Source organism: Lathyrus oleraceus, chromosome 4, assembly GCF_024323335.1.
Source record: "Lathyrus oleraceus cultivar Zhongwan6 chromosome 4, CAAS_Psat_ZW6_1.0, whole genome shotgun sequence".
Classification (NCBI taxonomy): Eukaryota; Viridiplantae; Streptophyta; class Magnoliopsida; order Fabales; family Fabaceae; genus Lathyrus; species Lathyrus oleraceus.
The window spans coordinates 13,870,807-13,931,754 of NC_066582.1; the positions used below are offsets into that span (position 1 = coordinate 13,870,807).

The 60,948-nt window shown below is 35.9% G+C and overlaps 3 protein-coding genes and 1 long non-coding RNA gene across 4 annotated transcripts; 2 read left to right on the forward strand and 2 right to left on the reverse strand.

Moving 5' to 3' along the window:
* The first annotated feature begins 22,921 nt into the window (after positions 1-22,921).
* Positions 22,922-23,951, forward strand: LOC127138402 (temperature-induced lipocalin-1). Its single transcript, XM_051064842.1, has 2 exons — positions 22,922-23,525; positions 23,636-23,951. Exons 1-2 carry the CDS (start codon positions 23,145-23,147, stop codon positions 23,765-23,767), a joined length of 513 nt encoding a protein of 170 aa, XP_050920799.1. The 5' UTR covers positions 22,922-23,144; the 3' UTR covers positions 23,768-23,951.
* A 21,923-nt stretch (positions 23,952-45,874) lies between these two features.
* Positions 45,875-47,851, reverse strand: LOC127135757 (uncharacterized). Its single transcript, XM_051062397.1, has 2 exons — positions 46,673-47,851; positions 45,875-46,570 (listed from the first exon to the last, which is right to left on the reverse strand). The coding sequence occupies exons 1-2, from the start codon at positions 47,849-47,851 to the stop codon at positions 45,875-45,877; spliced, it is 1,875 nt and encodes a 624-aa protein (XP_050918354.1).
* A 9,934-nt stretch (positions 47,852-57,785) lies between these two features.
* Positions 57,786-58,914, reverse strand: LOC127138403 (uncharacterized). Its single transcript, XR_007808761.1, has 2 exons — positions 58,629-58,914; positions 57,786-58,448 (listed from the first exon to the last, which is right to left on the reverse strand). It is a non-coding gene; the product is annotated as an uncharacterized LOC127138403 (long non-coding RNA).
* A 309-nt stretch (positions 58,915-59,223) lies between these two features.
* On the forward strand, positions 59,224-60,343 carry LOC127138404 (temperature-induced lipocalin-1). Its single transcript, XM_051064843.1, has 2 exons — positions 59,224-59,763; positions 59,982-60,343. Exons 1-2 carry the CDS (start codon positions 59,392-59,394, stop codon positions 60,162-60,164), a joined length of 555 nt encoding a protein of 184 aa, XP_050920800.1. The 5' UTR covers positions 59,224-59,391; the 3' UTR covers positions 60,165-60,343.
* The last annotated feature ends 605 nt before the right edge of the window (positions 60,344-60,948 follow it).

Consider the following 60,948-nt stretch of genomic DNA (forward strand, 5'->3'; position numbering starts at 1 on the left):
ATAGTTTAAGTCTAAAACAAATGATCTTTTACGCTCTTTGACGTAAGTTTGCACAAATTGTGTCAACCCTACTTAGAGTGGTGCTATCTGGTCTGAATTCAGAAGATGGATCAACTCTGTTCCAGGTAGCTGAGAGAACTTTGTTATAAATCTGCTCAGAAGAAATTCCATGAAAATATTTATGTTATCATGGAGCCACTTTTGGAGATGTTCATTCAAAAAAAAAGTTCCACCTGCACTAGAAGTTGAACAAGAAATTGAAGTTAATCCTCCTCCTCAATATGAGATTGGAACTATTTATGGGATGAAGCATTCTGAATCTGAATTCATTCCTCTAGTGCTGAAAACTTTGGAAGAACTGAAACAAGAGAATGAAGTTGTTTGGTCTTGTTTGGACAAGCAAGAAGACATGTTTAAGGAACAAGCTCAGATCAACACCAAGATTGAAGGATTGCTTCAGCGATTTTGTCAAGGTTGCCACCCCAACCTAAAACCAAAACCTTTTTTATGTTGTTTTCTGTTTCTGATTAATGTTTTTTTTTGTTCTTCTATGTATCTTTATCCTTTATTTCATTAAAATTTCATTTTCTCTTATATGTTTTTTTTCCTTTATCTTTTTTATTGATGACAAAGAGCGAGAAGAGTAGATGCGATTTTGATATAGTTATTTCCCTTCTAATCCCAAACATCTAACTCTGACTCTGAAATTTATTTTTGACATCTGACTCTGATAACTAAATGATCTGGGAACTTTGAAAAAGTTCACCAATGTTACTAAAAAACCTTGTAGTTAACCAAACTATCTGTATTTTAGCTTCATAATTAACCAGACTATCCAGAAAGAAGACTCATATATATGGCTTTAAACCAAACTCTGATACATGGATTCAAGAAATTTTAAATCAAAAGAAATTTCAACTAGGCTCTCTCGTATAGGGAAGTTCTTACTTTCATGCTGATTGAAATGTTTTATGTACAAAAGTTATTTTGAATCTTAAACTCAGGGAGAGCTTACAAACCTAACTCTGAAGTTTTCAGTTGAGAAATATTTTTTAATGGTATAAAACTCAGGGGATCTTAAAAACCTCACTCTAATATGTTTTTATATTATTAAACCAATTAAAAATTGTACATCAAAATATATGATTTTGTCATCATCAAAAAAAGGGAGATTGTAAGAACACGATTTAGTTCAGCATCTGGCCTTATGTTTTGATGATAACAATAATTAGATTCATAAAGAATAACTTTGTACCCTAATGGTCTTGTTAAGTGTGCAAATACTAGATACAAGTTTTGACCCTGAAGAAATGATGTGTGACGTTATGAGACTCTGAACCTAGTGCACTCTGACTCCGAGATGTGTGTTCTACAATGATAATCAAGCTCTGGACTACTCTACTCAATGCTTATGAACATTCCAAATCTTAAGCTTTATGACTCTAACAAGAGAAGCCTCTGATGTTGTCAAGCTCTGAAGTCTTGCACTCAACAATTCTGATGAATTGTGTCACCACACTCTGAAGACCAGGTTCTGATGAACTGGATCAAGACTCTGAAGACCAGGTTCCGATTAACTGGATCAAGACTCTGAAGACCAAGGTTATGAAGCCTCTCTCATACAAACTCTGATTCTTCTTCTATGCATGCTTCATCAACTCTATATCTGAAGTCCCTAAATAATTGAAGATAAAATCAAAAAAATTATGTAAGATAATAGTACACATTACAAGATCAATATTCTTTACACTACACTGAGTCTATGAAAAATGGCATGTACTATTGTACCATTGTGTCTCCCATTTTCACAAACTGTTATGCAAGGATACAACTACGTTTGTGTATTCTGTTTCTGCCCTCCAACGGATCTTTTCATTGCCTATGTAAAGGAGTCTTGGAAGAATGAAATAATGCCAACCCTAAGAGAATATCTACTACGTGAACATTGCATATTGTGAAATATTTGAGAGAAAGAAAGACACACACCCAAGGAACTTTTGTTCATACATTTTCATAGAAAACTTTTTTGTGTGAAATTCTTTGTAATTCATTTGTGTAATTTGCTTTGTTAGAAGCATCTTGTAACACACTTTGTATCTTAATTTTTGAGTTGTATTTACTTGAGTGACTAGGGTATAGTCATAATTACTCAAAAAGACATTGGCGGTTAGTCATTGTGGTTGTAATCAATTTTGATTATAGTGGATTAAGTCCTTGTGATAATGCAAAATCACCTTGGCGGGTGGACTGGAGGTAGCTTAGTTAACAACAAACCAGGATAAAAATATTTGTGTTCATCATTTTTATTCTAAGTTCTCTCCTTGTTGTTTTGGGTAGCAAAAGATTTTCATTTTAGAAACTCAATTCAAACCCCAATTTCTTGTGTTTATGTTACCTTCATTATTTATAACATTAGATACAATTACAAACTTCTTTTTCATATAGCTGGTATCTAGAAGACAGGGACATCATAGGGGATCCAAAGGAGATGGCTAAAGCACTTGACATTATTCGAGAGGCATGTCTAGGATTAGGCCTTGAATTGAATATTCATAAGACATAGATCTTTTAAGCTTCATATGATTGAGGTAAACATTGTTGAAAGTTATTCTCTTAGGACATTGGTAGGCTGGTGTTGGAGATAAAATTACTTAGAATAGTTGTCAGTCGATATGGTAATAAGGTGGTGTCTATAAAGAGAGTTGTCAGCAGTGTTGAGTTAATGAATACTCTCCCATAGTAAAAGGATCTACATAGTGAGCTCTTCTATTTTGATCTTGCATAAACATCGCCCAAAAAATGGCCTAAAGACTTGCCAATAGATTCACATGGAGGAATAATCTATTTGGTTTGGTAAAGGGTTTTGAATGACTATTGAAGACATCATGGTTGGTGAAGGCTTTTCTTTGGTGACCTTCAACTAAGGGTAGTCTACTTACCTATTAAAGTTTGGGGAATGGGTTTGCACTCGATAATATATGCTTCATTATATGCTTTTGTAGCTTCCAAAGCCCAATTTCGGGTGTTACAAGATCATATTATGTGATAAATGGTATATACATTGATTTTGAAAGATCTTTGAATGGTCCTAATAGTATGATTCCATAATTTGATCTTAATTTTTTTACTAGATATGACACAATCCCCCCTAAAGTCCAACATGTTTTGACAAATGCTCTTTTTAGTAAAAGTGTTCAGAATATGGAAGTAAAGTTTGACATGACCACACAATAGAAAACAACTTTTGGTTATTTGCCTATTGATGAGTTAGGCCAACATATGTTACCTATAGAGTATCATATTATCTTTAAATATCACCTCATGATTCTCTTATTTTATGTTCATGATGTTTGTCATGTTATCGTAAGGAATACTTGGATACATTTGGGAACACACATAATTCATATTATAGTAAGCGTCTACGATTCAAATATCCACATGATTTTGTTAGGGATGTTTTGTTTGATATAATTCGATAGGAGAGAGTATAAATATTCATGGAAATTTCTTGATTGTCCCTCTAGACGACAATTTGACACTTAGGCCAACAAATATTTTGATGTACGGTTGAGTAAGAAGAAAACATGCATGTGTTGATTTGATTGAGTTTCTCCACTTATGAAACTGATGACCTAAAATTTAACTACGATAGACAAATCTCAAAATTATTTCAAATAAAATAATAAAAATAAAAAAACATTTTCGGATAATCAGTATATTTTTGCACCAATTATATTTGGCAGTTTAACTTTCATTGAATATTTTAGGAAAAAAAAAATCAAAAATTCATATATAATAATATTGTATCTACTCGGACTATAAATATAATTTTTAAAAGAATTGAATTTGTTAACTCAAAATATAGAAGTGCAACTTATTATATATTTGTTTATAGTTTATATGTAATCCATATTTGTCTTAATTTATTTGTTCTTATCATGAAATATGGTAAGCCGTTTCTTTGAACTCATCGAATATGGCTTTAGCTCAGCATCAAGGGAATTTGATTGAGATGGACATAGGTCCACTATCTATTTCTTGATCAAGAAGTATCGTCTCTTGGGTTTCAAGGCTTCACACTTGAAAGGACGTAATTTTGGGATTTTGCAATCATGCACAATAACCTTTATTGTAATGGAAATAGAATCTCACAATCAATCATCATAGACAACACACGGTAGGGTTACAAGTTTCCAACTAAGTAAGGTGCGGTTTTCAGAAAAATATTACCCCATTTAAATATTAAAATTACTCGAAGTTCGGTTTAATTTAATTACTTCTTTATAATAAATTGGATTGTATTTTATTAAAAATATTTTTTTAAAAATTTTGGTATCCAGAATACAAAATTTGTCAGTATTTAACTGAATTCAAATCCAAAATTTTAAAGAAAACTCAAATCTCCATCATAGGCCAATTCTTAAGATTTATTAAATACAATTTAAGTTAGATTATTTTTCCGTCGACTAAACTTAGAATTTAATTTTTTAATTAACAATGTTAATATTATAAACTCATAGTATAATAATTAATTTAATATAAAATATATAATATATTTAAATTAATAAGGAATAAATATAATTAATTATGTTTTTACATATAAAAAATAAAACATTAAACATTATGTTAAACTAGTTGGACTATTATGAAAAATTAATATTAATAAATAATATTAGGGAAATGTCCTCTCAATGCTCTAATGTCCAAATCAGATCAGGACCAAACTGTCTTACGGCATTCTAAACCTAGCTCAGGTACCACTTTAACGGACAAACATCCTAACCCTTGGAACCTACTACAACTACAGATGACGAAGAGCTGACATTAAAGTTTCAAACCTTCCCGTCGATGTGAATGTTGGGGAAGATCGACCTGTTAATTAACTTTTATGCGTTGAGCGACAACCCTTCCACTCAGCATTGTCAGATCACTAAGGTCGACTTTGGTCCCTGCTCGACGGGTGAGTCTTGCAATCAAGCTCCATTCCACCTTTGCACTCGAGGCCAATCTCCGTCTGGCCCGAGGAAACCTTTGCACACACCTATTACCTTTTGGGAGGCATATGCCCCATAGAAACTATCTACATAAGACTGTCAATTGGTCTGTCTTGGCATAAGGTTTTCTACCTCTTCCAGAACGGTATCTCACTAATGGCTCGAACCCCCCCCCCCCTAAGAAAAGGGCCTTATTTGCTTTGCACCTAAGTTGCGCAGAAAAAGCCCAAAGCCAATCCCAGGGAACATTGAAGCTTCATAGGTTCTTTCTCTCCAAGTGCAGGTAGTCCGCATCTTAATAAATATGTATATTTCAATGCGTCTCTTTCTCTGAAACAATGCCCAAATCGTTAAGCCTTTCGTGTGGGTCAGAACTTACCTTACACATAATTTATCTACCTTAGGGCTGTTATAGTTACGCTCTCCATTCACTGGGGATTCGATCGACGACTTCCCTGTCATCAGGTCATCAACTTCCTTAACCTTCCATCACTAGGTAGGCGTCATCCCCATACTTAGTCTTACGACTTTGCAGAGACTTGTGTTTTTAGTTAACAGTTGCCCGAACCTAGTCACTACAACCCCCTTTGTGAGGAAGCACCCCTTCTTCCGAAGTTACGGGGATATTTTATTGAGTTCCTTATAGAGAGTTGTCTTGCACCCCTAGGTTTCTCTACCTACCCACCTGTGTCGGTTTCCAGTGCAGGTGCCCTCTTGTTGGAGGTCATTCAAGCTTTTCTTGGGAGTATGGCATTAATTACTTAAGCGTCAGAGCGCCTCATACTCAAATTTTGGCTCGAGAAATTTTCTATACCCCTTCTTACCCTGAAAATATAGGGAGTCATTTTATGTTGAACCGATAACCATCTTTCGGCTAAGCTAGCCTCTTATGTCCCTCGGGTCCAACAAGGGGAAATACAGGAATATTAACATGTTGTTTATCGACTACGCCTTTCGGCCTGACCTTAGGCCTTGACTTACCCTCCGTGGGCAAAGCTTGACGAGGAATCCTTAGGTTTTCAAGGCATTGGATTCTCACCAATTGCCTAAATTTAGTCACTGCGACCCCCTTTGTGAGGAAGCACCCCTCTTCCGAAGTTACGGGGATATTTTATTGAGTTCCTTATAGAGAATTGTCTTGCACCCCTAGGTATTCTCTACCTACCCACCAGTTTCGGTTTCCAGTACAGGTACCCTCTTGTTGGAGGTCATTCAAGCTTTTCTTGGGAGCATGGCATTAATTACTTAAGCGCCAGAGCGCCTCATACTCAAATTTTGGCTAGAGGAATTTTCTATACCCCTTCTTACCCTGAAAAAATTGGGAGTCACTTTATGTTGAACCGATAACCATCTTTCGGCTAAGCTAGCCTTTTCTGTCCCTCGGGTCCAACAAAGGGAAATACAGGAATATTAACATGTTGTTTATCGACTACGCCTTTCGGCCTGACCTTAGGCCTTGACTTACCCTCCGTAGGCGAAGCTTGACGAGGAAGCCTTAGGTTTTCAAGGCATTGGATTCTCACCAATTGCCCGAACCTAGTCATTGCGACCCCCTTTGTGAGGAAGCACCCCTTCTTCCGAAGTTACGGGGATATTTTATTGAGTTCCTTATAGAGAGTTGTCTTGCAACCCTAGGTATTCTCTACCTACCCACCTGTGTCGGTTTCCAGTACAGGTACCCTCTTGTTGGAGGTCATTCAAGCTTTTCTTGGGAGTATGGCATTAATTACTTAAGCGCCTCATACTCAAATTTTGGCTCGAGGAATTTTCTATACCCCTTCTTACCCTGAAAAAATAGGTAGTCACTTTATGTTGAACCGATAACCAGCTTTCGGCTAAGCTAGCCTCTTCTGTCCCTCGGGTCCAACAAGGGGAAATACAGGAATATTAACATGTTGTTTATCGACTACGCCTTTCGGTCTGACCTTAGGCCTTGACTTACCCTCCGTGGGCGAAGCTTGACGAGGAATCCTTAGGTTTTCAAGGCATTGGATTCTCACCAATTTCCCACACCTAGTCACTGCGACCCCCTTTGTGAGGAAGCACCCCTTCTTCCGAAGTTACGGGAATATTTTATTGAGTTCCTTATAGAGAGTTGTCTTGCACCCCTATGTATTCTCTACCTACCCACCCATGTCAGTTTCCAGTACAGGTACCCTCTTGTTGGAGGTCATTCAAGCTTTTCTTGGGAGTATGGCATTAATTACTTAAGCGCCAGAGCGCGTCATACTCAAATTTTGGCTCGAGGCCCCTTCTTACCCTGAAAAAATAGGGAGTCACTTTATGTTGAATCGATAACCATCTTTCGGCTAAGCTAGCCTCTTCTATCCCTTGGGTCCAACAAGGGGAAATACAAGAATATTAACACGTTATTTATCGACTATGCCTTTCGGCCTGACCTTAGGCCTTGACTTACCCTCCGGGGGCGAAGCTTAATGAGGAATCCTTAGGTTTTCAAGGCAATGGATTCTCACCAATGTTTTCGTTACTCAAGCTGACATTCTCGCTTCCTCTTTGTCCAACCCTGCTCGCGCGAGTAATTTTTTCTAAGGAGGAACACTCCCCCACCGATTCATTTTTACATCCCATAACTTTGGCAGATCGCTTAGCCCCGTTAATCTTCGGGGAAAGAGCACTCGATCAGTGAGAAATTACGCAGTCATTGAAGAGTGGTTTCTTCTAGGCAAACCTTTTGGATGTCTTTACACTCCTACCTCCTTTATCACTTAGTGGTCATTTAGGGGCCTTAGTTGATGATCTGGGTTGTTTCCCTCTCCGCAATGAAGCTTATCATTTATTATCTCACTGGCCAACCTTGACCCTTTTAGGGTCATATCTAGTATTCAAAGTTTACCTCGATTTGATACCTTTCTTGTGGCCCATGCCAACATAATGCTTTACCCCTAGATGTCCAGTAAACTATCGTACCTTATCACATTTTGGGGAGAACCAGGTAGATATGGGTTTGATTGGCATTTTATCGCAAACCACAACTCATCCACTGATTTTTCAACATCAATCGGTTCATACCTCCACTTAGTTTCACTTAACCTTCGTCCTGGTCATGGATAGATCACCCAAGTTAGGATCAATGTGCATGGACAATATCCCTATGAAGACTCTCTTTCATTACAACTCTGATGGTTTCTCTTAACCAAGACATTTCCTATGAGTTGTTGACTCATTCTTCAACATGCACGCGGTCAAAACCCTATCTCTTCCCACTGCTTGGGAGCTTATAGTTTCATGTTCTATTTCACTCCCTGGCGAGGGTTATTTTTACCTTTCCCCCACGAAACAACTTCGTTATCAATCACCCAAAAGTATTTATCCTTACAAGGTGGTCCTTGATGATTCACATGAGATTTCATATGCCTCATCTATGGTGCAACATTCATCTGCCCCGACACGATACTTATATTGCTCTCCCATGACCTCGCTTTCACGGTTTATGATGTTCCCCTTTCGCTCACCGCTACTATGAAAATCACTATTGCTTTCTTTTCCCTTGGCTACTAAGATGTTTCAGTTCTCTAGGTTGTCTCTTGCCTGCTCGTGAATTTAGCAACAATTCTAAAGGTTGACCTATTCGAGAATCCTCGGATCTCTGCTTATTTTTAATTCACCAAAGCATTTTGTCACTTACTATGTTTTCCTCATCTTTGGGTGCCTAGGTATCCACCATAAGCCATTCCTCATTTGATCCTTGCCCTTAACTTCAACTTTATGCCTAGTAAAGGGAAGGATCTTATCAACGTCCATAAATCATAAATCATAATATAGATTAAACCAATCTACCGAATTGGAAAAATGGAGTGTTGTGAATGATATCATACAACTTTATATCATAAAAATTAATGAGTTAGAGATAAGATGACTCGAACCACTAACATCCTCCACAGGATAAATCGCAGCCTCTCAAGCCCCCAAATGGTTATACCATAGAGGCCAACGATAGACAATAACCCTCCAAACACATGTTACAAATTTCATCGTATTGTGCTCTCCAAAGAGAACCTCTTCTCAAAATATCAATAGGGTGTTGAGATAGAATCCTATTCAAACAAGGATTCTTGTGGTTCTGAAGGATCCAACTAAAGGAGAATTAAGAAGGAAAAGTTATCACCCCCCTTTTCCGCCCAACTCTTTGCTTTTAAGAATGTAGGTTTTAAGTTAAGAATGTGTAATTGCACTTCTCTGACCCTTAACTGTTCAACCCGAGAATGAAGGACTAATGTTTTCTCAGGTTGAACAGGGTTCTATGGTCGATTCACAACCATTGGATTCCAAATGCGTTCTCAGGGTGATCTCGTAGTTCCTACGGGGTGGAGACGGTGAGGTCGGTCCATGGATTTTCTTTCCTTTTGTTTTGTTTTCTCGCATTTCTCTCTAAGGGTTGAAGGGGGGTAGTGAATCAAGTTGTTCGCAAGGGCTAACTTGATTCTCTTCCCCGGTATTTGAGATGAGGAAACCATAGGAGAGCCATCGACTCCAACTACCATCCATGTAAAATCCATAATAGATATGACCAACTTCCCATCCTACCTCCTCTACATTTTTTACTATCCATCTTTGTCTCAATGGATTCTTTCAGTGGCATGTTTCAGTCCTTTTTCCCATTACTTAGAAAAAGTGAGTCACTAGTTCAGGTACAAGATACTATCATTACCGTATGGACAATTAGACATCCAGCCCATAATTACAATGACCTAATTATAAGAGCGAAGCTCTACCAACTAAGATGTATCCCCCGAGACAACTTGGAGCATGCATGAAAGAGTCAAATACACATTTTATTCTTTTCCTTGGCACCGCTGGGCCATCATGGACTTGAACCAGAGAGCTTACTCTTGAAGTAAATCATCACACCTACGGTTCATCCAATTGGGGTAGAATCAATAGATTTCTTTTCGGGAGCGATTCTTCCTTCCTAAAGGCAACATACAACTATCCATTGTATTGTGCTCTCCAAGTGTGCTTGTTTCCCCTTCTTCCTTATCATGACAAGTTTTTATGGAATAACTTTGATGAGGTGAAAAAAGAAGACATTAAGGGAAACTCTAAGATCCTTTTTTAAACATGCTCCTATTTTGAGTCAAGAGAATGGTACGATCCTACCGCCGCCCTAGAATAAAAGGGGTAATCTCGTAGTTCTTGGTCTGTGAAGATACATTGTTAGGTGATCCATTTTAATTTTCCATTGAAGCCATACCTTAACCCGTGCTCGAGAAATAGATGTCCATATATTGATAAGGGATGTATAAAATCTCAAGAGAAGAAGAGCCATGATGTCCCTCCGGGACTTCCCAGATTCCACGAGTGAATATAAAGTTACATCTAAATTGGATCTCACATGAATCGCCCCATCTATCCTCCTGAGGAGAAGTTTGGTTTCAAATCCTTGTTCAAACAAGAGAAGTATGCAATGCTAATGTGCCTTAGATGGTTCACATATCAGGATCAGGCGCTGATGAACATATTGAACTATTTATGTGGCTGATAGCCCTCATAGTCAAGGCAAAATGATGCAATTATTAGTGGCACGCTCTACCACTGAGCTAATAGCTCGTTTTGTGGGCCTCCCGAAGGGGCCCATTGTGTCAAAAGCAAGAGAAACTCCATCTCTCTTTCCCCCCTTTTATGCCTTATGTTTCTCTATGGGGAGACATGGAGCAAAACATAGGAGCTCCTATGAAGTTGTTCCGACCTAGGTTAATAAGCTCATGAAATTAGTATCATTGTCCCTCACTTCGCCCTCGAGAAACGAAAGAAGACTTCCATATACTAACTTTTCCTCTATAAAATTCGCTTCACTTGTGTGAAACGGTGTAAAACCCAATCACCCAAAAAAACATTAGCTCTCCCTGATTAAGATAAAATGTTCTGACAGAATTACGAAAGCAGTCAGGTTGTCTATAAAATCCTTTATTTCTCTATTCTTGGTGTTCGATGCATTACATGAATGATATTGATACTAAAATCCCAAGGAGAATTAACAAAACCATTATAATATATCCCTTACGATATAGCTCACTAGTCACTACTCATAGTTTTCTATCCCTAGTCCACCAGCGTAAGCAGAATTAGGTAATGCAATAGAGCGTTAATTCACTAGCCATTACTCAAGGTCTCATATCCCTATTCAACCAGCATAAGCATAATAATTGCCCTAGATCCAACACATAGATTAATGGTCAATATTCCCTATGTGCCCAAAATTATATTAAAAGAGTATCTCACATAAAAACTTTTACGAACAAGAAGCAATTAAATAGAATTATAAGTCAACATACTCATGCAATATGAAATTAAACATATGTTCCAACAATATCGAAACAGGTCCATCAAACACAACCTAACCTAGAGAGAATTAGATACTCATAATTCAAAATACAATACTAAAAACAATTAAAAATAATTGCATATGAGATCCCTTGAAGGATAGGCCTTCAATGGCTTCAAATGCCCTAAAAATCACTTTTGGTGCTGTAAAACTGATACTTGTTATACCAAATTTCGTAACCCTTAAAAAAGTGTCAAAAACCCCTTTAAAAAGCCTTCAGAATGAATCAGAACAAATCATAAAAGCCCATAAAAATGGGCCATCGCGCGTGTGATGACCTGCATCGTGCACGATGCATCTGACACATATATATCATATGTGTGATGATGTGCAACGATGCGTGTGATTATTCAAGTAGTGGCGTTTTTTTGCTCCGTTTTCATCTGATTTTCACTAAGTCCCCATTTCTTCACACTTAGCTATTTTTTCTTCATTCTTTGGTATTTCTTCTTCATTTTTCTTCTCTTTAACTTATTTTGATCCGTTTCTTCAACTGAATTCATGCAATGACCGATTGTCATCACAACCCCAAACTTGAATCATTACTTATCCTCAAGTAACTTATCTGCAACTGCATATTTCAAATATAAAAATGAATTGCAATAATAATGAATGAACATCACCAATTGTGTTACCTGGTTATCATTCCAAGACTTCAATCGAATAAATTTGGAAAAGTTCTTCCAACACAACAAGTACTCAACCTGTTTCTCATGTCACTAATTTTTTCAATCGAATTAAAAGGGTAACACTAACAAATAACACTTTTCACGATGAAGTTTTTACCTCGAACAATAGAAAACCGAGGTATAAAGCCAATGTGCACTATTTTTTATTATTTTAAAAAATAAAAAACCATACATTCCCTCGGTTTTTCATAACACTGAGGTGAAAAACCAACTCAGTACAAGCTTCGATTCCCAGCTATCGCAGTTTATGATTTTATTTATTTATAAGTGTAAACAAAATGTTCTAACCCTTCGGTTTTCTATTTAACCGAGACATAAAATAATAAGATTTTACTATAAAATCACTTGTTAAACGGATTTTACCGTAACCCTTACAAATATGAAGTCGTCACCAAATTCGCAAGCATCATTCTTTGAGATGGATTGCAAAACAAAAAAAAACTCCAATGTTCTTCTATCTTGAACAAAACATTTTTTCTACCCTGCAATTTATCTCATATAATGGTGTTAATGTTTTTATTTTTGTATTTTCGGAATAACTCTCAGTTAAAGAAGGGATCTCAACCTTTGAAGAGTCCTCAGTTGATAGATTGCAAGTGCAAAAAATCATTCTTGCTTCAAGTTATACGAAGAAGGGAGCTTAACCAACAAAGAAGAGAGCTTAACCAACAAGGAAGAAAACTTAACCTTTGAACAAAGAAGGGAATGCAACTAAATCTGGATATTAGCAAAGATATTCAGTAATAAGAGCAAAGATTTGTTGTAAACAATTTATTTTAATATTCTATGTAAATAATGTAATTTCAAAAAAAAAATATTCACCTCAGTTTTCGTCATCACCGAGGTGATAGTTAAAAGGAGAAGATAAAAAACATTGGTTTTATAATAAAACCGAGGCGTTTAATAATCACATTTTACTATAAAAAAACTCGTTAAATAGATTTTATCCTAAGACTATCTTATATGTAGCAGCCCCAAAGAAAAGAAATATTCACCACCGTCCATTTGATCATGAGTTACTACTACAGATCTCTACGATGGATTGCAAGTGCAAAAAATAAAAATTCTCATGGAAAAACATATCTTTAGCATCTTGCATGGGATCTGGACAGGGAAAATAAAAATTCTCATTGAGAAACAAATTTTACAATGTATATTTAATATTTTGTGTAAACAATACAATTTAAAAGAAACTGCTTATTCACCTTGGTTTTCTTCGTGATCGAGGGGATAGTTAAGCATTTTATTTTACTATATTCAACACCCTTAAACAAATATTTGCAATCCATTTAATATTTATCAACGCTCAAGAATCTTCCATTAGTAATCTGCGAGAAACCTAAGGGATATCTATTATAAAAGCATGTTGAATATTGAAAATCTAACCTATATGGAACATGAAGCGTTTGAAACATAAAGACATTTGGAAAAGTTCTCTAAGATGGATTACAAGTGCAGAAAATTACTTGGGTTTAAGGTTTGTATTTTTAAATATTTATTTGAGCATAAAATCATATATTTGAATATTGATTTTATTTATCTAACATTTATTTTGTTTTGCTTCAGAATCAAATGCATGCAAAGCCTTGGAGAATATATTTGCATTAATATTTGATCTTCACCCACCTAGGGAATTTGATTTTTATCTAGATCTATAGAGAATTTAATTTTTATTTTAATATTTTATGTAAACAATGTAATATTCTAGGTAAACAATGTAATATTCTGGATAAACTATGTAATATTCTGGGTAAACCATATAACAGTTTTCTTTTATAAAGAAAAATAAATAATCTTACCCCTTGATTTTATTTGTAAACCGAAAGGTAAGATAAGTTAATTTTGAAAATAATAAAAGTGCAGTTGTTGGGGCTCGAATCCATGTCCATATAACTTTACCTCTCAGTTTTATTTCCATTGAGGTGATAAGTGGTGAGTTTTTAGGTCATCCTTGGTTACCTCGCTTCTTTAGCTGAAGTATTATGCATTTCGCTTTCGAGGTAAAAAAATGCTTTTTGTAGTAGTGTAATCACACAATCAACGTACTAAAGTATTTTGCCATATGTTTGTAAAATTTCTAATAAAATCAATCAAAGTCACTTAAACACACACTTTTGGAGGTCTTTCAAGATTGTAAGAGGGATTATGTCAGGGTAGGATAATTTAGGATATTAGGCTTAAACCTTTGTAGCTAAGTACCTAATTTTTCTTATTTTATCATATTCCTTTTCATATCAATTATTTCTTAATTACTTTGGTACTAGAGATTAACATTTTATGGTCTTAAACATTGCTTCTTTTTTTGAAGAATTTGCTTTGACTTCTTGATTTTTCTCATTTTTATTTTTTGAAACTTTAACCAAAATCTCTAGTACACCAACCCCAAACTTAAACTTTGCTCACTTCCAAGAGCAACCACAAACTTATTCTTTTGAATATGACCAAGGAACTAAATTTTCTACCTAACTCCAAAGAGAGAGTGAAAATATTTAACCTTTCAAGTCAATTAGCTAATTATTGGGGCTATGTCAACTAAAGAAAGGGTTTAGACTTAAAGTGGTTAGCAAATTATATAAACATGATATACGAGTTAGTTTGAAAAGGCTCAGATTTATCAAAAAGAAGTGTCTTAGTGTGTATTTATCAAACGAATAGATTAAATCGGAAATAATGCAAATTCTAGAAAATAGAAATTATAAAAATACTTTCATAAGAAGAAAAAGTAAACAATGGAATATTTTGCTCAAACCTTAGTAGTTGAGGTATCTGGAGATTGAGTACAAGGTAGTTGATTGTTCCTTTCTTCCTCAATCTCAATTTGTAAGAAACTTTCCTGGTGATCACCTTTGTTTTTTATGATACTTATGGCTCATTTATTCACTGCTAAAATTACAACTTTGTAAATCTAAAAGAAACAGCAACAACAAACTTTTTTATTAAAGATAAACATAAATTTATTGGTACAAAGGAGAATCAAGTATTGTAGCTAATACTCTAAATTGACTTGGAAGGTTGACTTGTTGAACATAAAAGGGAATCTAAAAAATTAATATGAATTCATAAAACTCCAAATTAACATGTCATTGGAGCGGAAAAAGTCTTCCACGTCTTGCATGATATTGTTGAAGTCTTGGTTCTGTTTGGTCCACTATGCTCTCGTCTAATTGATGATGATGCTCGAGAGGAGCGACTTCGCATTGGACTCATTGCCTGAAATAACAACAACATTAGAAAGTGCAAAGAGATCAGAAAAAAAATAGGATTAGAGAGATTTTTAGTCTCTCTTTCTTCTTTCAATCCCTTTCTTAAGTCTTTGTCCTACTGCTCATAAATGTGACATGCTACAAAATTAAAAAAAATTAATTGAAATAAATTGAAATTTAAAATTTTCAAATGAAATAAAAACTTATCTGATGGGTTACCTCCCATTAAGCGTTTCTTTAAGGTCCTAAGCTTGACCTTTTGATTTTTGTGTTAGGGCGGCATATATGACACGAAAAATACATCATCCATCTTCTTTCTTTTGTTTGGTAGGAATTCCATTACTTTCAGGAATTAAAGGTTTTTCTTCCATGTTCTCTTTAGCTTGATAGTATCGAATAAGGCATAAATCTCATCCAATACTTCATCTATTTCTCCTCTTTTATCATCCTTGTTGCTAGGTGTAGGACTATTCTTTTGTTGAAGATCTTGTAGTTGGACATCTATATCTAAATAAAACATTGCATTTGAAGTTTAATCCAAAACTATACAATCTTCATATTGTATTCTTGTTCTTTTTCCACGTATAATTTTCACCTCCGCCTCTTTTATTCTTGCTTCTATTTCTTTATTAGATGATGTGCATTTTTCTTCTTCTTTCTCTTTTTCAATTCCTCCTTCATCGACGACCTCACATTCCTGTTTGAATTTTCTTTCAATTTTATTATCTCTGGGACTATCTAAAATTTTCCCATCAAACTCCCCTGCTAGAGCTCAGTTTTAATGTTAATTGGCTAGATGCTAGACGAAGTTACATAGCTAAGTTCTCGATGGATGCTTCCATGTCCCTTTATAAGGTTTCTTTCTGCCTGTTGATTTTCCAGAAATTGATTTTCCAGAAATTGATTTGAGTAATCTTTATACACTGAGCCAAGGTTTCTTTAACTCCTCCTTCATCGAATACCTCACATTCTTGTTTGACTTCTCTTTTAAATTCTGCATCTCTAGGACTATCTAATATATTTTCATAGAAATACCCACTAGATCTCAGTTTTAATACTAATTGGTTGGATATTTGACCAAGTTTCATATCTAACTTCTCGAAGGATGTTTCCATGTTACTTAGCACGATATCTTGAGGCATGTTTAGTTTCTCGAAATTAAGTTGAGTCATATTTATAAACCCAATCAGGGTTTTTTCAAGTTGAGATGATGAATCCTCTGACTATGAATAATTTCGAGCATTTTCTAGAATAAGCGTTTTTGCAGCAAGCTCCTTTGAATAAACTTCAAACTTTGTCAAGGTAGCATAGAGGTCCTATAACATGACTGTCTTGACCTCGCATTCAAAATAAAAAGAAGAATACTTTAGTAGCACTGCATTAAATAAAAAAAGTTAAACAAAAATAAAACTAAAAAGAGAAAGAATAGGAAAGAAAATTTAAGAAGAAACAAAAATAACTAATTACAAAAAAATATAATAAACGTTGCACAAGCGTCGTCTTCTTGAAATTATCAACAGTCCCCGGCAACGGCGTCAAAAACTTGATGACTTCTCGACAAGTGTATCGATAATGTCGCAGTAATAAATAAGATTAAATCCACAACGTCTGCTATTTAACAAGAAAAATTATGCAATGCATAGGAAATGATAAATTTGGGAGGGAGTGGTGGTTCGAGTTTGAAATGCAAAAATAAAATAAACAGTTCAAACATAATTACGAAAGCGGTCAGGTTGTGTATACAATCCCCTATTTCTCTATTGTTGATGTTCGATGCATTACATGAATGATATTGACACTAAAATCCCGCAACAAATTAACATAACCGCTATAATCAATCCCTTGTGATATAGCTCACTAATCACTACTTAGAGTTTTATATCTCTAGCCCACCAGCGTAAGTAGGATTAGGCAATACAACAGAGCGTTGGTTTACTAGCCACTACTCGAGGTCTTCTATCCCTATTCAACCAGCGTAAGCACAACAATTTCCATAGCAACAACACATAACCTAATGATCAGCATTCCCTATGGGTACAAAATCATATTAAAAGAGTATTTCACATAAAAAATATTACGAACAAGAAGCAATTGAATATAATTATAAGTCAAAAATACTCATGTCATATGAAATCAAACATATGCCCCAACAATATCGAAACAGGTTCATCAAACACAACCTAACCTAGAGAGATTTAGCTACTCATAATTCAAAATACAATACCAAAAACAATTAAGAATAATTACATATGAGATTCCTTGAAGGATTGGCCTCCAATGGCTTCAAATGCCCTAAAAAATCACTTATGGTGCTGTAAAACTCGTACTTGTTGTGCCAAATTTTGTAACCCTTGAAAAGTGTCAAAATCCCCTTTGAAAAGCCTTCAGAATTGATCAGAACGCGTCAGAAAAGTCCAGAAAAGGGTTCATCATGTGTGTGATGACATCGCGCACGCGATTTAGTTAACACATTCATATCGCGCACACGATGCGACACATGATTATTCGAGTAGTTGCACATTTTTGCTCCCTTTTTTACCTGATTTTCACTAAGTTCATATTTCTTCACACTTAGCTATTTTTCCTCATTCTTTGGTATTTCTTCTTCATTTTTGCTCCTCTTTAACTTGTTTTGATTTGTTTCTTTGATCGAATTTATGCAATGACATACTGTCATCAAAGCTCAATTTCATACAAATTTTTGAATTTATTTTTTCTAATCAATCTAAAAAATTTATTTATATCTAAATACTAACGCCCTTAACATTATTGTAAGTTGAAGTAAACATAATTATTTAAAAATATACATCTTTATGTTTACTTGTTGATGAAATATTCATTTTTAAATTATTACTTAATTATTTTATTTGTTGATGCCATACCCAATCTCTAAACTATTTAATATTGTTAATATGTAATTATTTAAAAATAAGTTTAATACTTAAACAATAATATTTAAATACTCTATATTTTCACTATTCATCAATTTAGTAAAATTGTATGTCTATCCCTTTCCCATTATTCTCTATTCCCAATATTATGGACTACCATAATCATATTTTGAGGAAAATATGGATTTTGGAAACTATGCATTGTCTTCAAGAAAGGAGGATAAGTCTTGTAGGGTATCAGATTTTTACGCAGCTATTACTGTTGTTAAGGCTAATTTAGAGGGAAGGACGGTTGTTGGAGAGGCCCACATGGAGAAGCAGGTGTTTTCAGCAGGTATGGAGAACACCTATTCTTTGGACTCTCTTTTTAGAGAGGAGAATTTAAATAACAAAGAAGGTGACAATAAATACTACAAAAAAGAAGATTAAGACTAAAACTGTGAAAGAGGTTGGTGGGCATTCAGGTTTGAACGTTAAAAGGCATAACAAGTAAGTTTTGAGTTGTTATGCTTTAGAGAGTGAGCACTAAATTGAAGATCTGATTGAATCCTTCTCTCATCCCTCTTTCTTCAATCCTCTCAGTAAGAAGAATCCAGGTTGGCGTTCTTCCTTTTCTCCAAAGTCTTCTAAAGATCGTGGTGTTACTAAAGGAGCAAATAACTTTTCAACAGGGGCAATATTATGTCGTGATCCAACATCAAATTCTGATGTAAGGCAATGCAATTACAAATTTTGGGATAACTTAGAGTCGAATATAGGTGATAAGGTTTGGAAGGCGATTTAAAACTTAGGAGTGGTTGCAACGGAAAAGAAGTAGGATTACTAAAAAAACTGAAATGGAGGCTAAGGATAAGGTTAGAATCCAGAAAAAGAAGGCGCTTTCAAACTTGGTTCCATGATTATTGGATCGTTGAATATTAGAGGGGGCGGGGGGGGGGGGGGGGGGGGGGGGGGGGGGGGGGGGATTTTCAAAGAGGAAGAGGATCAACCATATTATTTCTTTAGGTAAAGATGAGATCTTTTTATACAGGAATCCAAATTTAAAGTCGTGGACCCAGTAGCAGTTAACAGCATGTGGACGAATGTGGATGTTGGGTGGTCTAGTAGTAATGTTATTGGTATGTCAGAAGGGACTATCACCATGTGGAATTTGAACTCAGTAGAGGATATTTTTTCTTTTAAAGGGGAGGGTTTTCTGGGAGTGGAGATTATGTGGAAAAACAACTTGTATTACATTGTCAATGTATACTTAGTTTGTAACTTATCTCTGAAAAGGATTATGTGGGGAGAGATTTTAGAATTGAGGAAGAATTTGGTTGACAGTTCTCGGGTGATTGGGGGAGAATTTAATTCAATATCTAAATCTTGTGAAAGGAAGGATAGTTTGTTGATTAATAGAAGAACTGAACAAAGGGAGTTTAAGGAATTCCTCGAAAAAGCTAATATGGTGGACGTGCCTTGTATTGGAAATTTGTTTACTTGATATAGTGGAGATGGGAAATCAGTGAGTAGGATTGATAGATTTTTAATTTCAGATTCTCTCATGGAAAGATAGGGGTGTCGTGGGCCAATGTATTGGGATTAGGGATATCTCCGACCATTGTTCGATTTGGTTGAAGATTAACAAGGAGGATTGGGGTTCGAAGTCTTTCAAATTTAATAACTCTTGGTTCGATAACAAGGCCTTTTTGAAGTTTGTGGAGTTTGAGTGGAAGAACATTAATTTCGAAGGAATGAGTGATTTCATAATTAAAGAAAAGTTTAAGTTATTGAAAGCTAGTCTGAAAAAATGGAACAAGGAGGTGTTTGGGTGGCACGATTTGAAAGTTAAGGAAGGAGTTGAAGATATTAATGTTGTGGATAAACTTTTGTCGAGGTGTGAATGAGGAGGTTAAGGAGTTGGTGTCTAGAAGGAACAAGGCCATTAGTTTAGTACCAAGGCACGTATCTATCAGGGACAATATGATGATTCAAAAGTATAGGGTGAAATGGACTCGAGAAGGGGACTTTAATTCTAGATATTTCCATGGCGTGATCAAGGGTATGGTAAGAAGGAATTTTATAGGATCCATTATTCGGAGAATGGAGTGGTTAACTCTACGACTGATGTTAAGGAAGTTGTCTGGAAATTTTTTCACCAGAAATATAGAGAACCTGATGCAACCAGACCTGTTTTGGATGGTATTTTGACCAAAACCCGTAACCTTTCTGATGTTTGCTTCTTGGAAGCTCCTTTCACGGACGAATAGGTTAAAACAGCAGTTTGGGGTTGTGAAGGTTCAAAAAGTTTGGGCCCAGATGATTTTAACTTTGTCTTCATCAAAAATTGTTGGGAGATTTTAAAGGATGATGTTTTCTCTTTTGTCAATGGATTTCACAACAAGGCAGTCCTCTCTAGGGCCATTACCTCATATTTTATCACTTTGATTCCTAATATCTCTCATCCTATCAATCTTGAAGACTTTAGGCCGATCTATTTAGTTGGTAGTTTATACAAAATTGTGGCAAAGTTATTGGCATCGAGGATAAAGTACATTTTTGACGGATTGATATCGTGTTGTCAATCGGCTTTTATGTTGGGAAGGAAAATCTTAGATAGTGTTCTAGTGGCTAATGAAGTGGTGGATCAAGAAAATAGGGAGAATAAAGATTGTATCTTGTTCATAGTCGACTTTGAAAAGACGTATGACAACGTGAGTATGGACTTTATGAGATTCATGATGAAGAGAATGGGTTTTGGCAGTGTTTGAATGGGATGGATGGAAGCGTGCATATTCAACGACCATACGTCTGTCTTGGTTAACGGAAGCCCGGCAAAAGATTTTAAGGTGGAGAGAGGTCTTAGTTAGGGAGATCTCCTTTCTCTTTTCCTTTTTATGATTGCAGCTGAAGGTCTTTCTCATTTGTTCTGCAATGTTGGTGTAAGAGGAGACTTCGAAGGCTATAGTATGAAGGAAGGTGTATATATCGATTTAGTCCAGTTTGCGGATGACACATTGATTTTGGATACAAGTTGTTGGAAGAATCTATGGTGTATCAAATCCATTTTAAGGGGTTTCGAATTGGTTTCGGGGTTGAGTGTCAACTATCATAAGAGTAGGCTGACTGGGATTAACGTTAGTGGTCATTTTTTGCTTGCCGCTTCGAATTTCTTGGCCTGTCAGGTGGAGGAGTCTACTTTTAATTTTCTCGAATTACCTATTACATTAAATCCTATGAGGCTAAAAATGTGGTCTTCCGTCGTAGAGAAATTTAAATCAAAACTAGTTATGTGAAGGGGGAGATTCCTCTCTTTTGGAAGGAGGATTACTCTAATTAACTCAGTTCTTAGTAGTCTTCCTATCTTCTTGTTTTCCTTCCATAAAGTTCCGGTGCAAATTAGGAAAAATATTGATAAGTTTCATCAGAGGTTTCTGTGGGGAGGGTTGGAGGAGAAATTTAAGATCCATTGAATAAGATTGGAGTTGGTTTGCAAAGCTAAAAAACATGGTGGTCTTGGTATTAAAATTTTAGAGGATTTTAATTTGCCTCTTTCATCAAAATGGAAGTGGAGGATCCTTGTTGAAAAAGAGGCGCTTTGGAAGAAAATCATTGAGTCGAGATATGTCAATTATGAGGAGCTTATTCTTTCGAATGATAGCTGCAAAGCCTCGGTGCCTTTGTCAACTTGGTGGAAGGACTTGACAAAGATAGGAGTTGTTTCTTCTAATATGGGTTTTAATTTTGCAGGTTATGCGAGTTTACAAAATCAGTGATGGTAATCAAACTTGGTTCGGACAAACAAGTGATGTGGAGACTCTACCTTGGCGATTTTATTCCTGGATTTGTTTTCGTTCAGTTTAATGAAAGGAGAACTTGTTAAGGAAATGGGAAGTTGGTCTCACTCAGGGTGAAGTTGGGGGGATTGTGGGATTCAAGGACTTGCAGTAGAATCAACCATAAGCGAACTGAGAGAGATGGTGACTTTGATTGCCCAAGTTTTTCCAATTCCAGGTTTTATGGATTCGGTGGTTTGGGGAAGGAGTGTTTCATGGCCCTCTAATGTAGAAGTTGCGGCTGAAGTGGGGAAAGTTAAATTTGTCTCCAACATGTTCACATCAAGTGTTGGGTACAAATATATCATGAATGCTAAGGAAACTATTTCAATGGAGGAGTGGAAGAGTAACGCTTTTCAAACTCTTTGGAAAATGAAGGTTCTGGCAAACATAAGAGCATTCGGGTGGAGGTTTTTCTTGTATTGTGTGGCAACAAAAGACTAGTTGACCAAGTGTGATTTTCTTTTGTCTCCTAACGAAGAGGTTTGCGCTTTGTGTCTTAGTGAGGAGGAAGACACTGATCACTTGTTCTTCGATTGCCTGGTTTCGAAATCTGTTTGGAGTCAGATTTCAAGGTTAATGCCTATGACCCCTCTTGGAAGTTTTTTTTTAGGATGGAGCTCCTTCTTTAATAACTTTTCTAGTAAGGAAACCATTAACATTATTTGGTTGACGGTAGTTTGGGATATTTGAAAATCGAGAAACAACGTTATTTTTAATAATGTCAAGTATGAATTTGAATAACATTGATTGATTTATCAAATTTTTGATTTAAAAATTATCGATTATAAGAGATATTTCATATTCGAACGTTAATCATTTAGATTTGTTCGAATATATATATCTATGTAGTTGTTGTTGGAGAATTTCTCACAGTTTCCTTTGTCTTGTAATGGGTTAGAACACCCTAGTACTCTTTCTAATAAAATTGTTGTTTAAAAAAAAATTATTTCACCCACTTTCTTAATCACTCTCTTAATATTTTTATCTATAATGAGAATATGAGATATTCCGAAACATTTTATTTACTATTTATATAAAAGAAACACATAGATTCTATTTGTATACGTGTAAGACCCAAATTTCACCACCTCAATGCTCCTCCAACAAAAGAACATAACCTTATCAAAATCAGCATATAAACTCTTGTACTTCCCATCTTTTCTCCACCTTCAATAACATAACATCTTCATCAGCAACAAACAAACCATGGGAAACAAGATAGGAAAGGAACCTGAGGTTGTCAAAGGTGTAGATTTGGAGAGATACACGGGTCGTTGGTACGAGATTGCTTCTTTTCCTTCGTTTTTCCAACCCAAAAACAGTGAGAACACTAGAGCCACCTATACTCTAAACAGTGATGGAACTGTTCATGTCCTCAACGAGACATGGAATAATGGAAAAAGAAACTCCATAGAGGGAAGTGCTTATAAAGCTAACCCTAATAGCGATGAAGCCAAACTCAAGGTCAAGTTCTTTGTTCCTCCATTCTTGCCAATCATTCCTGTTCTTGGAAACTACTGGATTTTGTACCTTGATGAAGATTATCAACATGCTCTTATTGGAGAGCCTACAAGAAAATATCTTTGGGTAAAAAAGCTATAGTTTATAAGAAAATTATTTTATTTTATTTTTAGTTATAAAAGTTGTTTATGCATAATTATTATTACTATATGAGTTGATGATTTTGGTGTCTACAGATATTATGCAGACAAACGCATTTGGATGATGAAATTTACAACCAACTTGTTGAGAAAGCTAAGGAAGAAGGGTATGATGATGTGACAACCAAATTGCACAAGACTCCACAAAGTGATCCTCCACCAGAGTGAGAAAATTAAATCCCTTTTTGGGAAATAAATAAATAAATAAATTTGTATGGAGATTTCAACAAGTGTTAATTTTATCATGTACTATATTAAATAAAGAGTTCAGGAATTTAAATATTGAGTAATTTAAATTTTAATGCTTGTATTGGTTTGTTTTGTGAATAGACTAAAGATAAGTTGGTGTTAATTTGATGCTTGAATTGTGTAATTAGTTGTTAAGTTTATAGGATGATTATTAGGTGTTTACTTTTCCTTTTTATTTGTTGACTTTTTTTTGTAAATGGAGATTCCATAATTTATCCTTCATCTAGATCACTTAGACATGTGGATACGGTTAACTGATGCGAAAAAGATATATAAGGAAAGTAAACAAGATAATTTATTAGGTATATTCTGTATTTAGTATAATCATAGTATTAGAATATTTCTATATTTTGTATAATTGTATTGGTATCAGCTCTACTGATTCAAACAGCTGTCCTGCTCTACCATGGCAGCGAACATTTCTCTTAATTATATTTTAGATGATATTTCATTACTCTCTTAAAACAATGTTTGTTTTCGATTATTTTCAGGATAAAATATTGTACGACTACTACTTGTAAGATAGATAATCGGTCTAAAAATATACTCTTTAATGATACAAAGATTATTCGAATATGGTAGTAAGATAGATAATCGGTCTAAAAATATACTCTTTAATGATACAAAGATTATTCGAATATGGTATAAATATCACTCGTAGTATCTAGTATAACAACTAGTCATAATAATTTCTCAAATCAAGAAAAATTCAAATAATTTTTCATAATTTTTCAAACTAAGAGAAATTCAAATAATTTCCAAAGAGAATTTAAAAATTAATATTTGCAATTTCTCAACTCAAACGATGAGAAACTAACATAATTCTCTAAAGAGAATAAAAGAAAATACTCGGAAAATTAAACGAGTAGAAAGAAAGGGGGAAAAGTTAGCGCTTCGGCAATTTGAAAGACACACAATTATGAGAGTGAGGAAGGAAAAATTCAAAATAAGTTTTTGGTGTGTTTTGAAATGAAACAAGGAATTTCCTTATATAATGAAGTGAGGAATGAAATATATCTCACTTAAGCAATATGGGACTAAGGAAAATTTTCAACTAACACATAATGTGGGACTTGACATAAGGAACTTTTTCAAATTCATCTTCTTATATTTGAATATTGACATAATCTTTCAACGAAGTCTTTTAGAAGTGTCGTCAAACATTTTCAAGATTGTGCATAAACAAAGGTATCTACGACTTGAACCTTTACGTAGCAAGTAGGATTCCGATTCAACAAGAGTGACACAATTGTCTTGAACCCTATCTCAGACATCAAACCGGTACACAACCTTTTCTTAAGGTGTATTCTAATAGCCCATGCTTTAATGACTTTGCATGTGTATCCCAATTTAGTGAAGGCTTTAGGAATTCTGCCTCGAAATTTCATAAGAACCGACATAAGTTCCACAATCACATAGGTGAGTCTATCAAGAGTACTCATGTAGCCTAGATACTCCCCCATACAAAGTATAGATCTCATTAAGAGTTTATATTATCTTATCTCTTATCTCTTTAAGATTTATGCTTCTCATATTTACTCTAGCACGATCACCTCATATTACTCACAACTTACTATTACCCATTGAACCTATTTCTTGGAATCTCCAGTTATTTAGGCTGAGTTACCATCATGAACAACTCATTTCTCTATAGGCATATTAGTCTCATCTTCTTTGATGTATTTTGGACTTTCTCTCTAGCTAATCCTTTCGTCAAAGGATCTTCTATATTTACATCAATGCGTGCATGATCCACTCTTACAGCTCCTTTAGAGATACAATATTTGACGGTGTTGTGATTCCTTTTTATTTGACGTCTTTTACCATTATAATAACGATTCTCAATTTTTGCAATAGTTGTGATACTATCGCAATGGATCAACACAGCTAGCATAAGTTTTTCCAACAAGGGGATTTTAGCTAGCAAGCATCTTAACCAACTTGTTTCTCCATTAGTAGTTGCTAATGCTATCATCTCAGACTTCATCATGGTCTGAGCCAAGATAGTTTGTTTCTTTGATTTCCGAGATACAACTCCTCCAACTATATTGAATATATAACCACTAGTTATTTTAGAATCATCCGATAAGATATTCCAATATGTGTCACTGTATCCTTCAAGTACAACAAGAAATCTATGATAATGCAAACCAAGATTCACGACCTTTTTAAGATACAATGTGACTCTCTAAATAGACTCGGTCTACTAGTAAACTTGCACAACAATCTTATGACATACGCAATGTCGGGTCTAGTACAATCATAGGCATACCTAAGACTGCCAATGATGCTTGCATATTCTGTTTGTCTGACACTTTCACTAGTGTTCTTAAACAGTTTCACCTTGGATTGTATGGCGTACATGAAGATTTACAGTCAAAGTAATTATATTTCTTTAAGATCTTCTCCATATAGAGTGATTGATCTAAAGAAATTCTTTATTTGGATCTCATGATCTTGATACCAAGATTCACGCTGGCTTCTCCGAGGTCTTTCATATCAAAGTTGTTGCACAACAATGATTTCACATCAGTAACATCCAGAATGTTTGATCCAAATATGAGTATATCGTCTTCATAGAGACATATGATAATGCAAATGTGATTCTCATATTTGTAATAAACGCATTTGTCACTTTCACTCACTTTGTATCCATTCGATATCATTAAGTTATCAAACTTCTCATGTCATTGTGTTAGACCTTGTTTTAGACCATACAAAGACTTATCTAACTTACGGACCTTGTTTTCTTGCCCACGAATTACAAACCCTTCCAGTTGGTCCATATAGATTTCTTCTAAGTCACTGTTTAAAAAAGGTTGTTCTAACATCCATTTGGTATACTATTAAGTTATAAATAGCATTCATTGAAATAAGTACCCTAATGGATGTAATTCAAGTGTTTGGAGAAAAAGTATCGAAGAAATCTATATTTTCTCTTTGCCGAAAATCTTTGGCTACAAGGAGAACCTTGTACTTATCAATTGTTCCATCAGGTTTTAGTTTCTTTTTCAAAACACGTTTACAAGAAATTGGTTTATAAACATGAGGCAAGTCTACTAAGTGCAAGGTCATGTTAGGTTCAGAAGAATCTATCTTATCATAAATAACTTCTTGCCACAAATCTTCATCCAAAGATGACAAGGCTTCATGAAGATTTATTGGATCTTCTTCTACATTATAAGCCGCATAATTGGGCCCATATTCTTTAGCAACTCTTAATTTTTTACTTCATCGAAGTTCTATTTCTACTTCGTTGTTGCTTTCAGTGCTTCTTATCACATGAATGTGATTCGATTTGGTGCCCCCGTTATTTCTCAATTTAAAAGGAAATTTATCTTCATAGAATTCAACATCATTCGAATCTATGATCACTTTAGCATTTAGGTCATAACACCTATATGCTTTATTGTTTGCTACATACCCAATGAATAAATTCATAGGCTCTATTAACGAGTTTGACTCGCTTCAGATCCAAAATTCTGACATAAGTCAGGCAGTCCCAAGTTCGTAAATAAGACAAGGTTGGTTGTCTTTTCTTTAATATCTCATAAAGAAATATCTTACTTTTTGACTTGGGAACTCTATTCAGGACATATCAAACAATAAATAAAATTTCCCCCACTAGTGAGATGCAACACCAGAATTCAACGTAATAGCAACAACTAGTTCAGTAAGAGTTATATTCTTTCTATCTGCTTTACCATTGTCATACCCCAAAATTTGCCCGTTAATCTTGCAAGACATTTTTCAAGGCACTCCAACTCATTTTTCAAGACATTAATCTTAAAGGAACAAAGACCCAGCACACAGGTGGCAAAATCCAGAAAATGACTTAAACTGGCTTGCTCGCTAGGCGAGCAAAATCCTTCGCCTAGCGAACCCTTCGCTGCACCACTCGCCTAGCGAAGCTTGCGAATACCAGAAATTTTGGGCTTCATTCTGAGCCCATCAGGTCACAAAAATTATTATAAATAGCAGAGCTTCATTCACAAACGGCACAGAAACGGACGGACAGAAACCCTAGCTAGGAAACCCTAAGAGAAGCAACCGAGCAAACCCTGGAGGCTAACCAAGAGAATTCAGAGCAACCCTGAAGGAAACCCTGAAGGAAACTCATCTGCACAAAGGTTACCTCCGCCCAACTCAATCCGACACCAACTCTAAGAGTGATCTGCCAATTCAACGTTGCCATTCAATTGCAAACAGGTTTGTATTACCACTACCGTTTTATATTCCCAATTTACATGTGACATTATGATTAAATTTCTAAACGTATCTTAGGCTTTGCATGTGGGTTTAAGTATATGAATGTGCAAAATAATATCTTGAATGTTTAACCATGTAATTGTTGTAATGGATGCCATAGGGTTTGGAGCTTGCTGAAACCGTACTGCTGTTAAACTCAAAACCCGCAGCCGTTCGCTAGCACATCGCTAAGCGAACATGTAGCGAGTGTTCGCCCAGCCTTCGCTAGGCGAGGCAGCAGCGAACATGACAGTCGCTGATTTTTTGTTGTTTTGATCTTTGCTCATCTGACATGTTTTATTATAACCATGCATTGCTTACCTGACACTATTACTGTTGTGATTCCTTTGTTTGGTGCAACTCTTGATTGCACCCCATTTGGTATTCTGACCTGTTTGCTGAATTTTGTAAGGGCTCACATACTCCCGGAAAAGGTAGCTTGCTAGGTATTCCACTTTATTTGTGGGATACCCTTGTGGAGATTCATCCTAATTACCTAACTGATTATAAATTGTTGCCTTTGAATATATGATCTTGGCCCTCTCTTTGTTGCCTTACGGTATTACGGTATTACGGTCATGTCCCGCGAATGTGGGGGTACACTTAGCAAAGACCCTTCGATTAAATCATCATGTCCTTATAAGATAAATCATAGTCCCTCGGATGTTGCCTGCGAATATATGATTTTGTCCCTCGATGACCCGTCGTTGTTGCCTACGGTTAAACGATGATCGTCCCTTCGAATGCTAAGGTATCCTTACAAATGTTGCCTTCAATGACCAATCGATGACCCTACGATGTCCCTTTTACATCCAAAGGATAAAACTACTTGCTTCTCAATAGTAAGGACAATTTTACCCTCATAAGGATAGGAAATGCCCATAAAGACCTTGGGTAGGTATAACTCTTAAATGCTGACTCACAATTTTAAAATACTTTTCACACCTCACACTTTTCAAAACATCTATTAGAAAATCACCACTTGGTATACATTCGTACTAGAATCATTGCCAAGTTATATTTTTCTAAACCGCTTTCAAAATTAAACGAGATAAACACTTTGTATACATTCGTACAAGAATCATTACAAAGTTAAACTCTTTGTTTTAAAATATTTTCTAAGCAGTTCACAAACACTTTTTCGGACAAGAAAAATAACATAAGTGATCAAGCAATTAAGAGCCCATGGATAACCATGGATACAAAGGGTGCTAACACCTTCCCTTTGTATAATGTACCTCCCGAACCCAAAATCTAATCAAGGTTTTTCCTGTTCTTTTCCGCCTTTCCTTATTGGATAAAAGAAAAGTCGGTGGCGACTCTTGCTATCCGCGACATTTGCTTTCCAAAGCAAAAACACACAAAGTCAGTTCACCGTATAATAACCATTCACTTCAGGAGAATATGGTGCAGTCATTTCATGTACAATTCAACGTTGTTTATAAAATTCATTAAATAAACTAAAATAACATTCAATTCCCTTATCACTACGAATTCTCTTAATCTTGTTACTAAATAGAATTTCAATTTCATTCGCAAAAGTTTTAAACATAACAGTTTCACAAAAATATTATTTTTAGTGATTGTGTACAAATCTATCCCAATAGACTAACTAAACCATGCCTTATTCAGAAGAAAACCAGAAATAAGATTCTTTATAATCTCTAAAGTATACATGACATCCTTCAAGATTACAGTTTTTCAGAGGTGGACTATGTTCCACTTCTCCAATACCGACAACATTAGTGGTGAGGGCAACTCCCAACAACACTTTCTTATTCGTGTATGTTTTAAGCATTGCACAATCATAACAGACATGACGAGAGGAGCAAATGTCTAACCACCAACCATCAAAATCACCAATCACGTTGATTTCAGTGATCAAAGCAATAAATTGTTCATCAGTCAGGTTAACATGTGCATTAGGGGCAACACGAGGTTCAAGCATGATCTTACATTTTTTAATCATATGACCTAGTTTTCCACAATTAAATTAAGAGAAAACATCATTGTCATATTGTTATGATGGTGGTTATTGCCATTCAATTGGAGTAATTAGGGCCCTTGAAGTGTTCTTATTCTTAATTCGGTTTACAACATTGCAGTTTTGATTCTTTAACTATTTGCCAAATGGCTTAAGAACTACACTGAATTTCTTTTTGTTGTTTGAAACAACCAAGACTTTTTCTCTTTGATCATGTTTCTAAGATTCTTCTTCAGACGAATAATCAGACTCTCAATTAAAAAATCTTTTATTTTGCAGCAAAGTATAATTTTAAAAACTTTCAAACTATGGGGCAGTTTGTCAATATTAAAGGAAATTTAAAATGGTTTATCTAAACACATACCTTTTGGGATGACCTCATAAGAAATCTTTTGAAGTTTGTGTCATTGAGTCCCCATGGATCTTTTATATATACCATATGATACTTGTGATGGCGACTACATGCATACTCCTTTGCTCCAGCTTCTTCGTGTCACGCCTTTTTTTCCAGAGCATCCCAAACCTATTTTGCAGTATTGAAATTACTATAATAATCACAGATCATCTACGAGTCCATTCAGAATATGATTTTGTAATCATTCTCTTTTCATAAGGTGATATCTTTTCTGAGCTGTAAATGTTCGTTTTAATATGTGCAGCATATTCAGCTTAAATATTATTAAGTGTTCCATCTAAATCCATATTTTTACCGTTAATTTCTTCCGTAGCCATGGAAGTTCGAAACGTCTTAAAATTGTTGTTTTCTATTTTGAAAATTAGCCACAGAAGAAATTATCGGGTCGGATAGTGTACTAGGTCGCTCTCTTTAAGACGTTTCGCGGCACTGGCCAAAGTTATGCAAAGCAGTTGAACTACCGTGCCGCCTCCAGGATAAAACAATCTAGTTCTATATTGTACAATTACTGCTTGCACGGTAGATAATCGGTCTAAAAATACACCCTCTAATGGTACAAAAATCATTCGAATATGGCATAAATACCACTCGCAGTATCTAGTATAACAACCAATCATAATAATTTCTCAAACCAAGAGAAATTCAAATAATTCTCTAAAGAGAATTAAAAAATTATTACTTGTAATTTCTCAACTCAAACGAGGAGAAATTAACATAATTCTCTAAAGAGAACAAAAAAAATACTCGGAAAATTGAACGAGTAGAAAGAAAGGGGGAGAAGTTGGCGCTTCGACAATTCGAAAGACACAGAATTATGAGAGTGAGGAAGGAAAAACTCAAAATAAGTTTTTGGTGTATTTTGAAATGAAATAAGGAATTTTCTTATATAATGAAGTGAGGAAGGAAATATATCTCACTTAAGCAATGTGGGACTAAGGAAAATTTTCAACTAACACACAATGTGGGACTTGACATAAGGAACTTTTTCAAATTCATCTCCCTATGTTTGAATATTGACATAATGTTCCAACAAACACTTCATTAATCTCCCAAACAAACCCTTTTCCGGTGGTGAATACCAAATTTCACTCCTCTAAACACTTCATCAACCTCTCAATTAAATAGACGAACACCAACTTTCACTCCTCTAAACACTTCATCAACCTCTCAATTAAATCGACGAACACCAAATTTCATTTCTCAAAACACTTCATCAACCTCTCAATCAAACCCTCTTTCGGTGGCGAACATCAAATTTCACTCGTCTAAACACTTTATCAACCTCTCAATTAAATCCTCTTTCGATGGCGAACACCAAATTTCACTCCTCTAAACACTTCTTCAATCTATCAATCAAACCCTCTTTCCGTGGAGAACACCAAATTTCACTCCTCTAAACACTTCATCAACCTCTCAATCAAACTCTTTTCTGCGGTGGCGGACGCCAAATTTCACTCCTCTTTCGCCAAAAACAACATCAAAACTAGGAATCAAATTGATGTTGTGGTGTTGCAATAGATGTACACAACAGTATCACAAGACATTCTTCCATCATGCAATTGGAAAATCAGTTCAATAACACAAACCTGGAAGGTTTTCCATCAATCAAGGCTTACTGCAACCGTCTCAAAACTCTCTCTGATCTACTCATCAAAGTGGACTCTCCGGTTACCAACGCGCTTCTGGTACTCAAAATGATATTCGAGTTCACAGATGCATATTGTCGCGGCGCGAAAAATACCCAAGCGTAAGGAACGCTCGAAATATAAACAAAACAGAGTCGCCACCAATCTTTATTTATTCCCAAAGAGGGAAAGGGGAAATATCGATAAAACCCACGAAAAACAAAAAGAAATGGTCGTCACAACCAAATCGGGTTCGGGAGTCGGTTATGCAAGGGGAAGGTATTAGCACCCCTCACATCCATCGTACTCGATGGGACCCATTTAGTTAGTTTCGTGTTAGAGTGTTAATGTGATATCGTTTGTGAACTTCTATTTATAGAGTGAGAAAAGAGAAAGAAAGAAAGGAAAGACTTTGGGTTTTTAATATTAATGTGCCTGACAAGATTTCGCAATCCTGCTCCTACGTATCTCCAGGTGCTATGAAGAACTCAAGGCATACGTAGTTCTACCCAAAGAAAACTACTGGGTGGATTGCTTTTAAAGAGAGTGATGCTTGGATCACATTTGAGCGATTAAACCTTTACTTGCTGCTCACTTTTGGAGGCCGAAGTCTTTGTTTGTTTCGCATCAAAATGGATATTGCATACTCTTTTCTGAAAATGTTTTCGGAGTCGCACAAGGACGGAAAACAAGTTTGATGAGTTTGAGTTGATTTTAAGCGGAGACAAGCATCTAAGCAGGGAGCTCTACTGCAGTACTCAGATGCTCGAAAAGGAAGAGGCCTAAGCCCAATCACTCTCTTTTCATCCAAAAGTTTGTTTATGAAAATGTGTGGCAAATTAGGTCAAAGTTCATTAACGGAAGACGATTAATCAGACAGAGAGCTCTACAGCAGTGTCCAAATAATCGGGAAAGAGAAGGTCGATACCCAATCAATCTTTTTCTTCTATAAGAGAAATGACCTAATTCTAGTAATTATTGTATTTTAATATGGAAGACGAATGTTTGAACATTGAGCTCTACAGCAGTATCCTAATATTCGAAACAGAGAAAGTCTAAACTTAATCAATTTCTTCCATTTTTATTGTGAAAAGATTTTAAAAACAGGGGACGACTTGACGTTGGATCAAGTGTCAGAAGCTGACTTATAAAAATAATTTGGATGTGGCGGGGGTATATGCTCAACTTTGCATTTTAATTTGGATTTTATTTGGAAAATAGACTCGATGTTGGATCAAATGTTTATTTATTCTTTTTTTTAAGGTGGTTGATTTTAATCTTTTGTTAATAATCAACTAATACAGTAAAGTAAATAAAAATGGTAAATTTATTACACATTTACGGGAATGGGGATACAATTTGTCAAATGGGGATACGAACATGAACTTATTTAACCGATCGACTTCATACATCTAGATCAAATAAAATAATCGATAAAGTAAATCCACTTAACAATAAATATCAATTAATTAAATCATAATCAATTAATCAATTTAGAAAATTAATTAATTAACTATTAATTTAATTAAAACAAAAAAAGAAAATAATACTAAAACACATAAAGACAAGATAAGGGTGTAAGACATGAATGAGATGGTCTAAATAACATAGGCCTAAAGCCTAACCCAAGCATAATTAACCCATTTTACTTAAATAATAATAATAATAATAATAATAATAATAATAATAATAATAATAATAATAATAAGAGGGGAAGGGGCGATACATTCAGTGAAACAAGAGAGGTAGCAAGTTCACCTTTCCAAATTTCAAAATGTAGCCAATATGGATTAGACATGTGGCCGTGGAATTAATAAAACAAAACCACCAAAAGGAAATAAATACTCCCTCTCAGTTCTCACAAAATGCAAAGAATGAAACCATTTTTCCTCTGCTAAGAACTTCACACACACAAAAACCATTCCAACAATGCTCTCATTTTGAGAAAAGATTTTCAAAAAAATAAAAAAAATCAATTTACTTAAATAATAATAATAATAATAATAATATTAATAATCATCCACAAAATAATCATAATAATAATAATAGTAATAATTAAAATAATAATGGTCATTAATAAATAATAATAGTGAATAAAAAAAATAAAAATAAAAAACCCAACCAAACGTGTGGGGGAGTTGCTTCAACCAAAATTGATTTTAATCTGTAACTAAATTAGCCTGATAATATTGACTCTTTCAAAAAACAATGGCCAAACAAAACCAATAAAAAATGGATACATGACCAGCTCTTTTTTTTTTTTTATAAAATATATTAAATAAAACTAAGATAAACTAAATACAACAACCAAAATAAAATGGAAAAAAAAAAAAAAGTCTCATTGTTTCTCATCTCTCACGATCTCTTTCTGTAAACTTAACTTTCAAAATTTTTACTTCCATCTTTCTTATTCATGTTTTAATTAAAACTAAATAAATTAGAAAGAATAAATAAATAAATAAAATACAGCAACTATATTATCTAATTTAAACTTTTTTTATGAGATAACAAAGCTCAGATAAAGCTAGTATTCACCAACAAAAACTCATATAATGAAAAAGTAAACTCAAGAAATAAAACAAAGGGAGGAAACCCATGAGTACCGAATGGAAAGTGAGGGAGACGACGGTTCCAGTTGGTAGCGCACGGTCGAAAGAGAGATGTGCAGTTGCTTTATTGTATGGGAGATCGGAAGTGAGAGAGTGTGGAAACTTGAGTGTTATGGACCATTGAGAGAATGAAGGTGTTTTTTTTCTTTCTGTGTTTTTCTACATCAAGTATTATGTGGTTTAAAGGAAGAAATGACACTTAAAGAAACATGTGGATGAATCACATGCCACGAACCTTCCCCAACCATGCGCCAAGTGTCTCTTTCTTAATGGAGAAATTTGAAGATATTTTGCATTTCTTTCTAATTCTTAAATTAAATGATAATAAAATTAAACTTCACTAAAAATAAAAATAATAAAAATTGAATTGAATTTAACACACAAATAATTTTAATTAATTTTACTAACTAAATTGGCTAAAACATAAAAAATAAATCGGAAAAAATAAATAAATAATAATAACAAAAATCAGGCGTAAAATATCCAAAAAATAAATTGAATTCACTTAATTGATCGGCACCAAATAAACTTCTCGAAAATATACAGGTTTTGATAAAATTTTGAAATAAAAAATTGTCTAGTTAAAAGGCTCAGATTGATTTGAAATGCAACCGAAAAAGTAGTCAAAAAAAAATAAAAGGAGTGCGCCAGATTAAACTACGCGGATCGTAGATTAATAAAGTTGACGTTTGCAAGCTCAGTTTTGAAATTTTTCGCCCGCTAATTCGACATACATTTGAGAAACGGTGCGACCGGTTTGTCTGTAGATCCGAAAAATTAACCTAGCTAAAATTCCAAGCACTATGCAAAATAAAATGCATGTGGTGACAAGTATAAAATGCAAACGTCTAGTGATTGCACTGATTCATTGACTGAATAAATATGAACAGACAATTAGACGCAGATGAATCGCTTTTGTACAATTTGCTGTTGATTCTCAAACACAAACAAAACCTACAAAGATTCAGACGATGACAATTACTCTTGATTATCACATTCCGAACCTCTAAAATACGATGCAATAAAAATAAGCGATGCAACGAGATTGAGAAATCAAGTCCTTTGACTTCTTAATCAACAGACGACTGAATGAGTATTATCAAAGTCAAATAAAATGTCAGAATTCCTGACTTTTTACCTGAACCCTGATGAATGCTTTAAACTGATGAAATACACGACAAAAAATGGATTGATTTATGCTGTTGATGCGAGTGAAAACTCAGGGTAAAATTTAGGGTATGACAGCTGCCCCTATTTAAATATCTTTAACTAGAGGATATGAAGAACTCTTGTCTTCAAATCATCATGGTGAAAGATAGTTTAAATACCAAAACAGACCCAAATTTTTTCCTTCTATGGGAAAGAAAGATAAGCTTATGGTTATGACCGAATGCACTTGGATTTAAGAAATACTCTTGATTTCTTAAATGTTATGCAGGTTAAGAAGTACTCTTGACTTCTTAAATATGAAATGGTATGAGTTAAAAAATACTCTTGATTTCTTAATCATGAATGCAAATGAAATATGTATGAGTTAAGAAACACTTTTGATTTCCTAATCATGCTAATGCATATGAATTAAGAAATACTCTTGATTCCTTAACCATGAATGTAAATGAGAAATGCTCTTGATTTTCTCAGATGAAATGCAAATGAATTAAGAAATACTCTTGATTTCTTAATCATGAATGTGAATGAATTGAGAAATGCTCTTGATTTCTCAGATGACATGCAGATGAGTTAAGAAATACTCTTGATTTCTTAATCATGAATGTAAATGGAATATATATGAGTTAAGAAATACTCCTGATTTCTTAATCATGAATGTAAATGAATTGAGAAATGCTCTTGATTTCTTAGATGAAATGCAAATGAATTAAGAAATACTCTTGATTCCTTAATCATGAATGTAAATGGATTGAGAAATGCTCTTGATTTCTCAAATGACATGCAAATGACTGGGGATGAGAGAATCACGTTCAGTTGCTCTTGACTGACATTAGGCACTCCTGGGAAAACAAATGATCATATTCAGCTGCTCTTGGCTAAAGACGTCATATTCAACAACTCTTGGCTGAAACCGATGCATTCAACGACTCTTGGTTGAAGTAAACCGGTGGAAAATAAAATAGTATTCAACTGCTCTTGGCTGAAACTAATGCATTCAACTACTCTTGGTTGAAGTAAACCGGTGGAAAAATAAAATAGTATTCAGCTGCTCTTGGCTGAAACTAATGCATTCAACTTCTCTTGGTTGATGCAAATTGCTGAAAAATAAAAAAATGCTTCCTTTGGGGAATAACCGCATATTCAGCTGCTCTTGGCTGACAGAAGACCCTTTTGGGGAATGAGAAGATCCCAGAGACTTGCTGGGGAGTTCATGAAATTTTGCTGGAGAAAATACAATGTTGGAGAAACTCTGTGTGGAGATGTCTACTGGGGAAACCAAGCAGAAATTCTGTTTACACCAAAGTTCCAACGGAAGAAAATCAATCACCTTGTTGGGGAAGAAACTCGTCTTAAGAATCATTACCAACAATGACTGTATTCTGAAAATACTATAGTAATGGAGAAGATAATTGCTCTACTCTTGAGAATACCTCTTGCATCTTGGTCTGTTGAGGATTAGACTGAACTTTCTTGAGAGGTTTTTGAATTCGGCTGAGGTTTATGCATGATCTGTTTTTGTACATGATATGCAAAATGAATGTGAATGCATGAATATATTAGTTTATGCATTTTGTGGGTATCAAGCTCGGATTCCCCAACACCTTGTCTTGAATAGCACTAACACCATGAAATAATAATTTTTTTGTTGCGAAAAAAACTCTGATTTCTGCTTTTCCGCCAAGCGGGCTTCAATGAGGACTTCTTGCTTCTGGAAGAAAATCCATTTCAAACTTGCCTTAGATTACAATGATCCAGGAAATGTCCCACGTCTTTGTGAACCAGATGCATTATTGTAAACCAACAAAAATTCCTTTTATACTTTCAAAATCAAAACAAATTAAGGTTTTAAAAAGCTTTGTCGTTTCCATTATTTTAATGTTTTTATCTTATCAAAAATAAAAGCGACATTAAGCAGAAAAACAGAAATAATTGGTAAAGCAATGTTCAATTGAACAATTTTATTTGATGAGAAGAGTAACTCATACATGGGGTTCATGAAGATGTAAACCCCTCTAAGAGGAGATTACAGAGAAAGAAAGCAAGTAAATGGCAACAAAGATTTAACTGATTTTCCAATGAAATACAACTTTGCTACTTTCCCCTATGTCCTCTAGTCCTCATTACTTTGCTTCTGGAGATGGTAATTGGACTTTTCTCTTCCATCTGAGCTTTGTTGCAGTGTTGACTTATGTCGCTCCAGTATTATGCTTTTGGATATTCCCTAACTTTTGCGCGAACTGCTCCTTAAGAGTTTCAGTTCACCGGGAGATTTTACCCTTTTTTGCTTAAGTCGCCATTTCAGGTTTTCGACTTACCGGGCTTAATTTTTTTGTTTATCCCTAATTTTTGCCTGAGCCGCCCTTTCGGGTTTTCAACTCACCGGGATGCTTATTTTTTTGCCTAAGTCGCCCTTTCGGGTTTTCAACTTAGCGAGCTTTTATTATCCATCTCTTTTTCTTAGGCATAATACTTTCTGACTGCATCAGAATTGACGGGGTGTGTCAACTCTTCTCCGTCCATGTTCGTGAGAACTAAAGCTCCACCAGAGAAAGCTTTCTTCACCACAAATGGCCCTTCATAGTTTGGAATCCACTTGCCACGTGAATCCTTCTGGAGGGAGATTATCTTTTTCAAAACTAGTTCACCTACATTAAACTCTCGAGGTCGGACCTTCTTGTCAAACGCCCGCTTGAGTCTCCTCTGATATAACTGACCATGACACAACGCTGTCATCCTCTTTTCTTCGATTAGATTGAGCTGGTCAAATCTAGTTTGAATCCATTCTGCTTCTTCTAATTCTGTCTCCATCAAGACTCTCAATGAGGGGATCTCAACTTCTATCGGTAGCACAGCCTCCATGCCATAGACTAGTGAGAAAGGGGTCGCCCCTGTTGAAGTGCGAACAGCTGTTCGATATCCGTGCAAAGCAAAGGGTAGCATCTCGTGCCAATCTTTATAAGTTTTCACCATCTTCTGAATGATCTTCTTGATATTCTTGTTAGCTGCCTCTACAGCTCCGTTCATCTTTGGCCTATAAGGTGACGAGTTATGATGTTCAATCTTGAAATTCTCGCACAACTCCTTCATCATCTTATTATTCAGATTTGATCCATTATCAGTGATAATCTTGCTAGGAGTTCCGTAGCGACAAATTATCTCTTTCTTGATAAATCGAGTGACGACTTGCTTTGTCACATTGGCATAAGAAGTTGCTTCTACCCACTTAGTGAAGTAGTCAATGGCAACTAGAATGAACCGATGTCCATTTGCAGCTTTAGGCTCAATCATACCAATCATGTCTATGCCCCACATTGAGAATGGCCATGGAGCTGATAAAACATTTAGAGGGGTAGGTGGCACGTGCACCTTGTCAGCATAAATTTGGCACTTGTGGCATTTCCTGGCATAGTGGTAACAATCTGTTTCCATTGTCAACCAATAATAACCAGCTCTAAGGATTTTCTTCGCCATTGCATGTCCGTTTGCATGAATGCCGAAAGAACCTTCATGGATTTCTTTGATGAGTAGGTCGGCTTCGTGTCTATCCACGCATCTGAGCAGAACTAAATCAAAGTTTCTTTTGTATAAAACACCACCACTTAGGAAGAAATTGGCTGATAACTTTCTTAAGGTCTTTTTGTCTGTGATGGATACATCATTTGGATACTCGTGCTTCTCAAGATATCGTTTGATGTCATAAAACCACGGCTTGCCATCTGTTTCTGCTTCAACTGCCAAGCAATGTGCTGGCTCGTCTAGACGTTGAATTGTAATAACAGGTGATTCGTTAGCCCACTTGACCTTGAACATAGATGACAGAGTAGCCAAGGCATCGGCTAGCTGATTCTCCTCCCTAGGAATATGATGGAAATTAATCTCATCAAAGTAGGGGATTAGCTTCATGACATGCTCTCGGTATGGGATCAAACTGGGATGGCGGGTCTCCCAATCTCCTTTGGTTTGATAGATGACAAGTGTTGAGTCCCCATACACTTCAAGAATCTTGATTCGTAGGTCAATAGCTGCTTCAATTCCCAAGATACATGCTTCATACTCCGCCATGTTATTGGTGCATTGGAAACATAACCTTGCCGTGAAGGGAAGATGAAAATCCTTTGGAGAAGTTATAACAACCCCAATTCCGTTACCCAATGCATTTGAGGCACCATCAAACACGAGCGTCCACCGCGATCCTGGTTTGGGGCCTTCTTCCGGGCCTGGAATCTCATAGTCTCTTATGTACATGACGTCTTCATCTGGGAAGTCGAGTCTCATCGATTGATAGTCCTCCACTGGCTGGTGTGCAAGGTACTCTGATAACACACTACCCTTAATGGCCTTCTGAGTTACATACTGAATGTCATATTCTGATAACAACATTTGCCAACGAGCGATTCTGCCAGTTAATCCAGGTTTCTCGAAGATGTACTTGATGGGATCCATCTTGGATATTAACATTGTTGTATGGCAGATCATGTACTGTCTTAGACGACGAGCAGCCCATGCTAATGCACAACAAGTCTTTTCTAGCATGGAGTACCTGATTTCACATTCTGTAAACTTCTTGCTCAGGTAGTAGATAGCATGCTCTTTTCTACCCGTCTCATCGTGTTGCCCCAGTACACATCCCATGGATTCATCGAGTACTGTCAAATACATAATGAGAGGCCTTCCTGGAACTGGTGGCACTAAGATTGGTGGTTCTTGCAGATACTGTTTGATTTTATCGAATGCACTCTGGCAATCATCGTTCCACCTAACGGCTTGATCTTTTCTTAACAACTTGAATATTGGCTCGCAAGTGGCTGTCAGATGCGAGATGAATCTGGAAATATAGTTCAATCTGCCCAAGAAACCACGAACTTGCTTCTCTGTCCGAGGTGCTGGCATCTCTTGAATAGCTTTGACTTTGTCAGGATCAACTTCTATGCCTCTCTGGCTCACAATGAATCCTAGAAGCTTTCCAGATCTGACTCCAAAAGTGCATTTAGCAGGGTTTAAGCGCAATCTATATTTCCTCAATCTTACAAACAACTTCTTCAGATGAATAACATGCTCCTCTTCTGTCTGGGACTTGGCAATCATGTCATCCACATAGACTTCAATCTCCTTATGTATCATATCATGAAAAAGAGTCACCATGGCCCTTTGATAGGTTGCCCCGGCATTTTTCAGGCCGAAAGGCATTACCTTATAACAGAAAGTGCCCCATGGTGTAATGAAAGTTGTTTTCTCCATATCTTCGGGAGACATTTTGATCTGATTATATCCTGAGAATCCGTCCATGAAGGAGAATACAGAGAACTGAGCTGTGTTATCTACCAATACATCAATGTGAGGTAAAGGAAAATCATCTTTGGGACTAGCTCTATTCAGGTCTCTGTAGTCTACACACATTCGAACTTTTCCATCTTTCTTCGGAACTGGCACAATATTAGCAATCCACTGCGGATAAGTTGCAACAGCTAGAAAACCTGCATCAAACTGCTTCTTGACCTCTTCTCTGATCTTGACAGCCATGTCTGGTCGAGTTCTTCTCAACTTCTGCTTGATGGGCGGGCATTCCGGCTTCAACGGCAGCTTGTGCACAACTATGTCGGTGTCGAGTCCTGGCATATCCTGATATGACCAAGCAAACACATCCACATATTCATGTAGTAGCTTGACTAGTTCCTCCTTCACATTTTTTTTCAAAGCAGTTCCGACCTTGACTTCCTTTCTATCCTCCTCAGTCCCCAGATTGATCACATCCACTAGTTCCTGATGAGGCTGAATCATCTTTTCCTCTTGTTTCAAAAGTCTGGTCAACTCTTCTGGAAGTTCGCAGTCTTCCTTACCATCCTCTTCAGCTTGGTTAATCGGGAGGCCGAAGTCATAGGGAATTATAGCATTGTCGTATTCAATGGATCCAGTTATTAATGATCTGCATGGAAATGATTTTTCTTTTTAGAGGAAGATTTTGAAAAATGAAAGTGATGTGAAATAAAAAATGCCATTTTTTTTTGTTGTTTATTTGTTTGTAAAAAAATAAATAAATTAAAAAGATGAATGACAGGGATCTCAAAAAATGTGCTTTGTATTGATGATAAGGCTTAAATATTAACACAAAATGGGCCCTACAAAGCTATCCATATGCCTTGGGCATGACATTGGATGTTTTAGAAAACAGTAAATTACTTTGAACAAGAAACTATATCTGGAACATCTGTTGCCTTCCAGTTAGTGAGAGCGGCATCCGGAGGTCCACAAAACAACATCTTGGGCAAATCTAGATCTTCATCTTCAAGAGCATTCACTTGATCATCACTTCGGAAACCAGCTTTGGAGAATATTTCCTGGATGCTAGGAACCTTCCCCTGATGTATATTCTGATCTTTGAAAAGTTCAATAGACGGCTGATATCCTAATCCACACTTGTCTTTCTTCTCTGGTAGTTCAATCACTGTGCCCCAACTTCCAGGGCAACCAACTTCAATTGCAGCTTTCACACTCTTCCACGAGGTCATGACCCCCTTGGGTTCTTCAACAAGTTTCGGCTTAGTCTGGACCACATTGACCACTTCAAGGGCTTGGAGAGGAGTTTCAACAATGTCTTCACCTACTTCAATGTATCTGAAAGAAGTCAAATGGCTGACGAAAATATCTTCCTCTCCGGATACTGATATCAGCTTACCAGAAGTAACAAACTTCAGCTTCTGGTGAAGTGTCGAGGTGACAGCTCCAGCAGCATGAATCCAAGGTCTACCTAATAGACAACTATAGGCAGGCCTAATATCCATTACCTGAAAGGTAATACGGAAAGTTTGAGGGCCAATCAGGATTGGGAGGTCAATCTCCCCAATAACTGTTCGCTTAGACCCATCAAAAGCTTTAACTATCAAAGCACTAGGTCTCATCTGCACCCCTTCAATATTCAATTGTGCCAGGGTAGTCTTAGGTAACACGTTCAAGGATGAACCTGTATCCACCAGTACTCGAGCCAAAGTAACATCTGTACACTGAATGGAGATATGAAGCGCCATATTATGTTCTCGCCCATTAGGGGGTAAATCATCATCAGTGAACATCAAACAACTACTAGCATTGAGATTAGCAACCACATTATCAAACTGAATAACACTGATATCTTCTGCCACATAAGCTTCGTTCAAGAACTTCAATAGAGCAGTCCTATGAGCCTCAGAACTCATAAGTAGAGAAAGAATGGATATTTTTGAAGGAGTTTGGTTGAGCTGATCTACGACCTTGTAATCACTCTTCTTGATGATCTTCAAGAATTCTCTATCCTCTTCAGTAGTCACTACTTTCTTAGATGAGCCTTCTCCTACTTCTGGAGGATTCACCTCTTTCCCTTTCGTTGGTTCAACTGTTGGTACACTTTCTTTGTTTGGGATCACTTCAGGAGCGAAAACCCTTCCACTTCGAGTCACACCACTAGCTCCAGCGATGTTAGTCACATCTGGCTCTTTCAAGATTACTGGTTTGTTACCCACATAAACTACAGGCTCATAGTTCCAAGGTACGGCTTTGGTACTGTCAAATGAGAATGGAGCAGGAACATGGATAACCATGGGCTCAATCTTCTTCACTGGCTCTAGGTCAACATTTCTCTGATAAGGGACCACAAAAGGCTTGGGAAGCCTCTCTTGATCAAACACAGGCACAATCACAGCAACGTCCTCATCAATCTTTGCTCTAGTGAACTGAATAACCCGCTGATCCATCAAACGTTGAAGATAAATTTTGAATTCACCACACTGATCGGGTTGGACGAACATACCACACAATTATCATGTACTCCATTCATCAATTCTGCTTCCATCAATCTAGCATGGACCACTGTTAAAAGAGTCTTCAACTTGAACACATCCTTTATCAATCCATCATCAGTTGAACTTTCTATAGCATTGACACCTGAACTATCATGTTTAGGCAAAGGATTGTTCCCCACATTTGGAACATCAGCAAAAGACAATATTTTCTGATCTATCAACTCTTGGACCCGGAGCTTGAACACTTTGCAATTCTCTGTTGTATGACCCTCTGAATTAGCATGAAAGGCACATCTAGCATTCTCATCATACCAAGGCTTATGCGGCTTCGGCATTGGAGGTAATGCCCTTGGCACGACAGTCCCATTCTGAATCAGATACGGTAGCAATTGAGTGTAAGTCATTGGGATAGGAGTGGTATTCACATTATTGTACTGTTGATATGGCCTCTGTTGATTTGGTCGTTGCTGCTGAACTGGACGTGGTTGATTATTCTGTTGATTTCTCTGTTGATGTTGAGGTGGAGGAGTCTGGAACTGAGGTTGTGGAGCTTGATATTGAGGAACTGGAACTTGATAATGAGGTACCGGAGCTGGAATAGGAACATGAGCAATTGGACGATAAGGCACGGTTGGATATTGAGCAGCTGCTACGTAAGGGTACTGATAATAAGGCAGAGGAGCAGGAGCCCTGGGTGGTACCCTCCTCTGAGAAGAAATGGCACTAGTCTCACCCTCCTTCCTCTTGAATCCGTTGAAAGGCTTCTTCAAGATTGGTTGACTGTTGGAACCTCCCTGGATTTTACCACTCTTCAGTCCTTCTTCTACTCTTTCTCCCACGATCACCATGTCAGAAAATCCTGTGGACACACTACTGATCAATCTTTCATAATATTGGCCCTGCAAGGTTCCCATGAAAATGTCAATTAATTCACGATTAACCAGCGGCGGGTGCACCCTTGCAGCCAACTCTCTCCAGCGTTGTGCGTATTCTTTAAAAGATTCATTGTCTTTCTGGGCCATACTCTGAAGCTGAGTACGGTTTGGTGCCATGTCAGTATTATATTTGTATTGCTTTGCGAATGCTTCAGCCAACTCATCCCAAGTGTGGATGTTGCTACATTCCAACTGCATGTACCAGTCCAAAGATGCCCCAGTTAGACTGTCCTGAAAGCAATGGATCATGAGCTTATCATCTCTGGCATAGGCAGCCATTTTTCTGCAATACATTTTCAAATGTATGTTGGGACAAGTGAGTCCTTTGTATTTTTCAAATTCAGGCGCTTTGAATTTTGGAGGAATCACCACGTCTGGGACTAGACACATCTCCAAGGCACTTAAACGGGTTGAGTTATGTCCTTCCAAGATTCTTAGCTTTTCGGCCAGAGCACGACACATCAAGATAGCCTCAGAATCTTGGGTAGCAGTAGGGATGACCACTGGAGTAGCTCCATTGTAATTCTGCATTTCAAACTCGTCCTGGAGCTCCTCATCAGTGCGGGGAATGGCCACCTGATTGACTATCGGAGGTCCTTGCACAGGGACTCCATCAGCTACTCCAGAAGTATGCGCAGGTGGAGGCACATGATTTCTTTCAGGCGGTGGAACAAAGCCTGGAGGAAGACCGTAGATAACGGGATTTGGAATAGGAACTGAAGGTCCGGACTGAAGAGCAACCCCTTGAACTAGAGCATCGTTCCTTGCAGCAGCGGCAACACGAGCCTCTTCTTCCCTTCTAGCCAGAGCTTGTATAGCCTCAAAGATCTGCTCGATCTTACTTTTGACAGAGTCCATCTCCTCTCTGAAGGCAGCTTGTTCTTCTCTAACTACATCCATGATTCTTCTTGTGTTGGAGCGAGTAGCGTATGCACGTTGAGGAATCAGCTTGAACTACCGGACACGAGGAAAAATGGAATGAGTTTTTGTTCTGAGAAATGAAATGCATGATGCATATGTTAATGCACGTGGATTTAAAAAATGTCTTTTATGCTTATGTTCAATTTTATTTTCAGGGAACCGTGTTAGATTCCTTGTAACTTAGCAAGCATTCAAAGAGATCACGGGGAATAAAACAAGAATGGAACCAAACTTTTTTTGTACAAAAGGAACTCAAAATCCTTCATTCATTCAATTCAAAATAGAGTACAAGGATTGAGTACAAAATATTCTTTCAAACATAAAGGAAAGTACAACATAAAAAAAGGTCAAACTGCAGGCTTCTGTTTGTTGAGATCTTCCAACTCTCCTTTGAACCTTTTTATCATGTCTTCACAAAGATAAATAAATTCAGTCACTGAACGAGGGATGTTGTCATTGTCTATGTCTTCCAAAGCACATCTTAACATCAAAGGCACATTTGTAGCCATGCCATTACAGAAGTCTATCAAACTGGCAAACTTGTCTCGATACTCATTTCTTTGTTCATGTAAAAACTGGATGGTTTCCTCGCAGGCTGCCAAACTAGCATTCACATTTTCTCTTGCGTTCATCCAATCTTCACCTTCTTGTAGCAAAGAGTCATGTCGGCCTCTCCAGTATCGTTCCCACTCATTAGCATTTTCAACCTCCTGGCACTTTCCATTCCACATTTCAGGTGTAACCTGAGTAGCAGCCATAGCACTCTCTTTACTGCGGCGTTCTCGTTCTTCCCTTTCTTTTGATTCAAAGAGTGAAACATTGAGGTTGGCTATCTCAACCTCAAGCGTCTCTCTTATCTCCTTTTTTTGTTTTGTGGCGAGCTTCCACCATTTCTCTTTCTCACGACAATCCCTCTCAGCCTCTTTCAGTTGGCTTTTGACGGTATTCAAGCAGCTCTCAGCCTGATCTAACCCCTGTTTGACTCTTTTTCTCTTATATTCCTCCTTATCAGTCCTTTCCACATTTGCTTGAAGTTGTGTTTTCTTCCGCCCAAGCTCCCACTTATGATTATCCCTTTCTTCAGTAATTCGGAGAAGGTTCAACCGTAGCTCTTCATTCTCTTTTTCCAAACTTTGGATGACAACTTTGAGCTCTTTAGCTTCCTCCATAGTGACGTGAGTAGGTTCTGGAGGATTTGTATGCATTGGAGGCTCATAAGGGTATGGTAGTTTGTCTTGAGAAGCTCTGGCTTGGACCCAACTTGTATATGGCCCTCTAGCTATACAATTCTTCTTTCCACGCTCCCTTTTTCCTTCTCTACGAACTTTAGTCCAGGCACGACCTATCCTCTTCACCAGATCAAAGTCCTTCACTCCTTCTCCTAGCAAGAAACCTTCTAACAACTTGTCTTCTGGTTTGTCATTCATAGGAAACCCAAGTTGCCGCATAGCAAGCTCAGGATTGTAATTGATGCAACCTCGAGTTCCTATGAGTGGCACATTATGGAAGTTGCCACATTTGACGATTATGTCCACATCATCATAAACACGAGAGTACCAGGTGATGTCATTGGCAGTGAGAGACATGATTTTTTGAGACCACTTGAGATTATCCTTGTTCTGAATAAAAGGCCCTTCGCTTGGTAAGTGAGATAAGAACCATTTATACAGTAAAGGAGCGCAACACTGGATCATCCCCCCCTTCTTCTCATTTCTCCAATGGATAGAGTGATAAACATCTGCAAGCAAGGTGGGAATGGGATTCTTGAGCAAGAAAATGCGTATAGCAGTCATGTCCACGAAGTCATCAATGTTCAGGAACAAGACAATCCCATAGAGTATCAAGGCTAACACAGCATTGAAAGCGACCCAATCTTCTTTACTTTTGAAATCTGAAGCTTTTCCCACTAAGAACTTCAAAGTGAAACCTGAAGTGCCTCCTTTTGGTCCAAGATTAGCTTTCACTTCCGCTTTATCTAGACGTATAGCTGAACCTATTTGTTGATGTGTAGGAAATTCCCCTAGACCGGTGTAAGGGACTTCATCCTTGATACCAATGTTTGCTATATGTGAGAACTCTTCCAATGTTGGCGCCAACTGGAAGTCCTGGAATGTGAAACACCGCAAGGGAGGATCATAGAATTGTGCCAAAGTGAAAATGGCCCAAGCATCCACCTCGGTGTTCATGATAGTTAACAGGTCACCATACTCAACACAAAAGTTGTTCCTTCTGATTTTTTTCACATCTGAGATCAACCCCTTAATCAAACCTAGCTTTGGATTCCTGAACTTGAATGAATAAGTACTTTTTTGATTGCTACCCATGTCTTCTAAATGCCTGCAATCAAACGAGTCTTTAGGTCCCTTGAAAATATGCACATGTCATATGTGTTATGATTATGAAATGTTTTATGTTTATGTATGTATAGTTGGGTAGATGATCATTGGAACATTCTGATTAATTACTTCATGGAGGAAAGGTTCCAGGAATAGGAAAACCAAACAGGTAGGCTCTAGGGTTTAAAAGGTTCCTAGAGTCATGGACCTAATTCAAGAATATTATCGTCAGAACGACTAATCGTAAGACAATAATATCTTAAAAAGGATCTATTCTAGGTGAGGTCTTTGTATTAACCCAACGAGTCCTAAGTCTCGTAGGTCAATACTACACAACCATCAACTCCACGGTTCTAGACACGGTTCCCAGAGTCATGGATCACACCTGACAATATTATCGTCAGAACGACTACTCGTAAGACAACAATATCCTCAAAAATGATCTATTCTGAGTGAGGTCTTCGTATTAACCCAACGAGTCCTAAGTCTCATAGGTTAACACTACACAACCATCGGTCCTAAAAGCCATAGGTTCAGGGTTCTACAAAAGGTCCTCAAAATCATAGATCGAGGTTGAAAGTATCACCGCCAAAACGACTAATCGTAAGACAGTAATACTTTCAAGGGATCTCATCTGAGTGGGGTTCTCGCATCAACCTAACGAGTCCGATGTCTCGCAGGTCAATACTACACAACCACCATCCTAACTTAAGTTTTTCTCACAGCTCGGGTATAAAGCTTTTCCTCACACAAATGCCAATAGTCCAGAAAGTTCCAATGATACCATATATCAATAATACAGTAATTGGAAATACAGATAATAAAGGCATATATAAATAAAATAAATAAGAAGCAAACAAACAGATAAAAGCAAAAACTCAAACACAAAACAAACTAAATTAGGGTTGACTCGCTTAGGAGAACTATTTCCCCAGCAGAGTCGCCAGCTGGTCGCGGCGCGAAAAATACCCAAGCGTAAGGAACGCTCGAAATATAAACAAAACAGAGTCGCCACCAATCTTTATTTATTCCCAAAGAGGGAAAGGGGAAATATCGATAAAACCCACGAAAAACAAAAAGAAATGGTCGTCACAACCAAATCGGGTTCGGGAGTCGGTTATGCAAGGGGAAGGTATTAGCACCCCTCACATCCATCGTACTCGATGGGACCCATTTAGTTAGTTTCGTGTTAGAGTGTTAATGTGATATCGTTTGTGAACTTCTATTTATAGAGTGAGAAAAGAGAAAGAAAGAAAGGAAAGACTTTGGGTTTTTAATATTAATGTGCCTGACAAGATTTCGCAATCCTGCTCCTACGTATCTCCAGGTGCTATGAAGAACTCAAGGCATAGGTAGTTCTACCCAAAGAAAACTACTGGGTGGATTGCTTTTAAAGAGAGTGATGCTTGGATCACATTTGAGCGATTAAACCTTTACTTGCTGCTCACTTTTGGAGGCCGAAGTCTTTGTTTGTTTCGCATCAAAATGGATATTGCATACTCTTTTCTGAAAATGTTTTCGGAGTCGCACAAGGACGGAAAACAAGTTTGATGAGTTTGAGTTGATTTTAAGCGGAGACAAGCATCTAAGCAGGGAGCTCTACTGCAGTACTCAGATGCTCGAAAAGGAAGAGGCCTAAGCCCAATCACTCTCTTTTCATCCAAAAGTTTGTTTATGAAAATGTGTGGCAAATTAGGTCAAAGTTCATTAACGGAAGACGATTAATCAGACAGAGAGCTCTACAGCAGTGTCCAAATAATCGGGAAAGAGAAGGTCGATACCCAATCAATCTTTTTCTTCTATAAGAGAAATGACCTAATTCTAGTAATTATTGTATTTTAATATGGAAGACGAATGTTTGAACATTGAGCTCTACAGCAGTATCCTAATATTCGAAACAGAGAAAGTCTAAACTTAATCAATTTCTTCCATTTTTATTGTGAAAAGATTTTAAAAACAGGGGGACGACTTGACGTTGGATCAAGTGTCAGAAGCTGACTTATGAAAATAATTTGGATGTGGCGGGGGTATATGCTCAACTTTGCATTTTAATTTGGATTTTATTTGGAAAATAGACTCGATGTTGGATCAAATGTTTATTTATTCTTTTTTTTAAGGTGGTTGATTTTAATCTTTTGTTAATAATCAACTAATACAGTAAAGTAAATAAAAATGGTAAATTTATTACACATTTACGGGAATGGGGATACAATTTGTCAAATGGGGATACGAACATGAACTTATTTAACCGATCGACTTCATACATCTAGATCAAATAAAATAATCGATAAAGTAAATCCACTTAACAATAAATATCAATTAATTAAATCATAATCAATTAATCAATTTAGAAAATTAATTAATTAACTATTAATTTAATTAAAACAAAAAAAGAAAATAATACTAAAACACATAAAGACAAGATAAGGGTGTAAGACATGAATGAGATGGTCTAAATAACATAGGCCTAAAGCCTAACCCAAGCATAATTAACCCATTTTACTTAAATAATAATAATAATAATAATAATAATAATAATAATAATAATAAGAGGGGAAGGGGCGATACATTCAGTGAAACAAGAGAGGTAGCAAGTTCACCTTTCCAAATTTCAAAATGTAGCCAATATGGATTAGACATGTGGCCGTGGAATTAATAAAACAAAACCACCAAAAGGAAATAAATACTCCCTCTCAGTTCTCACAAAATGCAAAGAATGAAACCATTTTTCCTCTGCTAAGAACTTCACACACACAAAAACCATTCCAACAATGCTCTCATTTTGAGAAAAGATTTTCAAAAAAATAAAAAAAATCAATTTACTTAAATAATAATAATAATAATAATAATAATATTAATAATCATCCACAAAATAATCATAATAATAATAATAGTAATAATTAAAATAATAATGGTCATTAATAAATAATAATAGTGAATAAAAAAAATAAAAATAAAAAACCCAACCAAACGTGTGGGGGAGTTGCTTCAACCAAAATTGATTTTAATCTGTAACTAAATTAGCCTGATAATATTGACTCTTTCAAAAAACAATGGCCAAACAAAACCAATAAAAAATGGATACATGACCAGCTCTTTTTTTTTTTTATAAAATATATTAAATAAAACTAAGATAAACTAAATACAACAACCAAAATAAAATGGAAAAAAAAAAAAGTCTCATTGTTTCTCATCTCTCACGATCTCTTTCTGTAAACTTAACTTTCAAAATTTTTACTTCCATCTTTCTTATTCATGTTTTAATTAAAACTAAATAAATTAGAAAGAATAAATAAATAAATAAAATACAGCAACTATATTATCTAATTTAAACTTTTTTTATGAGATAACAAAGCTCAGATAAAGCTAGTATTCACCAACAAAAACTCATATAATGAAAAAGTAAACTCAAGAAATAAAACAAAGGGAGGAAACCCATGAGTACCGAATGGAAAGTGAGGGAGACGACGGTTCCAGTTGGTAGCGCACGGTCGAAAGAGAGATGTGCAGTTGCTTTATTGTATGGGAGATCGGAAGTGAGAGAGTGTGGAAACTTGAGTGTTATGGACCATTGAGAGAATGAAGGTGTTTTTTTTCTTTCTGTGTTTTTCTACATCAAGTATTATGTGGTTTAAAGGAAGAAATGACACTTAAAGAAACATGTGGATGAATCACATGCCACGAACCTTCCTCAACCATGCGCCAAGTGTCTCTTTCTTAATGGAGAAATTTGAAGATATTTTGCATTTCTTTCTAATTCTTAAATTAAATGATAATAAAAATTAAACTTCACTAAAAATAAAAATAATAAAAATTGAATTGAATTTAACACACAAATAATTTTAATTAATTTTACTAACTAAATTGGCTAAAACATAAAAAATAAATCGGAAAAAATAAATAAATAATAATAACAAAAATCAGGCGTAAAATATCCAAAAAATAAATTGAATTCACTTAATTGATCGGCACCAAATAAACTTCTCGAAAATATACAGGTTTTGATAAAATTTTGAAATAAAAAATTGTCTAGTTAAAAGGCTCAGATTGATTTGAAATGCAACCGAAAAAGTAGTCAAAAAAAAATAAAAGGAGTGCGCCAGATTAAACTACGCGGATCGTAGATTAATAAAGTTGACGTTTGCAAGCTCAGTTTTGAAATTTTTCGCCCGCTAATTCGACATACATTTGAGAAACGGTGCGACCGGTTTGTCTGTAGATCCGAAAAATTAACCTAGCTAAAATTCCAAGCACTATGCAAAATAAAATGCATGTGGTGACAAGTATAAAATGCAAACGTCTAGTGATTGCACTGATTCATTGACTGAATAAATATGAACAGACAATTAGACGCAGATGAATCGCTTTTGTACAATTTGCTGTTGATTCTCAAACACAAACAAAACCTACAAAGATTCAGACGATGACAATTACTCTTGATTATCACATTCCGAACCTCTAAAATACGATGCAATAAAAATAAGCGATGCAACGAGATTGAGAAATCAAGTCCTTTGACTTCTTAATCAACAGACGACTGAATGAGTATTATCAAAGTCAAATAAAATGTCAGAATTCCTGACTTTTTACCTGAACCCTGATGAATGCTTTAAACTGATGAAATACACGACAAAAAATGGATTGATTTATGCTGTTGATGCGAGTGAAAACTCAGGGTAAAATTTAGGGTATGACACATATGTCAGTTTTGTCACGTACATACAACAACATGACCCTCTTCCCCACTTTTTTCCATGGTACTATCACGTATGGAACTCGAAGAATCCACCATAATTCATCGTGAAACTCGCGACTCAAAATCCTCTTCCATTCTGGCAACTCGGGTATCAAAAACCCCTTCGGTTGAATCAAACTTATATTCATGCCACCACCATATGTCCTAAATCCAACACCATCACACTCCAACTATCATGGTAATAGGGGCAAGAAACACCACCTTGGAGGCCGCAAAAGAGGAAACTGTGGACAACAATAACAACAGTAGTGACAGTCATGGAGTCTTCCACCTTGGCAACAATGGGGTCCTTGGAATTTTCCACTTTGTCCTTACCCAACCTTAAATTGGAGTAAAGCCAACAATGGTCCTAAGTCTCAACAAGTTGGAATTCTTGGGCCTAAACCTTAACTTCACAATGCTTTCATCACCCTCAATATTTCTCAACTAGACCCTTCATGGTACATGGACATCTGAGCTATCTCTCACATGACATCCTCGCAAGATAATCTTTCGGCTTATTTTAAATTAAGAAAAAAATAATTAAATCATTGTAGGAAATGGTCATTCTGTTCCAATTTATGGTCTTGGTAGTACATATTTTAAACCACCCACCCACCTCTTGTCCTAAACAATGTACTTATGCTCCAAATTTAATTAAAAATTTAGTGTCTTAAATTTACTACAAATAAAAAAGGTCCAATTGAATTTGACTCGTTTGGTTTTTCTGTAAAGGACTTTCATACAGAAATACCTATCTTGAGATGTGAAATCCAAGGTAACCTATACTCACCACCAACCATAATACCACCAATAATGCCTAGTAACCATCCACCTTTGCAGTTTTGTCATCATCTATCTGGCATAATCGTCTGGGACATCCGAGCGAATATGTTATCTTTTCTTAGCAAAAATAAATTGATTGATTATAATAAATCTAGTAACTTACATTCTCATTTTTGTCATTCATGTCCTCTTTATAAACATATTAAGTTGCCTTTCGCAAATTCTATTAATAATAGTTTGTTACCATTTGATAGTCTACATAGTGATGTATGGACATATCTTGTTTTAAGCTCGTTAGAGCACAAATATTTTGTTTTATTCTTGGACAACTATTCGAATTTTTTGTGGATATTCCCTATTTCACAATCTCAAGTTTATCCTATCTTTAAAAATCTAAGAGCTTATATCAAAACACAATTTCAATGGGAAATCAAAATAATTCAGTGGGATAACGGTGGAGAATATGTCTCTAATAATTTTTGAAAAATGTGTGAACTCAATGGAAGATCTTTTCGCTTCTCTTGTCCTTATACCACAAATCAAAATGGTAAAGTCGAACAAAAACTATGATTCGTTAATAATATTATTCCAATTTTATTAATTCATGCATCATTACCTCCCTCATTTTGGCATTACGCTCTAGAAATGGCCACATATATTTCAAACATTTTACCAGGCAAATCGATCAATTTTCGATCACCCCTTTACATGTTATACAACAAAAAATCATCATACTCCCACCTACACATTTTTTGTTTTTTATGTTTTCCTCTTTTCCCCCCAAGTACCATCCAAAAACTCCAACCTCGCTCTACCCCATGTGTATTTCTTGGGTATCCGTCTAACCATCGTGGCTATAAGTGTCTCAATTTGACAACAAACAAAATTATAATTTGTCGCCATGTCATGTTTGATGAGTCTATATTTCCTTATGCAAAGTTTCAAACCCCTTAATATACTACTTACACCTTTCTAGACAATGAATTGTCTCCTTACCTCATCAATCATATCATGACCCAAGACCCAAGACCCAACAAATTCCCAGCCATCCCTCCCCTCAACTCCAACCTCAGCCCCTAATTCGGCCCACACCATCCCCTTTCTAATGACAAGATCATGTTTGACTAGTTTATTTAAATGTTACATATGAATATGTGCTACTCTTTTAGGCCAAGGCCATGAGTCATTATTGTTTACCATAAGACACTTTATTTTCAAAGATAAATCATCTAAAGAAATCATGAAAATATTATTAATTCTTTTACCCATAAGTTTTACCTCATGAGTGACTGCATCTTCAATTAAGCATTCATCCTTGGTGAACTTGATTTTGAAGCCTTTGTCACAAAGTTGACTTATACTAAGAATATTGTGATTTAGTCCTTCTACATAAAGTACATCTTCAATAGTTATGAAAGGTGGTGCTCTGACTTTGCCTATGTCGAGAATTTTTCCTTTGTTGTTGTCCCCATTATGACATATCCCTTGGCCTTTAGCATTAGATATGAAAATTTGTTTATATCTCCTGTCATATGCTTAGAGAAACCACTATCAAGATGTCATAGATTTGTAGTGATCTTCAAGTAAACCTCATCTTCATCGTCATTAGAATGGTGCGATGACATCAATGCAAGATTAGCGCTTTCATCGCTTTCCAAATTAGATGATGAACTTACTTCATTATCATCCCATGTAACATAGGCCTTTTTAGACTTTGATTCCTTTCTTCCTTTATGACCACTTTTCTTGTCTAGTTTTGGACAATCCGTTTTCATTTGTCCTTGCTTTCCATATTCAAAGCAATTGTAATTTTGTGTTGACGTATAGGCTTCTTTCTTCTTGAAAATTTTCTTTCTTTTTTCAAAGTTTAAAGATTTATCATTATTGAAAACTTACCTAGCCTTTTTACAAGAAGCATTAATTTCTCATTTTCATCTGGATCATCTTCTTCTAATTCTTCCCTTGAGTTAACTTTTAAAGCAATGCCTTTAGATTTCTTCTCCTGAATCTCATGATTTTCTACTCTCCCAAGTTCAACTCATGCTCTTGAAGTTTTATGAATAAAGATATGGATGACATAGTGGATAAACTCTTCTTTTCATATATTGTTGTTACCTTTGGTTGTCATTCCCTGGTTAAAGATCTAAGTACTTTAAGATTAAGTTCATCGTTAGTAAAAGTCTTATCAAGAGCAATCAGGTGATTGGTCAAGTGTACAAATCTTTTCTATAAGTTAATGATTGATTCTTCGGGCTGCATTCTGAATAACTCATACTCTTGACATAAAGTGTTCAATCTTGATCGTTTTACTTCAACGGTTCCTTCATGAGTGACTACTAATGCATCCCATATTTCACTCGTCGTTGTGCATCAAAAGACACAGAAGAATCCATCCATGCTTAGATCCGATTGGAGTAAGTTGATTTATTTCTTATTGTAGAGGACATTTTTCTTATCATCTTCATCCCATGAGCTTTTTATCTTTGATGTCCCAACACCATTGACAACACATGTAGGAACAAACATACCATTTTCTACGGCATCCCAACTTCTTATCTTTGTGCTTCGAGATGTGCCTTCATATATTTTCTAGAAATCAAAGTATTCACCATAAAACAATGGAGGCTTGTTGTTGCTACCACCGTCTCTAAAAATCGGATTTGAGGAAGCCATATCTAGATCCTTAGGAACATGTTACATATAACCTGCTCTGATGCCAATTGTAAGTATTGAAAGTAATCTAAGAGTGGGTGAATTAGATTAATTGGACTTTTTGAAATTTTCTCATTTTATGGGCGATGGTAAGTGTTCTTATTTTTCCGGAAACGATATGAACAATAAAATGTAGAAAGTAAGTGTAGAAAAATAAAAGGCAGCAAGATGTATAATAGTCCCACTTTCCAAACAAGGGTATGTCTAGTGTAATACTCGAGGCCGGAGAGGGCGGAGAATGAATGTAACACTCGAGGCTGAAGAGGGTGGAAAGTGGTCGCTCGAATTTACATCGGAATGAGAGGGATCCTGAGGTTGTGCAGGGATGAGACTACATGGTTTAAGGAATGCTTATAAGGATTGATTGTTACTATCTATACCAACAAGATGCATCTCCTTTTCGGTAGCCTAATAAATAAGAACTCTATATTTAAGCGTGCTTGACTTGGAGTAGTATTTTGATAGGTGGCCTTCTGTGAAGTTTCCTAGAAAGCGTGTGAGTGAGGAAAAAACATGCTGAAAAGACCTGTGTTGGTTTGTGGAGTCAGTCGGTAATCCTGAAAGTATTCTAGGGCGTTACATCTAGTCCCCTCACACCCGTGAGAGATTTCAATATGTTAGAACTTGTACAATCCTCACACCAAGGTTAATTATACACTTATCTAACATACACATGAAAGCATACCACTTTCTTTTACACTTGAATAAAAAGTACACCACCTTTTATCTCAAACAATGATCACTTAACACTTTGTGATCCACAAAATAAAATATTGTAAAGAAGAAGATTTGAGTTTGTATCAATTTTTGAGAATTGATCTTTCCTTCAAAATATACAATACACAAGAGTAATCCTTAAGTGCTAAGAATTTTATTAGTGGAACTTTAATGTTGCTGTAAAAATTTGTATGCAAAAAGTTTCATAGAAAGTTATGACTCAAGTCACTTAGTTGAAAATTTTGAGAGTTTTTGAATTTGAAATTATTGAAGGAGTGATTTTCGAAGCTTAGAAACATTGGCTATTTATAATGTAAAAACACCCATTTGAATTAGTCTAAAATCATCAAGCACTGCCATGATTCAAGAACCAAGTTTGGAAAACGTTTGAATGTGATTTTTCATGAAAAAAATGCCATTATTTAAGTGGTAATCGGTTAACATGTCATCGTAATCAGTTACAGCTTAAACTAAAAAATATTTTCAAAACTTTCTGTGGATGTAACCGGTTATAGGGTTTGGTTAATCGGTTACAGCTGAACTGATTTCCAAATAAATGAAGTTTTCGTGTATGTAACTGGTTAACACATTTGCGTAACCGACTACAGCTGATAGAAAAGTTGAAAATCAGTTTGTAACCAATGTTAACAATTTGAATAAGTTTTAAAACACCTTAAAATGTTTAGAGATGAAATATGTAGGTTTACTCTGAGCAACAAATGTATTAATCAATGTATAATTGTAACTTATACCTTATGTGCTTGATCAATTCATCAATGTCCATTAGTCTCTTGTTGATTACTTGAAATCAAAGTCTTGTAGCAAGAGATACTTTTGAAATCTATGATCTTTTTCCTTCTTTGACAATGCAATTGAGCTTGAGGTTTTGTCTTCATAAAAACACAAAATAATGTTGGAGAAGTTTGTTTTCACATAACATCAAGCTCAATTTCATATTGAATAAACACACAATTGAATAACTGATTGTGTGTCTAAATAATAAAAACAAATGCAGGATAACATACAACATATTGAACAATAGTGGATAACAATCCAATCCCAAAACTCAGGGAGCCATTCAAATTACATACTTCCTTACAATTAAAAGAATATCTTTCATAGATTGAACCTGAAATCATCATAGTTTAGATATTAATCAAAATATTCCAAAACTCAGGATCTGAGTTCTGGTGTGAGGATCGAGATAACAAAGTTTTTGGATCACCTGTGGCGTGTTTCGGACCAGTTGAAAAAACCATTTCTCTAGCAAACTGACTTATTTATAAAATTTCTACAATAATTTCACCAACAAGCATTGCAGGCAATGACATTTTCCTCCCCTCGTCTACATCAATGTAATTGGTTTGAATTTTCGTTGTTATGTGGCCGAGTAAATTGGTCAGGCCAGATTGCGATCGCGGCCAGTTAAGAATTGAAATTGATTTTTGAGTAAGAGTTCTCCAAATGGATCAATAGATATAACCTGTATGAAACCAACCATCAACAATAACCTCTTAAGTAAGATCTTGTCACTTGTGGTAACTAGAGAATAAGGAATTTCGCTCGCATCATATCCCGCCACAGATACAAATTTAACTCTGGTCTCGATGGTTGTCATGGGAATTCCAATTGTTCCTATCATAGAAAACACATCACCAATCGATGTGAAATAGCCAACACAACTTTCAGTAAGACCTAACATGCGAGATTTAAAAGACTTACTAGGAGTTGAAACAAAAGTTTGGAAAGAATGAACTAGAAACAGAATAAAAGTCTTACGCCTTTCCAAAATCCTATTGAGGAAGATAGACCAACCTTTGTTCATTTAACATTTGTTTCTCAGCTTCAACTTTTGCAGACTTCTTCGTATGTTTCTCTGAAACAACATCTTCCTTGTTTTTCTTCTATTTCTCTATAGCATCCTCTTCATCTTGTTTATTCGACTTCCCCTTAGTCGTCACAACCATACTCGACTGCTAATGAAAAGACGACTCTGAAAGTTTTCTAGGGTTTGAAAAAAGAGAAGAGAGAAAACGAAATGACAAAGTTTGACGAACAACCGAACTAAACTATTTTTTAAATAACCAAAATTTTTTTTAAAAAAAAAACATAAATATATCCATATAGATAGACACATTAGCATAACTTAATGATTTTTGACAAACTTTAAAAAAAATAACCAAATCAACTTAAATATTTTAATGGATTAATTTATAATATTTTTTAATTAAAAATATAAATCAACACATTAAAATAAGTTTAAAAACTAAAATATTTATTAACAGCCAACGGTTTTCTTTTAAATGTAAAAAAGTTTGGGGTCCGCCTCTAGATTACGATAAGAATCTAGAAACAGCCATCGTTATCCGATTCTCCTATGATTCTATTGAACACGTGTAAGGTGTAGAAACCTCCACGTCAAAGCTCCAAACCCACGTTACTCGTACAAAAGCACAAAGAAAACCGGAACCAAAACCTTATCAAAACCCTTTATGCTTTCTATCGTTGTTACAACAAAAACACAAAACAAACCCTTTCTTCTCCGTGTCTCATTTCCCTGCAATAATCAATCACCAAAATGTCGAACAAAGAAATGGACGTTGCAAAAGGCGTTGATTTGAAGCGATACATGGGCCGGTGGTACGAAATAGCTTGTTTTCCATCTAGGTTTCAGCCAAGTGATGGTACGAACACAAGAGCAACATACACTCTCAGAGACGATGGAATTGTTGGTGTTTTGAATGAGACTTGGAGCGGTGGAAAACGAAGCTACATTGAAGGAACTGCTTATAAAGCTGATCCTAACAGCGATGAGGCTAAACTCAAGGTCAAATTCTATGTTCCTCCTTTCTTGCCAATATTTCCTGTTGTTGGTGATTACTGGATTTTGCATCTTGATCGTGATTATCAGTATGCTCTCATTGGTCAACCTAGCAGGAATTATCTTTGGGTAAGTAAAGTAAAGTTACTTTATTTTCATGTTATGTTGTTTTTCAATTCTCTATGTGATTGATTGTGTTTATAGGGTTGGAACAAGAAAGGAACCCTTTATTTATGCGTCAAAATTCAGAATCTCTGATTGTGTTAATATAATATGTTAAGGACAAATAAGATGCAATGAAACTGTGGGCATTTAGAATCATGAAAATGTGTTTGTTTGTTCCCTAGGTACTATGCAGGCAACCTCATTTGGATGATGAAATCTACAACCAGCTTGTTGAGAAAGCTAAGGAAGAAGGGTATGATGTGAGCAAACTGCACAAGACTCCACAGAGTGATACTCCACCTGAGCAAGAAGGGCCTCAAGACACCAAAGGAATTTGGTGGATCAAATCCCTCTTTGGGAAATAAACAAATATGTGTTTCTGCCATGTTAAGAATAAAGGTTTTAAGTACTCACTAGTTTGGATTTATATGTATCATGTATTGGCTTCTTCTGTATATAGAGACTAAAGATGTGACCTTTAGCAAATTTGGTGTTTCATGCTCAAATTGTCTTTAGAATTCAATTCACTATGTGTTACTTGAAAGCTTGCTATGTTTAGTTGTTTACATTTTCTCTTTGGAGTTTGTTGCTTAAGTAATGGCCAATAAATGTTTAACATTACTCGGATCAGTTCTTGTGGTGTTTAGGGAAGATAGTTCGGCTGGCAAAAATCTTTTACATTAATAGAATACTAAAGATGTCAGCATCAATTGGGACATCGGTGGTGCGATAACTCATTCTTTCACTTTGAGAAGAGATTTGAAAGGAAGAATATGAGCATTCCATATCATCTTTCTCAAATGAACTTCTTGGGAGGGTGGATACTTGAATTTGTTGAGATATTATGTATAATTCAACGTGATTTGTGTGACTCAAGTCCAAAGTTAATTAGGGTTTATGATTTGTTACTTAGTTTGTTATTTTCTTAGTATTCAAGTCACTTAAGTGGATATAAATGGACACTTGATAATTCAGTATTATCATTCAATTTAATAATATAATTTTTATTTTCTTATTCTCTCTCATCACTAAAAGTGCATCAAGCATCAACAAATTGGTATCAGAGTCTTGGTTAGATTCTTGATCGTGTTTTTAAGAATCACACGTCAGAGGTCGTGTTTCAGAGATTGTGAATTATTGTTGATCAAT

What these genes read in the sequence shown, in the direction of transcription:
- LOC127138402 (XM_051064842.1), top strand. Translation starts at nt 23,145, where the DNA reads ATGGGAAACAAGATAGGAAAGGAACCTGAGGTTGTCAAAGGTGTAGAT. An exon ending in CTACAAGAAAATATCTTTGG is followed by an intron (nt 23,526 to 23,635) that starts GTAAAAAAGCTA and finishes TGGTGTCTACAG; the next exon opens with ATATTATGCAGACAAACGCA.
- LOC127135757 (XM_051062397.1), bottom strand. Translation starts at nt 47,851, where the DNA reads ATGGGTAGCAATCAAAAAAGTACTTATTCATTCAAGTTCAGGAATCCA. An exon ending in AGGAAGCTAAAGAGCTCAAA is followed by an intron (nt 46,571 to 46,672) that starts GTTGTCATCCAA and finishes CTTGGGCGGAAG; the next exon opens with AAAACACAACTTCAAGCAAA.
- LOC127138404 (XM_051064843.1), top strand. Translation starts at nt 59,392, where the DNA reads ATGTCGAACAAAGAAATGGACGTTGCAAAAGGCGTTGATTTGAAGCGA. An exon ending in CTAGCAGGAATTATCTTTGG is followed by an intron (nt 59,764 to 59,981) that starts GTAAGTAAAGTA and finishes TTTGTTCCCTAG; the next exon opens with GTACTATGCAGGCAACCTCA.